Source organism: Apium graveolens, chromosome 10 (genome assembly GCF_009905375.1).
Source record: "Apium graveolens cultivar Ventura chromosome 10, ASM990537v1, whole genome shotgun sequence".
In the NCBI taxonomy this organism is placed as follows: domain Eukaryota; kingdom Viridiplantae; phylum Streptophyta; class Magnoliopsida; order Apiales; family Apiaceae; genus Apium; species Apium graveolens.
The window spans coordinates 128,929,329-129,001,417 of NC_133656.1; the positions used below are offsets into that span (position 1 = coordinate 128,929,329).

A 72,089-nucleotide genomic window follows, 5' to 3' on the forward strand; every position below is an offset into this window, starting at 1 on the left:
CAGTAACATCACACTAATTAAGCCAGGCCTTTTAATTTACGTTAATCCCATTACTTTCCAAATTTCTTATTGCTTTGATTTCGGAGCTGGAAATCATGTTAGAGCTTGACTCAATCTAATTGGAATCGATTTCCATTTAACTAATCATTAGTTGGCAAAGTGAATCACTCAACTCCTTTAAATGATCACTTAAACCAAGTGCTGACTAGCTAACTGGAATCAAAGATCAATTACATAAAGTCAGTTTGGTCATAACAATTTTCTCAAGAACCGAGATTGCAATTATCTGGAATGCTAACGAGAATGACAATATACTTCTTTGTTCTTAACTATAGGGTAATTTCTGAAAATTTGGGCAGCACTTCCCCTACACCATTGACTACCAGTCGAACTCAAGCCGACACCATCAATCAACCAAATCATCCCCAATCATGTCCACCTACTTTCATCAGCCCAAAATCATCAATTCCCACAATTCACCTTTAATCAGCATCTGATTAGCATAGCATATTTCTTCTTAATTAGAATTGGGTCTGAAACCCACAATGATTAATATTACCATACATTCCTCAACTCTTTTTAGAATATTATGAATTGTCCTTAATGAATTAAAGGTTTGATTATATTTAAGATTTCTTCCATCTTGAGTCTTCACGAACAGTATCTTCCAGCGACGAAGGGATGTTTCACACAGTAATTGCATGTCTGAGTCATTGTTCAGAATTTCCTTGATCTTTGATCGTCGTCCCGATACTTGTTTGCTCCGTTTGAAGCACACAACTTTACTTCTTTATTTCGTAACTGATCTAATTATTACAGTTAACTAACGATTCATTTCCCATCACAATCTTCCAATTCAAAGTGCATCGCATTAACGTAATCTATCATACTGATGAGATCCTTGTAACACGTCCAATTTCAAGATTTGATGTCCTTTCCACGACCGCGTTATCGGTGTATTCATTCTTCTTTGCTCGTAATTGTCCCCCCCCCCATTTATCGATTTGCAGTCGTATTCTCTTTCGACACGTACTTCTACCTATCGCACGAGATTATTCTATTTCTTTTGTAATCGTCAGAGAACAGACTCAATACAAGAGGAGAGTTTGTGAATATGATTTGGATTGAAAATTGAATAAGAAATAACAATGCCACAGACAATTGGGAGAACTGGTAAATCAGAAAATTGAAAGAAGAAAAATGAGTGAAGAATGAGACAACCATATTCGTACTCAAGATGGCCAGTCTTTCATACTATATGGCATACAGCACATGATTAGATGGCGTCCCACCCGACTCTTCGTCATTTCGACAAAGCGTCATATCATAACACTGTTGTCTCAATTAGGAATCAAGAATTTGAGAAAAGCAATAATTCAGAAGGGATACAAAAATGTTCTTTCGTTTTCGCCTCATATGATTTATCAACAAAAGAAGCTCATACATATTCAAATTCGAGAAGAACATATGTTATCATACTAGAAGAAAGAATGTCAATGCCGATCACCTTCCACGCTTCACTTACGTATGCCTTCAGGATCGTGCGGATACAGGGTCACGATTCAAGTCACATCACTGCTTCGAAATGCTTCCTGGAAATGCCTTCACACCAAATGCTTCAATAATTTACTCTTAATCGCGTCATTCCGAAGTTAAAATCACGGCTTCAGATTTCATCTATGTCGTGTAAAATACCCATTGATCACGTAATGCCTCTATTTCATTGATAGAAATACGATTCTTCTCTAATCATCTAGAAGATTCTGCCATTTCCTTCAATCATCCTCCGTCCATTCGAATCACGAATCTCGTCAAATTTTATTAATCTTATAAAGTGGGGAAATAATATTTTAATAGGTTGATTCAATTATTGATTTTATTAAACAACGCTTACTTTCATTTTTCACAGCAACCTTAAACCTTCTTCCTGCTGATGGGTCTACTTGGCCCTTTGAATAACAATACTAAGTCTAATTTCATTCTTCTTTTTAGATCATTTTCTCTTTATAATAACAAGAACATAAGTAGTAGTTTGACAACCAATTTGTAAAACTCATTTCATGCAAAAAAAAAAAAAAATTCTGAAAGTTGATTAAGAAAATCTTTTCTGAAATCTCATTTTAAAGTTTTGGAAATCAAATATTTGGTCGTCATTACTATATATATTACTTGCTATTTTTATGGTTTAACAATGAAATGTCTAATTAAATAATGTCCATATAAGGGTCTCTTCACTTTGATACCTCTTCTATATTTCCTCGAATTCAGCTCGCACAGATTAATCGTCGAAACTTCATTCACCGTCGTAAATCATCTTATTCACAATTCTATCGCAACGCTGACATGTAGTACTGTCTTTAACATTCTTGTCATCGTTCTTGCCGTTATTCTCACACCCACGTGTGTGATTCGGTGTTCTGTCGGTAGATAGGGTCGCACCTTCTTGCTAGTCTTACCTATATCTAGGAAGGTAGATATCATTCCTCGCGCAGCTTCCAATAAGTGATAGGATCCTTCTTACCACGGCGGTGCCTTCGAAACATGCAACGTTGGTTCTTCATCAGCTTCCATCAACTGGTTGCCCTCGACGTAGAACTCGTCCTAATACCTAATTCTAAGTTAAATCGTAACTTCTCTTACACAATTCTCACAAGAATCGATCGCATAGTCTTCAAAACCATATGAAAAGTAGGGTAACATACCCTATCTCCGTCTATCTGTCGATCTGTCGATCCCTCATTACTATAGGACCTAAGAATTCAATATACCTATATTTATAGCGTTGCAACCTTCGCCTCGCACTTTCTCAGCAATCCTATCTTAGCAACTCCATCTCGGATCTACTAACCTTAATTCGCATTCAACTCAATTTATCCTGAATGTGCCTAGGGTCTTTCCTATCCTGTACGACCAATCATTTCTATCTTACTCTCACCTATTCTTATTTCAGTGACCAATAACCTGCAGCTCTGATACCAACTGTAACACCCCAAATCCGGGGTCAAGATTTGGTGTCACTAAACAATCCTTACATAGAATAAAGAAATAAATAAATAACCCCTTTAATCCGGATCGTTTACAGGTTATGGTATGAAACAAGAATCTAATCTTCTACAACTTACAACAACTAAAATACAATTGTAAATACCTCTGAACTAATGCTCGAATCATAATCTTCTAACTTCTTCAACCTCTTGCAGCGGAGATTTCTCGAACTTCTGCTGTCTATCTAAGCTATTCATTTTTATCCTTATCTATTTCTGGCAGAAATAAAAATTGACAAAGCAAGAGTGAGCCAAAAATGCCCAGCAAGTATATAATTTGAGTTTCAAACATTAATATCAAAGAAAACTTCCGGACCCAATCTCTGAAATATTTTGAAGAGCCAAACACGAAATCATTTAAAGGATATATTTCATTATCTTAAAATCAATTTAATTTACATTGCTATAAATCATATAGGAAATAATGACATTTTTTAAGAGCTTCAGAGATCGCGTGTTTTCAAAATAGCTTCTGGTAACACTTCCTACCTGAGCAACGAATGCAACAACTATTCATAAAACGACGTTCAAGAAATTCCTAACTATTCAGTATCCATCATTATCGACTAAGTTTTCATAGACTTAGCCTGCTAAACCAGCCTGATAAGGACGGGTTGAATAATTAAGAAGATCTCAATTCATTCAAGATTCTAATTATCACTGAGCAACTAATGCTGCAGCAACAATCTGAACCTCGAATTTATTTAGAAACATTGTAATTTTCTGAAACTGAGTGCTAAGAAAGAATAACTTTAATCCATAATCACATTTTTCTTTTAAGAAGGAATGCCATTAATGGCGAACAACAATAAATTGGACTGGACACTAGAAACCAACATATGCACTATAACCTGCTGATCAGTCAGGAGATAGTGCGGATCTATACCCAACTGCATAGACCCAACCAACATATGGGGCACCCAGGCAACTATGGCCTAAAGGGTCCGGTCCATCTCCGGCCCATAGGATCCAGCTCATCACTGGTCCTCATAATAATCGTCCAGCCCGTAGAGTATTTTGATATCAAATCATTCTGATTTCAAAACATCCCAAATTAGGGTTCGCAAATAACCCGAACGAATGGGTATTTGCTCAAAAGAGCAATTTAATTATGGGAACAAGAATTAAAAGAACTGGCATAATAAGAGTAATTGCAGCGAAATATAAAACAGTTAACTATTCTGAACTTAGAATAGGAGCGAATAAATATTTGCAGTATTTAAGGAGAAAGGTTAGGAATACTTGCAGTATTTAAAAGAAACTCACGAATACTTGCATAAACAGAATTATTTAATTCAGCGATATGTTTATCGATTCTAAACTGAGAATAGGGAAAACAATACTTGCATGATAAAATTTAAAATAATTATCACTTGAACAATAAGTGATGATAGAGATACTTGCCTTAATAAGCTTTAACCGTTATTACTGGTTGACTTCGGTTCGACTTTGGTCGTTTGGCTTTATCATCAACCTACTATCCTATTATCGATACAATCCCAACATTCAGACCCTTCGGTTGGAACTTTGTTGATCTCGACGTCTAATCACTAGATCGTTCTTAGTCCGATGTCACGTCTCAGGTCTTCCGTCTAAAACCTACAGGGTTGAAATACCCTAATTCAGATAATCGCTTAAGCTTACATCAAATCACTATTCTATTCTACCCGTACGATCTCATAACCGAATTCATATTTATATGTATTATCGAAATACACATAGCAATTATGGTTCACATCTTCGAAAATCGGTTCGGTATTTAATTTCGGAAAATACGTATGTTTGTCGTTTTAAAAAAAATAGGGTAATCGATTATTTACAAAATATCTTGTCACAGCACGCAAGTCAGTTTCATAGAGTTCAATTATATCTTTTTTTTTCGACGTCTCCGACAATTACAGGTTACGTTTCCGTATTTTCGGAATTAATTTTCCGAAAATCGGGCAGCGTTTCCTCTATTTATCGGCCTGCCCGTCGAATCATTTCGACGTCAAATCACAACACAACAATCAATCCAATCCATCATTTGCAATCCCATTCACCGACACAACTCGATTATTAATTATTTTTATTCGTATATTTTTTTAATCGTATTTTTCATTTCGCAATTCATTTTATCATCTATTTTTATTTGATTATAATTTAGGACTCAGATAAAAATCATCATCGCCCACCGTCGGCTCGCCGAGGCTCATCGCCGACGGCGATAAAATATACGGGTTCCCGTTATAACGGGCATCCTACGTAAATTCCATCGATTATTTCTTAATTATTCCCGTATAAATTTATTTTATTTCATGAAATTTACTCAGATAATTTATTCGGACATAATTTAATCAGTACCCTGCAGAAAATAATTAATCCGAATTAAAACCACGGAATCAAACATCACAGAACCAAAACAACACCCAATTGTACCACCAGTTATTCACGAAGGGACGCCCCACGCGCCGCCACCCTCGCCGGAAAAAGGAGAGGGGCGGCGATGGGAGGAATAAAAGAAAGAATAATCCAGGCACAACATCAATTGCATACACATATATACACGCAAGTGTATATATATACATAACCAAGAACCAACAGGAGTATTTACCGAGAAACAAGTCGGAACAGGCCGGTGACTCACCGGAAAAATCGAAGACAACAGGAGAACAGGGAACCGGGAGAGAAGAGAGGGAGAGAATTGAAGGGAGAGCGAGAGAGATTAAGGTCGAGAGAGAGTGAGGAGAGGTTGAGATTTAAGAGAGAGAGGTTAAGCGAGAGAGATTGAGAGATTGATTACAGAGAGAGACATAGGCTAAGAAGAAAATAAAACGGGTTGAACCACTTCACAAACCCCTGTCCCCTTTTTATTATCTATTTATTTATCGAATAACCCTGTATCAAAATTTTTATCAGACCCGCACTGTAACTTATTTAACGAACAATGTTGGGTTAAATAAAAGCTATAAAACCGCCGAAATAATTTTAAAATTCTTAAAATATTTAAAAGTTAATAAAATAAAATTTTTATGATTTTTGAAATATCTTAGTATTAAATATTACTTTTACAATTAAATGGAGTCAGAAAATCATTTAAAGATAATTAATAAATAAAATATTGATTTCTAAATTTTATAAATTCCTAAAAATAATAAATAAAATTATAAATCAACAAAAATAATTTTAGGGCAAATTTTAGCATTTATGAGAATAAATATTCAATAAAATCATTTTAAAATGAATTAAACTCATACAGCTCGATAATTAATTTACAAAATTAATCTTTACATTCAACAAATCACAATCCATTTTTAATACAACAACACACATAGCTGACAGAATCATCACCTATTTTATTCATTTAATATTTCGATAATTATATTTACAGACCGGATCCGAAAATAGGTTACTTAGCCGCTAAGTAACTAAAAAGACGATACAATTTTAATACCAAAATTGGATAATTATCAAAACAAAGCTCCCTATAAAATACTTTATACAAAATTAAGGTGATAATGTCTCGCCTTTTGACAATATGGATTCTATCGATATATAAAATGATTTGCATATCGAAAATTTCACACCGGGACTCGTACAGGTCAAACCGTACCCCGGATCGAGAAAGTCAAAACACGAAAAGTGTTCAGAATTATCAGATTAGGTTAGGAAGGAGTTTTCGGAAGAGTTTCGGGTTGTAAAAACGCAAAAATGATTGAAGTGGGATGATTTCTAATTCCAAAAATAAATTTTATAATTATGTAAAAATAATCATTGTTAATTCTATAAATCCTTATAAAATCATATGATTATCCAAAAATTACCAGAAAAATATCAAAATTATCTAGATTTAATTATGGATACTTAAAAATTAAAATATTCACATTTTCATCAGAAATAAACATCCAAATATTAATATCAATTATCAAATAATTCACCAAAATTCACATAAACTCACATAATAATTATTTATTGATAAAAATATATACATAACATTTCCCGGGCGTTACAATTAAAATTTCTCAGACAACTTTTTTTATCCTGGTGTTTGATGGTTTAGAGGACAACCTTTCTGAAAAACCATTGTCTGAATTACACAATATAATGTCAAAACTGTTATCTTATATCCCTATACGTAAACATAGTAACAGCGGTTCATAATCGTTGTGTTAAAGATTAACAACAACACTACATTTAAAAAACCGTTTTCTGACTCGATGAGAGAATACAACTTGTACACCAGTTTAAAAAAGATGAATATCCGTTGTTTGTTATAGAGCTCACACAACTTTTTTTTCTACAAAATCAATTAACCGTTGTATGATTTTTTAGGACAATTATATTTTTTACCGTTGTCTATCAACTGTTATCTGATTGCAATTTTTTGTAGTGTCAAATGTAACGACCGAGAAAATTAAGCTCGTATTATATTATAATAAAGATATTTATGTGTATTATTATGTGATTAAATATGTTAAGTCGTTAAACCCTAATTGCTACGTGCTACGTGTCGTCTGTTTTTATCAGAATGTGATTCAGATATTTATTGAGTATTTTATCCTAAGTTATATGTTTTATATCAAAACCCGTACAACTCAAACAATGTTATAAAAGCCCGTATTTCAAATAAAATTATTGGCCCTATTTTGCCAAAACAACCTGTATCATATCGCTATTCTGAACCCCTAGACGTTTTACAAATATACCTTTTTCGTGAAAGATGACTTTTCCGGACCTCTTCGGGTATCAAAAGCCCCACAAAAATCATATTTTTATTTTTATATGATCATGAAATTATTATACATCATTTTTCTTTGCATTTTTGTAATATTCACAATTTTTTTGGAATTTATAGCATTTATTTTGTATTTATAGGATATTTAAAAATTCATTATTAATACCCAAAAATTATAAAAATTGGGGCCAAATATTTTTATTAGGTGTGTAATTGGGGCCAAATAATTTTATTTAGGGGTATTATTTTCAGTACTATAAATAGCTGAATTAATATTAATTTTTAGTTAATTAATTATTAAAAATCAGTTTAATTAAATTAGAAAGTGTCGGTGACAAGTGTGTTCTTGGAGGAGGGAGAAGATCAATCCATGAATTTGGGAGATTCACTAATCCATTGAAAAAGCTCGAGTAACCGATACAATCCTTGTGAAGAGACGAATCTATTGATATTAATATCAACAACTGAGGTTCGTTTAATCTCAAAATAAATTTTTAAATATCTAGGTATGTTTGTACATGACTTCATCATATTCTTACGCTTTATATACACCCACAAACACAATCAAACAAACTTTCATAGATACACTTAAATGGCAAGACAAGAATATTAGAACCTTGATAAGAGAGGGTGATGAAAGGGAAAAGTTGGATAAATGCTGCAATATTATTGTTTTAATTGTGCAGCAACCTGAGAAACTTAGAAAGTCAGTTACCAATATTAATACGTAAGGAAGACGGAAGATACGAATACGAATCAGAAAACTGAGAAGTCAATCTCGAGTGTTTCTGAAAGTTCGGATCCACTTGAATCTTATCTTGCAAAATATCTGCAACATATAAATGAAAACGTTGTCAGTAAGAAATGTAACAGCAGTAGTGGCTTTTGGGACTCGGTAGTGGGTAAAGAGAATAATGATGATCTATCTCTACTCAATGGCTACAGCTGGGAAGATTACTATAGAGAGGGTAACCACATAAATAAGTATGATCCGTGTCCAAATTTTCCTGCTAGTTGTGAGATTCATGAAGCACTATGCCCAAAAAAAAAAAGAAGACTGAAATAGTTGTTCAGATACCTGATGACAGAACTTGCATTAGTAATCTTACAATAGTGAACTCATGTGTCGAACATCTATTAGAAGCAGTGGTGGCTGAAGCTTGGATAAATGCTACTGAAGTTAAGCATGAGGATACTATCACTAATGTCATTAAATTCATCACACAAAATCTCTGGAGAACCCTCACCAATAGAATGAGAAAAGTCATGCAAGTAATTCAACAACCATCTACAAGAGATAATATTCATCATAAAAATCAATAAAGAAATAGAAAAAAGAGACCTTTGAACATCATTCTGCCTAGCTAAACAAGAAATACATTGAGCTTTTTTCAAAATACCTGAGACATTCCACATAGAATTATCCCAGCCCACCGAAATACATCCATTATGGGGATATTCATAGTTGAAACTCCATTTAATGTGGATTGCTAATGAAGTAGCTCTGGATAAAGCAGTAGACTCTTGAACTCTAGTCTTTAGAAAAGAAAAAAGAGAGACTTTATTATTGTAATAAAATCCATTTTAAAAGATACTTTATTATCGAGTCATCTCACTATTAAACAAACAAAAATCAATCATAAAAAAATGTCAAGTGGACGATTGAGTTAGGGAGATCCCCAAACTACTCTTTTCTTAAATTTCTTTCGCTTATTATTAGGCATCTGTGGAAGTTTATCTACCGAGACCATGTCCTGGAAGGAATTAGGCAGATGTGGGGATTATTTGGGAGTCTAATGTCTTTGTTCATTTTACCGACTTGCGCTCAACCCTGTGTTGGGCAAACATCAGTTTGAGCAACATTTGATAGTTGGTTGATTTTAAACATGGAAGGCGGAGACGCAACAGCTTGCTTTAATTTGCTTGAGCTAACATCAACATTAACACGTTCTTTGAAGTTAACCACCAAGTTTAACACTACTTCACTGGATCGGCAAAGTGCATGTGCTAATGTGTATGGTGCAAACCATTTACGTGCATTGTAATGAAAAAATGGGCATATTTTTTAGCACAAGTGCATTATTTGATAAAATATGTATGAGAGATATAGGAACATGGAAATATCAAAGAGTGCGGTTTGAAAACTTCATGTTTTCCCAGATTTGTCTCAAAATATGGTCTTTTTCGTAGCCGCGATGACTAATGGCAACTACAATATGATGCAATACAAGGGATGGATGTAAGAACTTAAAGTCAGAAAGCATATAACACAATAACTCTACCAGGCTATCAAAAATACTTAACTGCAGATATCATGCTTTATGTAAATATAGGAAAATATAAACACATGCTTAGTAATATAAATGGAAATAAAATGTTTCAAACAGGGATATCCCTATCAAATTAAAAAGTTCCCACTAGAACGTAGTGGATATGGATTCATCTGAGATAAATATAAAAGAAATCCAAGATAAAGGTTATTGTAATGAAACAAAAAAGATCTAAACACGTATAAATAGTACAATTGTATCTTTTTACTCCTAAGATTTGTTAGAATATAAGTTTCAACGTTGTTCCCGTTCTTCGACTTTTTGCTCCATCAACTCAAAAAAAATAGTTGGCACTTCCTTGAGGAACAAGGGCAGATCCCTGGAAAGATACACAGAGTTTAAATGATCCTTGCTTTCTTTAATTTTTTTCTCCTAAAAATCAAATAAAATTTTAATTACCAGAATATTAGAGAGTCTATCTTGCTTAAAACAATAACTACAAGATAATTGAATTTAAAAAACTTTGATTCCACTACAATCAATGGAAAAAATATTATTTTACAATTTAGGCACTGCGAGATTCTTGGGTAGAATTGCATTTTAAACAACTTGGATTTCACTACAATCAATGGAAAGAACATTATTTAACAATTTAGGCACCGTTAGATTATTGGGTAAAAATGGCTGCAGAAAATGCTATGTATTTTGTTTACTTTTTTATCATTACTAAAAATTGGAGAATATCATTATTAAGTCTACTATGTCAATGAAAAGTTGGAGACTTGAGCATGAGACCCCATATAGAATAGTGTATGTCTTCAACTCTTTTCCAAGCAGGGAGCAATTTACATTTTTTTCAAATATATATCTAGCTTAGTTGCCCAATAAGCGATTAATGTAGAATCAAATATATATGAAAATAAAGCATGTACCGATATGCAAAATAATAGCTTATGAGCAATGCGCAAAATAGTGTGAAGATGAGTGGGGAAACCAAAATACAATGCTCAGTCTCACTATACCTTTTGATTATATTTTTTAAAAAATGTTAAATATTTAAGTCTTGTGTTCTCTTACCTTGGAAAATATTTGATATATGGTTCTTTAAAAATAAAATGTGATATATATCTCTAATCATCTTGTATTTCTTTATATGAATATTTTAAATGAAATTGATTTATCTTAATTAAGGTTATTCCCTTATCATTAGATTATGTGTTCCTTTCTTACATTGATTGAGACCACACATTTCTTATAAATTTCCCATAACATGTCATGTGTTTAATCCTTTGTTATGGAACTACAGGGACACATGCAATCGATAATTCATGAAATTTACATGAAAAGATCATATGTAAGAATATACTTGGGGGAAAGAATTAAATAGTGGTGAAAATAATATCCGGAAAACATAATAAGATAACATAGTTGTTGCAAGTAGAAACATAATTCTTATGGATAATTTTAAAAAAAATATAAATATGTGTTGCTAATTTGATCACCAAACATTTTTGTACATGAGTAAAGCACATGAATAAGATAAAAAAGAAAAGAGACAAAGTTCAAATTGACTCACATTTTGTGGTGAGCCTTTTGAGATATTTGCAGGGATTGTAGCATCAGTGTGGCTTCTTTCACATGAGACTGAAAATGAATTGTATAAACCTTGATTGCATATATAAGATCTCGAATTAAGACTCACATGTACATAAAACAATTATTTATTGATGATTTAAAATTCATGAATGATATTACTATAAAACGTGTGCAGGTGATTGTGGATTCCCAATGCAACCCACCATTCCTTCAGCAAACTATAACTCTGATTCATCACTACACTACAATATTTTTGCAATCATACCACTGTTTTTTTTCATTGTCTGACAGATAGAATTTCCGTTGTCTATCCAACACTCGTGTGATCGAAGGTTGGACAACGGTTGTTAATACAGTTGTAATAAGGGAGATTCAACAACATTTTTCAATACTGGTTACAATCAATAAGGCACAACAGTTACTCTTTATTAACCATTGTTGAAACTTTATTAAAACAACTGTTTCTTTATTCAACTGTTGTCTACCTAACTTAACAACAATGGTTTTGTAAAAAAACCATTGTTGTTAACTTATTTAATATTATCATAAACAACAGTTTATAAACTTCTTTTCTGAATATTTTTTTAAAAGACAATAGTGAAAAAAATTTAAACTGTTGCAACGAATATCAAAAGACAACAGTTTTTTTTAAAAAAAATATGTGCAGTGAGACATACAACGGTTTTTATCATTTTTAAGTGACTTTCACACAATTGTTTATAAAATTAATCTCATTATTTAAAATAAACCAATTTTAAAATAAAATTATATAATGATAATTCAATTGTTATTTCACAATTGAAATTAAATTTACAATACAAAGGTTCTCTACAAGAATTACAAGTACAACAAAGTTTCATTAAAATTCACCAACAAGTTGGTAGTTACGAGTAAAATTCACTTTCACGCCAATTAGGTCCAGTTCTTTAAAATGCAGTTAAACTGGCTCCATAATAAGCATCATCAATAAATAGAATGTTACTAACTTCAGAAGAAGCTTTCCACTTCTCGTTATATAAAACTGATTTATATGGGGCTCTGTCACCTTGGCTAGTCCTTAGCTATTGCCCACCTTTGATTCTACCAGCTCTCTTAGCAGGGGAAACTTTAAGTCTTGACCATTACTTCCAATCTCTAACCATTTGAATATTTCAATTCACATGCTTTATAACCATTGTATAGCTGCAATGCTGAACTCTGCAAATAATAAATAAAAAACATAAAGTTGTGTAACAAATTATGTAAATATATAATAAGGATGAATTGATAATCTACGAGTCTAAGAACGTGTTCAATACAAAATGAAGATTACAGAATGGATCAGTGCTTATTAAATAGAGACGCAATTCAAATAAATGCAATCCAAGTTCAGAATCTTACCTACAAGGTGATTATCTAAGGAACCATTTGGCATGTATTCGTAGACTAAGATTCTTTGTTGGCCATCAGCACAATATCCCAAAAGATTGACAAGGTTTGGATGGTGAACAATACTAAGTGTCAAAACCTCTACTAGGAACTCTCGATTTCCTTGATATTCATTTATGTCAAGTTGCTTCACTGCGACAATCTAAAGGAAACAACCAAAAGCAGAGTTAAGATTGAAAAAAATTGGTGCACAGATGGAGGAAGAAGAAACAAAATAATTACTTTACTAGTGCGTGTTATCTGTCCTTTGTACACCCTCCCAAACCCTCATTCTCCTAATAGCAGATCAGGATGGAAGTTCTGTATTGTAGCAGCTGGTGTTCTTAATGGAATCAGTACACACAATTCTACAGCATATTACAGGAATTATTTAGGTTCCCCAGTCCCTTTTTTAGCAGTGGTTGTGAGCACACACACAACACATGGCTTGACATAAGTATGTGTAAGATGATTACCAACTAAATTGTGCTATTATTCAGAGGAATATAGATTAATATTATATGTGTTCTGCTATGCCTATAACCAAACTTGAATGTCAAAACTAATGGTTAGTGGCAAGCACACAATGCAATAAATTTGATGATTTTGCGGCTGATAAATCACCCATCATTTTCAACATTCACAACACAATCCTGAGCACATTTAAGAACCTACAACAGAAAAAAATAACCAGCATATAATTACAATCAGTGCATGCTCCTTTTATACTATTCACGACTCAAATATCATTTAACATAAAAAAAGAACCCAACTCGCAGCATGTATCGCAGTTTTTGTTTTAATTCAACACAACTGTAGCAGCACATTTCTGCCATTAAAATAGACCACCCAAGTTTTACCCGGAGAGAGAGAGATCAAATTTAAGACCGACGCAATGACAATCATATGTTTTCAATTCAAAGAAGCTAAACATAATGTATCAGAATTTGGAACAAGGAAACACATAATCAAAATATGCAAACATACTAAGTTATAAGTTGACAATAGTTTATAATGTTCTTGCAAACTAGCTTACATTAAAGCTTGCATCTCTTAGATTATTAGAATTACAACAATTTAACAGGAGCAGTTACAGGCTTTTACCTGACAAGGCCCAAATTGAGTATACACCAAGAAGTCTGTGGCCAAGATTTCTTCTTGGCCTTCATCAACAAAACTGTAGCCCAAGCAATCCATCCTTCCCATGACATTCTCTTGTCCCATGGACTTCCCCACTCTAGCAGAAGTGTCAAGCCTTTCTCAGCTTCTTTCTCAGCCTCTTCATATCTGCACCTCCAGTCCTCCACAGCTAACATTTGTAACAAATTAAACTAAATGCAACTAAAAAACTACAATTGCCTAACAAACACAAAAGACATTAGAATTAAAGCTAAAAAACATCAATCATGATACCATATTTCATTTCATTTGAGCTTAACAGAGCAAATTGAAAAAATACAAATTGTAAATTGTGAAAATATAAATACCTTGGGACGTCTATCAATGAAGAATTTAATGAGCATCTTGAACCCTAATTTAACATCCTTCCACTCCTCCAAATCACAAAACCCTAACAAAATCCCCAAAATCCTAACCACAACTCTCAAACTCGGGGCTGGTTCCAATGACGACAATGGCGGCGACGGAGGCGATGGAGCTGGTTCCAATGACGGAGATTGCGGCGGTTTCGAGGGTTTCGAGTTAGGGTGAAATGGAGGAGACTGAGAGGGGATTTCGGGTCAGGTTGGTGAGAGTAGGGAATGGGCTGGGCTTAATCGATGTGATTTTGAAAATAAAAAGGTAAAAAACCGGAGATAGAAGAGTGGCAGAGGAACAATGAGGGAGATGAAGGCGATCAGAGATAAGATGGGAAAGGGAAAGGGAAATTGGGGGATCACACAAAAAATGAATTAAAGGAAAAAAGAGAGAGATAAGGGGGGAAATGAAATTTCATTGGAGGGAATGGAAAAATTGGGTGATAATGGGAAAATAATTTAATAAATATTTTAATTTATAATTTTTTTTAATATTTTAATTATATTTATCGTATTATATATTTATCGTATTATACTTAATTATATTTGTCGTAGTTTAATTATATTTGTCGTATTTTAATTATATTTATCATAGTTTTACTGGATTTTTCTAATCCTGACATGCAAGATTAATTTCAAATTTGTTAATAATTTTTTCTTTGACTAAAATTGATATATCTTAACATCTGTAGGGTTGGATCTTCGAAAAAACCATTTTAAAAAATAATCTTGTGAATCGGGAACGAGTCTCATTGTCGGGAGTGTAAGTTTTACTAGAATTTTCTAATCCTGACATGCAAGATGAATTTTACATGGATAAAATAAATATATTTTAACATCCGTATGGTTGGATCGTCCAAAAAATTATTTTAAAAAACTATGTTGTCAATCAGCAATGAATCTTGTTTCACGGAGTTGTACCTTTACCTCATTTTTCTTATAAAGTCAAGCAAGATAAATTTTGAAATTTTTAATTATTTTTTTACATGGCTAAAATCAATATATTTTAATATCCGTACGGTTGGATCGTCCAAAAAATCATTTCAAAAAATCATTTCGTTAATCAGCAACGAATCTTGCTTTTACCAGATTTTTCTAATCCTGACGTGCAAGATGAATTTCAAATTTTTTAATAATTTTTTCATATGACTAAAATCGATATATCCTAACATCCGTACGGTCGGATCGTCAAAAAAATCATTTTAAAAATCAATCTTGTAAATCGGGAACGAGTCTCGTTGTCGGGAGGGGTACTTTTATCGGATTTTTCTAATCCTGACGTGCAAGATGAATTTCAAATTTTTTAATAATTTTTTCATATGACTAAAGTCGATATATCTTAACATCCGTATGGTCGGATCGTCGAAAAAATCATTTTAAAAATCAATCTTGTAAATCGGGAACGAGTCTCGTTGTCGTGAGGGGTACTTTTACCGGATTTTTCCAATCCTGACGTTCAAGATGAATTTTAAATTTTTTAATAATTTTTTCATATGACTAAAATCGATATATCTTAACATCCGTACGGTCGGATCGTCGAAAAAATCATTTTAAAAATCAAACCTGTAAATCGGGAACGAGTCTCGTTGTTGGGAGGGGTACTTTTATCGGATTTTTCTAATCCTGACGTGCAAGATGAACTTCAAATTTTTTAATAATTTTTTCATATAACTAAAATCGATATATCTTAACATCCGTACGGTCGGATCATCGAAAAAATCATTTTAAAAGTCAATCTTGTAAATCGGGAACGAGTCTCGTTGTCGGGAGGGGTACTTTTACCGGATTTTTCTAATCCTGACGTGCAAGATGAATTTCAAATTTTTTAATAATTTTTTCATATGACTAAAATCGATATATCTTAATTCATCTTGCACGTCAAGATGAATTAAGATATATCGATTTTAGTCATATGAAAAAATTGTTAAAAAAATTAAAATTCATCTTGCATGATATAAATAAAAATATTAAAATATTTTGACACTAATCATTATAAAAATAAATATAAAAATAAAAAAATTATACTCACTTTCATTTAATTCTTAGTTAAATAAAAAAATAATTACTTAAAAAATAATTATTTAAAATTTATTTTTTTAATAATTATGTACCAATATTATCTTTCCCTGGGTCACTCAATCATTTCCCCCTTCACAAATTTTTTTCCCCCCTTTACTTGTAAATCTGATAAAATGTCTCACCCTTTTACTTTCAATCTCAGTCCTCATCTTCAATTATAACATAGTGATAGGCTTCTATAGTGAATTGTTGGGCGGTCATTTTCCCCCCAAAACAAAAAACTCCTCAATAATACTTCTCTCTCTGCCGCTGTCTTTTCTCTATCGATGCTCTCTTTCCCTCTCTCCCACTCTCTCTATGAAAGCATGAATTTTTGGTGTTTCAGGACTCCGAAATTCTTTCTCTCCACTGGACATGTCTATGGCTCCGATTTGGGGCTCCGATTAAATAAAAAGAAACAAGTGCTTTAGAAAGTAAAGACCCCAGCTCTGTTACTTTTGGTGCTCCTAGGTAAGCTTCTTTTTTCAAATCCTTATCTTTATTTTACATGCAATTTGAATTATTGGGTGTGGATCTGAAATGGGCTTTTATTGTTTCTTGCTAATTTAGAGCAAATAATTTTTTTTTGTTGGTATGTGGAAATTAGATAAAGATTGATTCTTTGATGACCCATTTTAGTTAGTGTTAATGGGTTTTGTTTGTTTTTCTGTTTAATGCTTTTTTGATAAATCTTGGGTTGCTTACAGGCTCATTTTGTAGGAAAGTTTGTGTCTTTCTTCTTGGTAAGGTAGATTCTGATTGTGGTTAGTTGGTATTGTTTATTTGTTTGTTACGATGAGATTAATTGTTGGAGTTTAGTGATAGTTTGGAGCAGGCTGTAAGCTAGTAGTTGTTATAAGTAAGACTAAAGGTCGAATACCGGAGTCTGTTGTTTTCTACTTAAATATGAATCATATAAAAAAGTGACTAAATTTCATATTTATTTTTAAGATCCTGGAAGCTGAGCTACAACAGGTAGCAGCAGTGATGGGACTAGAGGATGAAATATATATCACAGAGGACATTGTCCTGGAAGATGCCTTCTAGCAACTAGTCTTGAACTGAAACAGAATCCTTGGATACGCATTGTAGCTAAATTTCAAAAGCTGCCTGTATTTGTTATTAAGGTATCCTGGCAAGAGGCATTACAGTTTTCTAGTTGGTTAAACAATGATTTTGTTTATCTCACTCTCAATTTGGTTTAAGATTTTCTTGACATGCAAACTATTACTTTATTTATCTCACTTTCAACCTGATCTATGTTTGTCTAAATATGCAGTCAAGTAACATGTCACAACTGGTCAAGGCTATCTGCATGATTCTGGATAAGTGATACTATTGAATATCAGATTCCCAACAAGATTAGATCTAGTGACCAAGTGACACTTGCTTTTTCAAATAAATATAGTTCAGTAAAGTGATTGTACAAAACACCTTGACTTACATCGACACTCGACAATTTCTATGCTATGCTATGAGAGTAGTCAGCCCATATTCCTATTTAACAAAACATAAAGGTTGTATATGAAATGCGAGATAAATACACCTGACACTACAATTTAGTCTTACATTCTGCTGGAGTATCTCCGGATCCCGGGAGCAGGTACCATGCCATCTTTGAGTCGGGAACTAGTTTTCCTGATACAACAATTCTTGGACGAGGAGAAATTCAAAGATACCGTTCATAAGTAAGTTATTTAGCATATCTTATCTTAGCTTTTCGGCTCTATCCTGTTGTTAATTTATTATATTTTTCAATGTAGGATCTTATATAAATTTATTCGATGGATGTGCAACTTATTTTTTTCAGTTTTGTAAATTGTAATCTGTATTAGTCCTTCTTCAAGACAAAAATCGAAGTCTTCAGGTTTCAAGAACTGCTTAGATTAGACTTGTTTAGTTCATTGATCATATTAAGAAAAACATAAGATGAAAAGATTTGAACTATCTGGCACTAGCATAGTTGGAATCTTGATGTAGTTGGAAGGACTAATCATTCTATTTGATGTAGTTGCCGGCCTCACTTTAACTGGCTACTTGGAATTTGGAATAACTAAGGGAGGCGGAAAGTATGGTAATGAGGGTCTGTCATTTGGAAATGGTGAAGTTGTTGAATCGAATAAAGCAGTTGTTGCTGCTGATGATGCGCGATGTTCAAAAACTGGAGTGTCGATTCTTGGACAGGGTGGACATGTTGTTGATGCTGCAGTAGCAACTGCTTTGTGCCTAGGTGTTGTTAATGCAATGGCTAGTGGGATTGGTGGTGGAGGTTTTATGGTTGTTCGGTCTTCAGCAACTTCACGAACAGAGGGCAATCAATATGAGGGAGACTGCTCCTATAGCTTCTTATCATTTGGAAATGGTGAAGTTGTTGAATCGGATAAAGCAGTTGTTGCTGCTGATGATGCGCGGTGTTCAAAAACTGGAGTGTCGATTCTTGGACAGGGTGGACATGCTGTTAATGCTGCAGTAGCAACTTCTTTATGCCTAGGTGTTGTTAATGCAATGGCTAGTAGGATTGGTGGTGGAGGTTTTATGGTTGTTCGGTCTTCAGCAACTTCACGAACATAGGCAATCAATATGAGGGAGACTGCTCCTATAGCTTCTTCCCAGGTTATTGGAATGTTAAGTTTCTGTTATAGCATTTATTTGGCAAACCAGAGTTTTTGTTACCAGTGATGATGATAATTACCTCAAACCAATTACCGGAGGCTCTTCACTAGACTTGTAGTATTATGGCATTGTGATTAATTTGTGTATTTTTCAATTCATAAATGGACTTGTAAATTTGTAAAAATATTTAGTTTATTGATGAATGTATACGTGTCCAGGTTTACTCTCTTTATAGTAATGCAAGAGCTACAAAATGCGGTCTCCATGAAATGGAGATTGCATTTTGCAGCTTTGTATTACTATAAAGAGAGTACACTTTGATTTGTATGTATTTATCGCCAAACTTTTAGTTTAATACTTGAACTCGTCCATTTGAGGTAGTATTTTTGGTTTTTGATTTGGGTCATGATTTTTTGATTGTTAGTTTGTTGGTCGAATGATTCATGGTTTGGAAATTTCTTGGTTAAATGTTTTTGGATCTGTTTTGTGGGGACTTGCATATTTGCAAGTCAATTTTTTTTTACCATTACTCAACAGACAACGGTTACTGTCACAATGTGTAAAACAATCATCTAAATAAGGTGTTCACACAACAAGACACAAGACCGGTTGTTTGAACCTCATTTACCCAACACTACTAATAACCGTTGTCTGTGAGCTTTCCTTTTAATAATGGTATGTAAAAACCATTGTTTGATGTTCAATAAGATAAGTGCTATAATAAACACTTGTCTAAATTACACAACATAAGGCCAAAAACTGTAGTCTCACACTACCATAAGTTAGCTTATTAATAACGGTTTTTGACTGTTATGTGAAAGATTTATGACAACAGTGCATAATCCGAACTGTTGTCTATCTCGGTAAGAGGATGCCACAGAGACAAGTCTTTCAAAAAACAACTATAACCGTTGTTCTACATGTACTCCAACAACAGTTTTTCGAGGAAAGGAAATTCACAGTTGTCTACGAATTTGGGGCAACAGTTTTTTTGTCAACCGTTGTTTCATAGGTGTTGTGTGATTGCAAATTTCTTGTAGTGCTATGCCAAGAACAACAATAATTTACATTATGGAAAAAGGAGTATAAAATGATGGTTCAAGAAAATTGACACATATTATACTTAAAATGGAGGAGGCACCATTTAATTAAATATGTTTCTAAAACTATTCTTTCACTTCAAAGATATAATCATATATATAAGAAGAAAGACACTTACATTGAGACTTCTTAACATTTGCGTGTTTGGCAAAAATTTCAGTAGTCTTCTCAAATCCCTCTTTCTTCAAATAATCATAAATGTATAGATTCAGCCTAGAAATTTCCAAATCAAATAAATTCAAATGGTGAATTAGAGATATAATATAAATGTAGAAATTAAATCCCAGCACAAAACTGATGTATTGGTCTCAGACTATAACAACAAGCATATGAGGAAAGAAAAACAAAGGTTTATTAAGTTATTCGTGACTTACTGGGCATGAATAGAAACTTACATAAAAACAAAATTACTACTCTACTGAACTACCAGAAAAATAGCAACAGACTCCTACAAGATCTCCACTTCTTCTGTTATTCAAACAACTCCTAAACATCCTCAACGATCACTACGACTTGTTCACTATCAAACCAACGTGGCTTCCAAAGAGACAACTAGGAAGAATGTTTTGATTATTTCCAACATTCTCTCCCATAATCTAAACTTTCTCTGGCAACTTCTGAATTCCCAATAGAGCTCGCATCTTTTCAAACTTTACTGCAGGCAACGATTTCGTTAAAACATCAGCACGTTGTTCCTCTGACTTGACATGTTTAATCAAAATCTCTCCCCTTTCAATGCACTCTCTAATGAAGTGATATCGTATGTCAATGTGTTTACTACGACCATGGAAGACCGGATTTCTTGCTAAATCAATTACAGACTTGTTGTCTACATAAATCACTACAGGTCCATGTTGTATATCACTTATCTCTGTGAGCAAATTGCGAAGCCAAACCCCTTGGCACGCTGCTGCAGTTGCAGCCATAAGCTCGGCCTCACAAGAGGATAACGCCACACAACGCTGCTTCTGAGATACCCAAGTAATTAAGCTTTCGTTTAAGTAAAAAGCCATTCCCCCGGTACTCCTTCTGTCTTCGATATTACCGGCTAGATCACTGTCCGAATACCCTGACAACAAATAATTCCCAGTTCCTTTTGAATAAACTAGACCATAATTTAGTGTACCTTTCATGTACCAAAGTATACGTCTTGCTACACTCAAGTGAAGAGTTGTAGGACGCTCCATAAATCTGCTAATAATGCCAACAGGATATGCGATATCTGGGCGAGTATGCACCAGATATCTTAACCCACCAATGAGACTTTTAAACACAGTGGGATTAACTTCCTTCCCTTTTAAATCCCTGTCAATTTGCTGTCTGGGTTCCATAGGATATTTCACTGAATTGCAGTCTGCCAATCCCGCCTTTTCAAGTAAACGCTTTGCATACAGTCGTTTGTTTCAGTTGAATGAACCCCTTCTATTGGTCAACTTCGATACCTAAGTAATGCATGAGTTTACCAAGGTCACTCATTTCGAATTCTGCAGCCATCTGATCTTTAAACCTCTGAATACTCGAAATACTCGTCCCTGTTACCAACAAATCATCAACGTAGACTCCAACAATTAGAACTTCATCTCCCTCTCGCCTGACATACACGGCATGTTCATAGGGGCATTTTGCGAAACCAAGAGTTGTGAGGCACTTATTTAGTTTTGAATACCAAGCTCGAGGAGCTTGTCGTAACCCATATAGTGCTTTGATTAACTGATATACCTTGTGCTCTTCAGTTCTCCTTAACGAAACCCTCGGGCTGGTTTACATACACAATTTCTTGTAATTCTCCATTCCAAAAAGCTGATTTCACGTCCGAGTGATGCACCTCCCATTCATTTTTCGCTGCCAATGCTAATAACAATCTTACTGTCTCAAGTCTTGTTACTGGCATGAATACTTCGTCGTAATCAATGCCCTGTTTTTGTACATAGCCTTTCGCAACAAGGCGAGCTTTGTGTTTGATTACTGTTACAGTTTGCATCCCTCTTGAGCTTATACACCCATTTCAAACCAATCGGTTTATGACCTGATGGTAATTCGACTAGCTTCCAAGTTCGATTCTTCTCAATTGCTTCTATTTCTTGCTCCATAGCCTTCTTCCATGTCCCCTCTGTCACAGCTTGACTAAAGTTGGATGGTTCATCAATTCCAGCCAACAGCAGCTCATTCTCCAACTCCACCTCAGGTGCTTCATCATAAATATCACTCAATAATCGAAACTTCACAGGCTCGGTGCTGCTGCTTGAAATACTCGATGGTTCTGACTCAAAATTGCTCTCCCCAGTTCCTGGTGTCTGTGGTATAGTCACTGAATTTTCACTCTCACTTCTGCTACTTACAGGTGTTACAGGTTCTTGTTCGTGTCCCTCAGATTCTGCAGTCGTAAGCACCCCACTTGTCATACTGGAGACTACAAACGACCCTTGCACCATCTGAGACCCACACTGTTGTACTTGCCAAGACCAACCCTTTGATTCATCGCATACCACATCTCGACTTACCATGATTTTTCCACTCTCTAGATCGTACAGCCTGCACCCTTTTGTCCCTGGTTCACGACCCAAATACACCACCATTCTGCTTCTATCATCCAGTTTGGTGATTTGATTTGCAGGTACCTTCATATATGCAGCACAACCGAACACGCGCAGGTGACCAAGGTCTGGTTTGTTGCCAGTCCATGCCTCATAGGGCGTTTTCTCTGACAAAGATCTCGTGGGCAACCTGTTTAGAACGTAGACAGAATGTCGTACAGCTTCTCCCCATAAAGACGAAGGTAACTTCTTCTCCTTAAGAAAACTTCTTGCCATGGCTACAACCGTACGGTTTCTACGCTCCACTACCCCATTTTGTTGAGGGGTGTACGGAGTCGTGTACTGCCTTGCTACTCCCGTGTCTTCACAATATGCAGCAAATCGATTCGAGCAAAACTCGCCACCTCTGTCCGTTCTTAACATCTTGACCTTGTGTTCAGTACTTGTCTCGACTAGTACTCTGAATTTCTTAAAAGCCTCCAAAGCCTCATCTTTAGTGACCAACATGTACGCCCATATTACTCGAGTATAGTCAAGTAACATAAAATACCTGTTTCCACCTTTCGTTTCCGGCGATATTGGGCCACACAAATCTCCATGGATTAATTCCAGGGGATGACTGGCTCAAAAACTCGTTTGACTTGGGAAACTTCTCCTAGTCTGCTTAGCCATCAAACAACCAGAACACACGCCTTTTGGCTGGCCTAACTCCGGTATTCCATGTACCATGTATTTCGATGACATCAGTGTCATGGCCTGAAAATTCACATGGCCAAGACGACTATGCCAACGCCACGATTCTTCCTCCAATTTTGACATAAAACATTTACTCATACTTGTCTCAAGAATTATTTTGTATAGTTGGTTGGCAGATTTCTTCACTTTCATAACCAATCGTTTTTGTTGATCATAAATCCATAAATATAATCCATTTAAAATAACTTTATTTCCTTTTTCAGCTAACTGTCCGAGGCTTATAATATTGCTGCATAAGTTCGGAATAAAGTATACCTGATTGAACACCATGTCTACGCCATTCTTGCATCTGAATACCACTGTGCCTCTACCCTTGATGTCTACCACTGAGCCATCTCCAAACTTAACTGTCCAGTAATGTTTTCATCGAGCTCCCTAAACTTTGACCGCTGCCATGTCATATGATTACTTGCTCCGTTGTCCAAATACCACAGATTTGAATCACTCCTTGTATCCTCGTTATTAACCAACTTTGGCGTTACTTCCTCCTCATTAATCAGAAATGATTTCATATCTGTTTCGTTAAGCAGCAATGCAGGTTCATCATCTTGAATCTGCGTTAGGTTTGCCTCTTGCTTGGGCTCCTTCTCTCGCTTTGGTTTTCGACATTCGATAGCAAAATGTCCAAGTCCTCCGCAATTAAAATACCTCACTCTACTCCTGTCACGAACTCCACGAACTCCTTGAAAATTGCCTCGAATTTTCTGATTTGGTGAGCCCTCTGTACCACCTTTATTCGACCTCCTTTGCCATTCTTCTTTCGTCAAGAGCAATTGTCCCATATTTGTCTCGCGTTTCATCCACTCATCTTCTGTTAGTAACAATTGCCCAATGCCCTTCTCCACTTGGCCCTGCAATTTTTCTTCATGTGCTTTCAGAGATCCAACAGCTTCTTCAAATGACATCTCATCGATTTTTCCGAATTGTTCCATTGCTGAGGTTATCTGAAGAAACCAGTTTGGGACCGCCCTCAATAATTTCTTTACTATGTGGCTCTCTTGCACCGTTTCACCCAACGCCCGGATATTGGTTACCAAGCCACTCAGAGTCATGCTGAATTCATCAATTCCCTCAGTTTCTTTCATCCTCAGGGTCTCAAACTCAGTTTTCAGAGTTTGGATCCTGGCTGTCTTGACTCTCTCTGCTCCTTGACACATCATCTTTATTGCTTCCCAAGTGCTTTTGGCTGTTGTCTTTTCGGCCACTGCCAATAAGATGTCCTTAGGGATAGCTTGGTACACAGCTGCAAGTGCTACCCTGTCCACCTTTTCATCAACAGCACCCTTTGGATCTGTGGGCTCGATTGCATCCCATATTCCATGTGCCCTCATGAACGCTCTCATCTTCATTGCCCATACTGTGTAGTTGCTTTTCGTCAGCATGGGGTAGCTTAGTGCCACCGTTCCGTCTTTGCTTTTCATTGCCTCCATCGAAACTGTTCTTGGCATATACTTGGGCATACGCCGATTACTCGCTCTGATACCAAGTGTAGAAATTAAATCCCAGCACAAAACTGATGTATTGGTCTCAGACTATAACAGCAAGCATATGAGGAAAGAAAAACAAAGGTTTATTAAGTTATTCGTGACTTACTGGGCATGAATAGAAACTTACATAAAAACAAAATTACTACTCTACTGAACTACCAGAAAAATAGCAACAGACTCCTACAAGATCTCCACTTCTTCTGTTATTCAAACAACTCCTAAACATCCTCAACGATCACTACGACTTGTTCACTATCAAACCAACGTGGCTTCCAAAGAGACAACTAGGAAGAATGTTTTGATTATTTCCAACAATAAAAGCAAATAATGTAATGCCTGGTTAACATGTGTGTACATATAAGTATAACTTACATAGTTCTTTCAAAGACAAAAAAAACTTACATCTGATCAACATCTCTTTCTTTTCCAAGAAACATGTTCTTCTCATCTTTCAAATCTCTTCCCAATTCAATTTTATGCAAGATTGGATATACACCTTTCATGATCAAAAATAAAATAAATTAAGAGTTTTGGATATAAAAGAATAGAGTACATATATAAGAGTAACTCACACAAAAGAAATATTATATATGATTCAAATTTCAAAACTGTAACGATTTTGGGACACCTTTACAGTGAGAAAACACAAACCTTAATTTGTAAAATAAGCTCTAGCAGAAAATCCAACACTTGTAACACTTCTTGAAAACAATTGTTTTGGAAAAATCTACCACCTTGTGTAATATCAAGATTATATATTAAATTTTAAAATAAAAGATTCTTGATTTCTCTGTTAAAAAAATAGAGTATATAGGAAAAGAATTTTGAATTAATTGTAATAAAGGCATAGTATGTAAAACAAATATTATGGCATATAGAAAAGAAGATTAGAGTATATGGGAAAAAATCATCAATTTATTGTAAAAATATATGTTGAAAAAAATCTTTAATTCATTATTTGAAGAGCAAAGCAATAGATGCTTATCACTAATTAAGTTTGATACCACTAACATTTTTTCTTACTACAAATCAATAAAAAAGGTAAAAAAGCATGACGAAAAAAATAAATGGTTCACCTACCACAATATCAGAACTAGAAAATATCTTGTAGATTTAAATAAAGGAAATCATCATACAAATCATTTATCTTAAATAAATATAACATTACTAATTAAAAATATAAATAATTTCTCGATACAAGTAAATATAGCTTAACTAATTTTATAAATTTACTTTAATATTTTAAATAAAAAATGACCAAAGTACAATTTTCAGAAAAAAAGTATGGGATACATACTTTATTTTTTTCTTTAAATTTTTATTTAAAAAATAAATGTGGAAGAAGGGTAAAGGGTCATGGTTGATAGTATAGAGATCTAAAATCTTAAACAAACACTAAGCACAAGGCTATTATGAATTATAAGGTATTATTAGGCTATACCATCATAACAAGCCAACTCAACTGACAATATCACTTTACATGGCCAAATAGACTCAACTATTTGGACTACTGATAGGTTTGTTTTGCACATGTCTTGTTTTCCTTTTAGAAAGTTGAGAATCTTTTAAGAGCTTAAAGGTTTCTATGCAACAGTTTTGTATATAATACATATAGAATATTTCAATTTGAAAGAAGTTCAATGAAGATAGTTCGAGCAGCAAATTGAGGGAAGAAGAATTTTTGAGGTCAATAAGTTGGAAGAATTTCTTTAAGTCCTATATTGTGAAGTCTAGAAGACCTATGTAGTTAAGTTTGATTCACACCAATACCGGTCAAACATCGAGAAGTCAGAGTTATTCAAGATCATGAAGTTCAAAGTGACCTATATCATGAGGTCAAGCAAAGCAAAGTTCTGGATATATGTACACGGTCATATCACAACAAGACAAATGAAGATACTAATTTACCATAAAAGGAGAAATGGATCACAATAGCAGATTGTACATGGAGATGGTCGATGCACATGTATCAAGCATATAGTTAAACTTGGAGAGAAAGAAAAGAATAAATATCCATAAAAAAAGAGGACTTATGAAAGAATAAAGTGGTCTTGAAAAGCTCCCAAGTGTCTCCTTGCAACGTGTTGCCTTGGAGAATATGACAATTTACTGCAAATGGGTGTGCACACCTTGTAATACATTATTTTATATATAGAGTGCACATCTCATTATTAGTTGTGTATAAAAGATAGGAGGTTCATATTGTAATATAATTTCTCTCTCTATAAGCCAAACTCGAGAACTTGTTCTTGAGATGAATCCAAGAAGAACATCATTATTTTTCTTGAAAGATGCAATTTATTTATATCTTATATAAAGTTATTTGAATAAATTATCTTTGTGTTCTTGCATAGTATTAATGCAACTAGTTTTATATTACAGTTAGTAAACGTATATGTTTAAAATGACATAAATTAATACCTTTAATGAACTAACTTAACCAAAACAAATGACCACTGGTCAGTGATATTGTATCAAGAATCTTAAGACATATAGAAGAAATACATGTAAATAATCACTAACATATTTGACAAATAAGTTGAAATTTAGGGGAACTAACTCAATGACAGAAATCTATACAAACTAAAAGCTGAGCAAAGAAAATGTAATAATTTTATTGGAAGAATGGTAAATAATAAAGAAAAACTAATGCTTCTTTTAGATGAACTAAATGAACTCACATAAGATTGTAACTTAACTGGAGTCATGGTGAATGTTTATATTAACTACGAGTGATTTGACACTTTTCAATATTCGGTTGGCATAAGTCAATATCTTCAAACTGATCTTGTAATTCAGTTTTATTACTTCTTCATTCAAGCTGCATCCATTTAAAAAAAGAACAAAAATTGACAGGTAAAATTGAATGGGGAAAATTAAACATGTAAAATGCTTGTAAAATACTTATAGATATACATAAAAGAGAATGACTTACTCATAGTTAGGGTCAAGTTTACCACATCAACTATGAGTAGTAGCAAGAACCAAATGATGATCAATCAGTCACCTCATCAACGGAAACATGCAAGTCAAACATATAAACAATATATTTCAAATTATATTATATGTTCATATGGGAAAGGTAAGAAGCAAGCATTTCCCAATAATCAAAGAGATATTAAATTAATTGGAAAAATAAAATCGAGAGAAGAAGTTTGGACACCGTATATCTCATCTTGGAAAGTCCATGTTTTAAATTTTTTCTAAATAAACAAATGCTTGCAATCGTATTTGCAAGCTTGCGAAGCTGATTTTAGTTTAACAGATCTGCTCGAACAATAAGATTTTAAATTTATGTCCACCAAAATTCATATATTTTTCATGAAACTCTACACTAAGCTTTTTAAATATCTCATTTCCGATGGCTATCTTTCAATAAATTCCAAGTCCTTGTGTTTTGATACGTTATCGGGTAATGATATTTTGGCCTTAAAGAAGAGTGGAGTGTGAAATTCTATTAGGGTTTTCAAGAAACTTTTTAAAACATAGGTGATTTCAGACAAGTTAAGGGGTATGGTGGTTTATGATTTCTTCAAGAAATTGTTATAAATAAAGAGAGTAATTTTGTGAGGAAGCTACTAGAAAAATTAGAATAGACATCGCCTCTTAGACATCGGTTACTTTTGTGACCGATGTAAAAGGTGTTTTCTTCATCAGTTTTGGGAAACCGATATCTTTAACTGTTCTAAACATCAGTTCTTTAGCCCAACCGATGTTATATGTCTATTTTAAAAAAATTAATCAACGCGCCTTCCTCGCTTCCCCCCTTAACCAAATAATTCATTCCCTCCATGTGTTTCCTTCTTATTTTTTGACTTAGTAAAATTCTCCCCCTTTTTTGACCAACATCTTCCCCCTCTTTATTATTAAAAAACAAAAACAAAAAACAAAAAACAAAAAATATATTCTCTCATATCTCATCTCTCATTTCACCAAGAACATTTTTCTTATTGTGCTCTCATTTCACAAAGAATATTTCCCACTCTATGCTCTGTAGATTTGGGGGTTGCTCTCATCAAGATTGCTCTCATTTCATCAAGGTTGCATTGCATAGTCTCCAAGTCAAATTCAGAGTTGCATTGCATTGAGTCGAAGTCGACGTCGGAGTCGTAGTTGGAGTTCAACTCAGAGTTTAAGGTTTCAGTTCAAGTCGGAGAGTGAAGTTAAGTTAGAGGTTAAAGCTTGAATTAGATAAGTTTTAAACCCTAATTTCAGAATTGGGGGTTTTAATTTGAAACCCTAATTTTTTAATTTTTAATTTATTTAAGCATGTGCATCTGCTTGTGCCAAATAAAAAATCTATCTCGGCTCAACCAAAAGCGAATAATATTATCTTCATATAGAGTTAATTTCCTTTTAGTAAGGCCAACAAGTGGTATCGGAATTTTAGGTTATAATAGTCCATACGAATTTCAAATGAGCTCCATAAGAAGCGGTGTATAGACTATTTCAGGATGCACCTTAAATGGGAGGCAAGTAGGCCTTCCAGTATGGGCTATTCCAGTACGAGTTAAGGGGGAGCTTTATCACACAATCAGGTGGCAGTTTTAACAAGTGCCGTTCTCGATGTATAAAGGGGAGACTGTTAGCAGTTGTCCTACATCATTTGTGGGAGAGGCAGATTGGTTGTTAATAAGCAGCAAGTTAAATCCGTTAGTATGACCTTCTGGGATGTGCCTAAAAATAAATTTGTGCGGTTTGACCCAAAGAAAAAATATCATACTAATGTAAAGTTAACACTCGCATGCGGCCCAACCTACTTCCTCAACTTTCTATTTCTAAATATTTGGGTATGTTTCTACATGAATTCATCATATTCTTACACTTTATATACACCCACAACAGAATCAAACAAACTTTCATAGATACACTTAAATGGTAGGACGAGAAAATTAGAATCTTGATAAGAGAGGGTGATGAAAATGAAAAGTTAGGATAAATGCTGCAATATTATTATTTTAATGATGCAACAACCTGAGAAACCTGAGAAGTCAGTTACTAATATGAATACGTAAGGAAGATGGAAGTTAGAAATACGAATCAGAAACCTCAGAAGTCAATCTCGAGGGTTTTTGAAAGTTTGGATCCACTTGAATCTTATCTTGCAAAATATCTATAACATATAAATGAAAATGTTGTCAGCAAGAAACGTAACAGTAGTAGTGGATTTTGGGACTCCGTAGTGGGCATAGAGAATAATGATGATCTATCTTTAATCAATGGCTACAGCTGGGAAGATTACTATAGAGAGGGTAATCACATAAATAAGTGTGATCCGTGTTTAAATATTCCCGCTGGCTATGAGATTCATGAAGCACTATGCCCAAAACATAAGAAACGTAAGACTGAAATATTTGTTCAGATACCTGATAATAGAACTTGCACTAGTAATCTTACGATAGAGAACTCATGTGCCGAACATCTATTAGAAGCATTGGTGGTTGAAGCTTGCATAAATTGTACTGAAGTTAAGCATGAGGATACTATATTGGGATCAGTAAACTCCCTGCTAACATTTAAAAAAGTTTTAGAGCCTCACACCAATGACGCACATGGCATCTCTTCAGCGGATTATTCATTAAAGAAGAACGAAAATTACTCAATTCGTACATCTGGAGCCATTGATGCATGACAAGTTACCAAAAGCATTATCATCTGCAAGTTATAGTAAGTGTAATAAACAAAAGGATAGGCCTCAATGTTCATCATTTAATGTAATTTGCATAATATTGTAGTGCAATATTGATTTACTCATGGAACAAACAATGAAGCATCCTTTTAATACAGTGTATACTGAGCAAGCTGAGAAGCTTGACAAATGTGCTGAGTCAAAGGTGAGCTGTGTACATTCTATTACGTCATGTTTCAAATGAACATATTTCAGTTAAAGGGATATCATACTTTGTATTTAGTAACTTTCGTATGTTTTATATATATTGGAGGATCACTCAAGTTCTTTCATATAGGGACTTCAGTGCAAGGAGGATCATTGATTAGTTGACTTGTCACAACTTTATCACTTGAAAGTGATCTCATCAATTTATATATATATATATATATATATATATTTGTGTGTAAAATTGGTATGCAATATGTATTTTTCTATAAGTCTTTGCAATAATTTAGTAGACATTCATTTCCAAAATCATGTCCTTTTGTATAAAACCCCTTTCTGGCTTTAACAGTTTCTACAGGAGAATAAATTCTTTAGATATTAAATTTAGCAAAAAATGGGAGTTTATGATATTAATTATTCTTTCTCGGTAATTTACTCCTGTAGAACTCTACAGTTGGTTAACCAGGAAATCGTTACATGTGGATCTTTCGATAATGAGAAAGTAACAAGCTAGGGAATGGAAGTGGGAAATCACATAAGAATTTTACCAGTGACGGTCGAAAATATTAATACAAGTGGGCAAATGTTGATAAAGGTAAGATTTGCGTACTTATTAAACTATTGTTGATGATTGTTTCAATATCCTGTCTTCTTCCTTTTTTATATCTTTGCACGTTTGAGGGGAGTGATCAATCCCATTATTTGGAATATATTGAAATAAGTCTTCGTACAATTGTATGCAGATGCTATGTGAGGATTGCAACCCCTTTCTTGAAATTGTGAAAATAATAAGGAGGTTAGGTTTAGCAATATTAAAGGACGGTAAAGAAGTCGACATTGGGAAAATCTTGATATACTATATGGTGGATGTACTATTCTTTGTTAATTGTGACATGGCAACTTCTTGATTCTATTTGCATTTCAAGTTGCAAAGTATTGAGTAACCAACTCATCTAAACCTTAAGGTGTTAGAGGAAGGCCCCAATAGGATCGTAACTAGGAATCGAACCTTAGTACTCCCGCCAGCCTAAACTCTGATACCATGTTGAGTAACCAGATCATCTAAAACCTTTAGGTGTTAGAGGAGGACCCCAATAGGATCGTATATTTAACACAAAGAACAATAAAGTTAATAAAAGACTATTTCTACAATCCTTTATTCTCAAATCCTTCGACCTTACTGGTTTTATGTTACAAGTGTAATTTACAGTAATATGTTTAAATTGTTTTTAAATTGATACTCTTTGCTGGGGCAGGACAATATGAACATGGACAATGCATTGTGCTCACTCTTGTAGATATTGCAACAAAACTCATATTTTCAAAGGCTATGACGTTTAACAAAAAGGACTGTTTGAAAGACAACACACTATAAACCTAGAATAATGGTCCTTAAAGTATAATAGTCTTTTTTGGACTCTACATGAGTGGTTTTCGATTTTTTGTTCATCAGATCTTTTTGTCAGAGTGGAAAATTGTATGATGTTGCGAGGGAGCTGGTGTTTGTTTTGTTTTTCTTCTGGGTGAAGTTTCGTGAGAGTTGTGATATTGTGATGTGTTGAATTCATGTAATTTTTAGATGAGGTACATGTACAATGAACTATCAAATAAAACTTTCGAAAGGTTAATGTCTGCTCTTTTGTTAATATTACAAAATTAAAAAAATAGCAAACATTCAAAATTTGGATAAATTTATACATGCATGAGCTATATTACCATTTTTACTTGTCTTAAAAAATTAACACCCAACCACCACACAAACACTACTCTTTTTCTTGCAACTGCCTGTCTGCCATTTTTTTCATATCTTATAGTGAGAAAGCCTTGACTCACCATCCATTGCCATGGACTGTTGGTAGAGTGCATATTCAAAGGGCACTACTTCCTTGTACATAGGTTGGTTGCTGCCAGACATAAGCTCCATTATCAGACCATACGGATTAAGTAAGTTCTTAGCACCCGGATATAGAATACATGCTGCTGATACCCTTATTTGATCACCTTGTGGCGTGTGCTAACACTATAAGATCTGCACTTTTGAATTTGACATTTGAAATAATCTGTAATTTAAAAAAATGAAGATAAAAAATGCTATGTTGGTTCTGGAAAACTTGGCAGTATACAGAGTACAGACAATATCAGAATTGTAACTTTTATATATATAAAATAAAAAAAAATCTTCAAGTATACAGCTACCTGCGTAAGATCTCCAATTTAGGGGTATTAGAGCACTGAGAATTGGAGGAACATCAACCCAGTGATCTTGATGAAGAAATTGACGGCCGCCAATTGTGTCATTTAGTAGTATCGTTAGAAATATAGGGTTTGAATATGGTGGAGCTCCAAAGGCAAAGCAAAATAATATAACCAGGACAAGAACTCACTTTTTATTAAATATAAGCAAGAATAATACTGTTAAACAGAAATGAAAGCAGCTATATTGATAACTGATGAGTTTTACAATCTGAGAGAGTTAACTAAAACAAATGCAACTGAAGCAAATTTATCTAAAACTACTGAGCCTAAACTAATAGATAAAAACCAGGGCTAAACACCTTAGTTTTCTCCACGACTTATTCTCCTAACTACACATCCTAACAACTCTGGAGTCCTACTCTTACTGCAATACTAATACTAGTGACCAGCTGATTTATTTAAACAATAAAACAAATAAAACGTTTAGATTAATTCAAACATACACCCCCTTAATCTAAACTGACTTGAGCTGCTTAACACCCAACAGATTCCTCATTTTCTCAAACTTTGCTACGGACAGTGCTTTAGTGAGAATGTCTACACGCTGCTCATTTGTGCTGACATATTTAATTTTGATCAGACCTTGTTCCACGCATTCTCGTATAAAATGATAGCGAATGTCTATGTGCTTGCTCCTACCATGGAAGACCGGATTCTTGGCGAGATCAACAGCAGAACGATTATCGATATATAACATGACAGGCTCGGGCTCAACATCTGAAATGTAACTAAGAACTCGTTGCAGCCATATCCCTTGACAAGCAGCTGTTGTGGCTGCCATAAATTCTGCTTCACACAACGATAATGCAACACATCTTTGTTTCTGAGAAATCCAAGTTATGAGACTGTCATCCAAGTAAAACGCCGCTACACCGGTGCTCTTACGATCGTCCACACATCCTGCCAAGTCGCTATCTGAATAACCTGCCAGCAAATAGTTACCTTTTCCAGCCTTGTACAGTAATCCAAAATCCAAGGTTCCTCGTACATAACGCAATATTCTCTTAGCTGCAGAGAGATGTAACATAGTTGGGCGTTCCATGAACCGACTGACCACTCCTATTGCATAGGCGATATCAGGCCTGGTGTGCACTAGGTAGCGCAAACCTCCAATTATGGATTTAAATTCTGTCGGGTTCACAGGTTCACCATTTTCATCTTTGTGCAGCAGCAATTTCGGTTCCATAGGATATCTGACGGGATTATAGTCACTCATACCCGCCTTCTCCAGAATTTTCTTAGCGTAAGCCGTTTGTTTTAGTTCAATAAACCCCTGGCCTTGCTCGACTTCCAGACCAAGATAATAAGTGAGTCATCCCAAATCAGACATCTCAAATTCCCTGCCCATTTGCTCCTTGAAGTTGATTATTTGTGAAGTACTGGTGCCAGTGATCAAAAGATCATCAACGTAGACACTAACGACCAATGACTCGGTTCCATCTCTCCTGGTGTAAACAGCGTGCTCAAACGGACATTTAACAAACCCCAACTTGTGAAGACATTTATTGAGCTGAGCATACCAGGCCCTCGGTGCCTGACGTAAACCGTAAAGGGCCTTTAACAACCTGTACACCTTTGACTCTTGTCCTCTTTTAACATACCCTTTAGGCTGCACGACATACACCTCTTCCTGCAATTCTCCGTTGAGGAAAGCTGATTTTACATCAAGATGGTGTACTTCCCAAGAATTCTTTGCCGCAAGAGCTAGTAAAAGTCTTACTATTTCAAGCCGTGTAACTGGGGCGAAAACCTCCTCATAATCTATCCCGTGTTTCTGAACATAACCCTTTACCACTAACCGAGCTTTGTGTTTTACAACCTCGCCATTAGTATCCTTCTTAGCCTTGAAAACCCACTTTAAGTCGATGGCTTTATGCCCCTTAGGCAGGTCTGTAAGAACCCAGGTCTGGTTTTTCTCGATAGCATCGAGTTCAGCTTTTATTGCGTCTTTCCAGATTCGACTCTTAGCAGCTTGCTCATATAACACAGGTTCATCGATGCTCAACAAGTGCAATTCCTCTATTAACTCTAAGTCTTCATCTTGAGCATAAATATCATTCAGATTTCTGAACTTCAGAGGTACACTACTTTCGCTTGAGGTAGCTGAGATACTTCCTTCGTTTGTTTCAGATCTAGATTCAGTACTCTGAACGACAGACGCATTAATTTGAGGAGTTGCAGTCTGACTCTGACTCGAGGTACGGCTGCTTGATTGTGGTGTGGTCACAATGGTGTCTTCACTGTCTGCGGTTTCAGCCTCAGGTTCAATATCTTCTATTCCCACCACTATTAACTTTCCAACTTCGGCACTTGTCGATTCACTGTGATTCCAGGACCAGCTTTTCTCTTCTTCAAAACAAACATCCCGACTGACATGTATAACTCCTGTGGTTGGGTCCTACAGCCGATGGGCCTTTCTGCCCGGTTCTCTACCAAAGTACACAACTCGTTTGCTTCTGTCGTCCAACTTTTTAACATAGACATTTGGAATTTTCATGTAAGCTACGCACCCAAACACACGAAGTTGATCAACATGAGGTTTTTCACCATACCAGGCCTCGTGAGGCGTGATTTCTGAGAGGGCTCGAGTGGGCAATTTGTTGAGTACATAAACTGCGTGTCTAATTGCTTCTCCCCACATTTCAGATGGAACATTCCGCTCTTTTAGCATACTCCTGCCCATAGCTACCACTGTTCTATTACGCCTTTCGACCACCCCGTTCTGTTGCGGAGAATATGGTGCTGTGTGTTGTCTCAAAATGCCCATCTCTTCACAAAATTTATTGAACTCTGTTGAGCAGAACTCTCCTCCATTGTTAGTCCGTAATACTCGGATTCCTGGTGTAAGACCTTTCTCAACTAGAGCTTTAAAACCCTTGAAAGCTGTCAGTGCTTCATATTTTGCTTTGAGCATGTAAACCCACATCATTCTAGTAAAATCATCAACTAGTAACATAAAGTATTTATTCCCCGCTGGTGTTATGGGAGTGATAGGGCCACATAAATCTCCATGTATTAATTCTAAAACACGCTTCGCAGAAAAAACAGAGTGAGAAGGGAATGGCTTACGTGATTGTTTTGACATGAGGCAGCCACTACATGTTCCTGCTGGTTGCATCACCTTGGGTAGGCCACAAACCATTTGTTTCCGGGACATAAGTTGCATAGCTGTAAAGTTGACGTGACCAAGGCGTAGATGCCAAAGTCGTGTCTCATCTTCCACCTTTGATAGTAAATAGTCACCTCGAACTCCCTTGACACATAGCTTGTACAATCTGTTCGTACCTCTTTGTACCTTGATTAAGAGTTTTCCATCTGCGATGTATACCCACAACATGTTTCCATCAAGAACAACTCGATTACCTTCCTCGGATAACTGACCCAGGCTAATTATGTTATTTCTGAGGGTTGGTATATAGTATACGTCTTTTAGTTCATGTTCTTCACCATTTTTACACACAAGCTTCACAGTTCCTCTGCCTTTTATATGTACCATAGACCCGTCACCAAACTTCACTTGACCCATAACAGTTTCATCTAAATCTTTGAACTTTCCACGATGCCCAGTCATGTGACTGCTGGAACCATTGTCTAGATACCACGTGTTGTCCTCCTCCGTATTAAGTTTAGTGCATCTACTGTTGTCGATCTTGTCGAATTCAGCCACAAGCAATGCGGGCTCATCATCAGTGATTTGAGTCAGATTTGCCTCAGCTCGTTGTTCTCTGTCTCTCCTTGGCTTACGGCATTCAGAAGCGAAATGTCCGTGATTATGACAGTTAAAACATTTGACTCTGCTCCTGTCACGAAACATTCGACCGTCCTTACGGTAATCTCCATTTCCCCCATTTCCTCCTTTGTTAGCTCGCTTCCACCATTCATCCCGTGTAAACAACAGTTTGGTCTCAGTGCCTTCACGTCGTGACCACTCCTCTTCAGTAAGCATGAGCTGGCCGTTATTCACTTCATTCTGTCCGCGTATTCTCTCCTCGTGTGCCTTGAGGGATCCCACAACTTCTTCTACGGACATTTTCTCCAAATCTCCAAATTGCTCAATCGCTGATGCAATTTGAAGAAACTTCACAGGTACTGCTCTCAAGAGCTTTTTGACGACATACGTCTCATCAACCTTCTCTCCTAACATCCGGATGTTGGTCACCAGGCTATTCATCTTCATACAGAAATCATCTAGCTGTTCTGTATCTTTCATGACAAGAGACTCAAATTCAGCCTTAAGAGTTTGAGCTTTCGCCTTTTTAACTTTGTCTGCTCCAAGGTGAACCATTTTTATTGCCTCCCAAGCTGTCTTTGAGGTCGTTTTGTCAGCTATTGACATTAACAGATCTTCACCTATCCCCTGATATATAATAGCCAAAGCTCGCTTATTCATCTTGTCTTCAATTGCAGCATCTGCGTCTTTGGGTTCAACCGCATCCCATACACCATGGGCCTGCATGAACACACGCATTTTCATAGCCCATGCTGTGTAATTTGTCTTAGTTAGAATTGGGTAGCTTAAACCGAAAGAACCTTCTTTTCCCTTGTTGGTCTCCATTTGCTTGAAGTGTGGCTTGCGATCGAGTGAGGCTCTGATACCAGGTGTTAAATATAAGCAAGAACAATACTGTTAAACAGAAATGAAAGCAACTATATTGATAACTGATGAGTTTTACAATCTGAGAGAGTTAACTAAAACAAATGCAACTGAAGCAAATTTATCTAAAACTACTGAGCCTAAACTGATAGATACAAACCAGGGCTAAACACCTTAGTTTTCTCCACGACTTATTCTCCAAACTACACATCCTAACAACTCTGGGGTCCTACTCTTACTGCAATACTAATACTAGTGACCAGCTGATTTATTTAAACAATAAAACAAATAAAACGTTTAGATTAATTCCAACACTTTTCATGCAATTAATGCGCGATAAGTAGTCACTGCTTAACCCTAAAGCTTTAAAAGCAATTATGATATGGCCTCTCTCAGTTTGATTATTAACTACACATCATGTCCCATTTTTTTCCTGCAAAAAAAAAGAAAAATAAAAAAATATGTACCTCTTATAACAGAAATGAAAGACAAAAGAGATGACATATAGCTTATCAAATTGATAATATTAGATGTACTTATTAGCAATTTGCATCACATGCCACTAACAATGTACTTATTAGCAATTTGCATCACATGCCACTAACAACTACAACCAGATCCCTAAAAATAAAATACTAATAAATTACGACAAGTCATCAAATGATATTACAATGTAACTGAAAACTAAATAAATATAAAAGTTTATGTACCTTCAGATTTGAGGTACTTCTTCAGAATCTAGTTTTTCATCTAAACAAGCACAAGCCAGAGCATACATCCAAGGACCAGGCCTAGATTGATAGACTGATCCATTGATAGTGTAAGACCTAACTTTCAATCTATTGTCATCCGAAAACAATCCCATCTCATCCACCATTGGTTGCTCATAAGCCTTCGTGTGGCTTCCAGAGTTGCGTTAATCACATTAACAACCATTCCATGATTCACCATTTGAAAGAATCCCCATTTTTCCCATGCTTGTCGGATTTGCTCCACTTTAGCTTTATTTGAATACCTTCAACTTCTTGGAGGTCTATCAGTGGAACTTGAAATTCAACATTGCTTTGTACTCTTAAGATTTGTGAGGTAATGAAATAAATGAAGATTCAAACGTGCATGGTAATGAAACAAATTAAGATCCTAACGAGTATAAATAGTACAATTATAAATTTGTACTCTTAAGATTATATAGGAAATTAGTTTCAATGATATTTTCGTTCTTCGACTTCTTGCTCCATCAACTCAAAAAAGGTAGCTGGTACTTAAATCCTTGAGGAACAAGGGTAGATCCCTGGCAAGATACACAGAGTTGTGATTGTATATCTTTACATACAATAACAGTTTAATTTGAAATATGTTAGCTATAGAAAAAATGTATATAGCACTTACTAGTGGATGTACTCAAACTACCATCAAGGATCCTTGGTTTCTTCAAATTTTTTCTTCTAAAAATTAAATAAAATTTTATTTACCAGAATATTAGAGAGTTTATCTTTTTTAAAATAATAAATAAAATATAATTGCATTTAAAGAAACTTGGATTCCACTACAATTATTGGAAAGAACATTATTTAACAATATCTAGGCACTCCAAGATTCTTGGGTAGAAATGGCCGCAGAAAATGCTAATAATTTCATTTACTTTATTATCATTACTAAAAATCTTTGAATATCATAAATAACTCCATTAAGTCAATGAAAAGTTGGAGACTTGCGCATGATGCCCCATATAGAATCGTGTATAGAGCTCCAACTATTTTTCAAGCAGGGAGCATAACTTACATTTTTTTCAAATATCTATATAGCTTAGTTGCGCAATCAGCGATTAATGTAAAATCAAATATATATGGAAGTAAAGCATGTGCCTCTATTCAAAATAATAGCCTATGCGTAATGCGCAACTTAGTTTGGGGATGAGTGCGGAAACCAAAATACCATGCTCAGTCTCACTATACGTTTTTATTATATAATTTTTTTTTAAAATGTCAATTATTTTAAGTTTTGAGTTCTCTTATCCTGGAAAATATTTTATATCAGTCATCAAAAAGAAAATGTGATATATTTCTCTAATCATCATTTGTTTCTTTCTCTAAATATTTTAAATGAAACTGATTTATCTTATTGAGATTATTCCCTTGTCATTAGATTGTGCTCCTTTCTTACATTGATTGAGACCACACAATTCTTATGAATTTTCCATAACATGTCAAGTGTTTAATCCTTTGTTATCGAACTACAAGGACACAAGATATCCATTATTCACGGATTTTACATGAAAAGATCATATACATATATATATATATGAATATACTTGGGGAAGTAATTAAATTATGGTGTAAAGAATAAAGCGAAGATAACTATATATGAAAAGACCATATATGGGAAGAGAATTAAAATACATTGTTGGTGCAAGTGGAAACATAATTCACATGCATAAATAATATAACATAAATTTTCTCCTATTTTGACCACCAAATATTTTTGAACATTAATAAAGCACATGAATAAGATAAAAAGAAAATAGAAAAAGTGAAAATTAACTCACATTTTGTGGTGGCAATTTCACGGATATTTGAAGTGATTCTAGTATTAGTGTGCCTTCTTTCAAATGAGACTCAAAATGAATTGAATTAACCTTAAATGCATATATAAGACCTCGAATTGAGACTCTCATGTACATAAAATTAATATTTATTAATAATTAAATATTTATAAATGATATTACTATAAGATATATGCAGGTGATTGTGTATTCCACCTTGGATGTTTTATCATCGTGGAGCGGAAATCAAGCCAGAATGCAACCCACGATTCCTTTACCAACTATAAACGCAATTCATCACTAAGCCGAAAATCACAATAATTTACATTAATGACATAAGAGTATAAAATGATAGTGTAAGAAAATTGGCACATATTACACATAAAAATTAAAATGGAAGAGGGAGTAATCAATTAATTATTTTTTTGAATCATTCTTTCAGTGCAAAGATATAATCAAATATATAAGAAGAAAGACAGTTATATTCTGACTTCTCAACATTTGCGTATTTCGCAAAATTTTCAACGGCCTTCTGAAATCCTTCTTTCTTTCAATAATCATAAATGTAGAGATCCAGTGTAGAAATTTTCGGATCAAATAAATTCAAATGGCGAATTAAAAGATATAAAATAGAATCAAACAATATAATGTTGAATTTAATATGTGTTGACATATTAAGAAAGAATTTTCAATTAATTGTAATAAAGGCAAAGAATGTAAAAAAGATAAATAAGGTATAAAGAAAATAAAATTAGAGTATACGGGAAAAAGTCTTGAATTAATTGTAAATATATATACTGAAAAGAATCTTTAATTCATTATTTAAAGAACAAAGTAATAGATGCTTATTTCTAGTTAAGTTTGATACAACTTTTGTACTACATAATAAAAATAAATGTAAAAAATAACAAGGACAAAAATAAATGTTTTAACTACAACAATATCATTGTAAGAAAATATCTCGTGGATTTAAATAAAGGATATCATCGTACAAATCATTTATCATTATAAATAAATATAACATTACTAATTAATTTTTTTTAATAATTTCTCAACACAAGTAAATATAAAATAACTAATTTTATAAATTTGCTTAAAGATTTTAAATAAAAAATGATCAAAGTATAATTTTTGAGAAAAGGGTATCCACAAATCTTTAGATTTTTTCTTTAATTTTTAATTATAAAATGAATGTGGAAGAAGGGTAAAGGGTCATGGTTGATAGTATAGAGATCTAAAAATCTTAAACAGTATATAGATCACTAAGGTTAAGGTTAGTATGGATTATTGTTATTGTTAGGTTTTAACATCATAACAAGCCAATTTCACTTTATATAGCTAAATGGACTAGTGATAGGTTTAATTTATCATACTTGTTTGCCTTCTACACAATTCAGATTTCTATATTAACTTAGGGATCTCTATGCAACAGTTCTCTAAATAGTAGATATAGAATAAATCAATTTGGAACGACTTATGTGAAGATTGTTGAAGCTTGAATTTGAGGATATAAAACTTTTTGAAGTCAATAAGTTGTAGAAATTCCTCCAAGTCCAATATGGTGAAGTCTAGAAGAGTTATGTAGTGAAGTTCATTAAAGCCTAGTAGTAAAGTCTGATCCACAGTAATATTATGAAGTTCAAATTTGGTCTATATGGAGAAGTCCAAATTTTCTCTAGATCGAGAAGTCTAACACTATGCTATACCATGAAATCAAGAAAGATGTTATATCAAAAAGCCAACTTATTCAAGATAATGAAGTCCAAGGTGTACTATATAGTGAAGTCAATCAAAGTACAATTCATGATATTTTTACTCTGTCCTTTCACGACTTGACAAAAGAAGGTACAAATTTACAAGAAAATAAGAAACATTCCACTATAGCACATTGTACATGGAGGGATCCGTGAACATGTGCCAAGCCTAGACTTAAACTTGGAGAGAAAGAAAAAACAAATACACAACAAAAGAGGAGGAGCTTACAAAAGAACAAAGTGGTCCTAAAAGCTACAAAGGTGCAATGTGCACACCTAGTAGTACATTATTTTATATATATAATGCATATACAATTATTAGTTCTGTGTAACCAATACGAGATTCGTATTGTAATATATTTTCTTTCTCTATAAGCCAAACTCGAGAGCTTGTTCTTGGGAAGTAGCCAAGAAGAATAACATTTTTTTTTCTTGAACATTGTAACATAATTTCTTTATATCTTATATAAAGTAAATTAAGTAAAATATCTATATGTTCTTACATAGTTATATGTACGCAGTTAGTTTTATATTTTATTTGTTAACTAAAAAAATGACCATTATCACTGGTGTTGTGTCAAGAGTCTTAAAACACATAGAAGAAATACATGTAAATAATCACAAGTGTATTTGACAAATAAGTTAAAATTTGGTCGAACTAACTCAACAATAGAAATCTTTAGGAACTAAAAAGTAGAGCAAAGAATATGTAATAGATTAATTGGTAAAATGGTAAATAATAAAGAAAAATTAATACTTCTTGTAAATGAACTAACTAACTAAATTGGAGTCATACCTAATTTACCTGCAAAAAAATTGTGAATCTTTTTAGCTTCAACTTGAATAGTAACAAGAAGCAAGCGATGATCAATCAGTCACCTCGTTAAAGAAACCATGCTCCAACATATAACCAACATATTTCAATTTACCTTATATGTTTATAGGGGAAAGGTAAGAAGCAAGCATTTCCCTATAATTAAATTGATATTAAATTAATCAAAAAAACAAAATCCAGAGAATAAGTTTGGATACCGTACATGTCATCTTGGAAGGTACATGTTTCCGATTTGTTCTAAATACACAAATGCTTGTATTCCTATTTGAAAGCTTGCCAAGCTAGTTATAGTTTAACAGATCTGCTCAAACAATAAGATTTTAACTTCAGGTCCACCAAAATTAATAAATTTAGAAAACGTCATTCCTGAGTTGTGATAAATTATATCCATTGCATAATTAAGAGTAACGAAATAGCATACCAGCAGCAAGAAAGAATTTAATGCAAGCTGAAGTTTTGAACTAACATGTTGATATCAACGCTTGGTGGGAGGAATCCAGATCAGCACCAAAAATATGTTGAGCCAAAAATGATGATCATAAATAAAGTACTCTAACAAGTATCTTAATTATATTTTTTAAGTAAATTTTTAAATGATTAAACACCTTACTAAATCAGATGATATGATGTTGTTCTTTTGTTTGGGAATGCAGAGAGTTGGGTATATCAATAAGAGAAAGAGCCTAATGAGTAGACACAATTAAGACTAGTTTTTATTTTGTGCCTTCCTCTACATATGTGTTATAAGATATATAGGTCACATGTACAAAATGCCTATTCTATACCAGTACCTGTAAAATATGTATTTTTCTACATGACATGATGACGTTGATGTATAGCTAAATTGAATTTTTTTTTTCTTTTACGTTTACTCTTTCAACTAATCTCATTTAGAATAAACACGTACTTATTAACCTACGTCCTACAATAGAAATAAAAAGTAAACTCCAAGATGTATCTATACAATATATGAAACTACTTAAATGTTGGTCGGCTTATATTAATATTTTTGCAAAAAAGCATGGGCATAAGCTATAATATTTTATTTATTTTTATCAACCTAAGTTCAACATCAAAATGATCAAAAAGAAAGAAGGATCCAAATCTCTGAGTTGGGCTCTTGATGAGCGCTAGTATATAGCTTGATTTCTTCTTCAATTCTTAATCTTTAGTCCCTTATTTTTGTCTGGGTGAATGGACATTATTTTTGTAGGAGGAGAAAATTGACGGTTAATTAGCACCTCCATTAGTATGAGGCATTTTGGTAAGTATCCAAAAATAAATTTATGGGGGCTCGGCCCAAATCGACAATATCATTTTAATGTGAAGAGGCTCGCACGTAGCCCAACAAGTAATATCATAGCGAGTTTACTTATTGGGCCACGTGGGAACCTTAACTCCACATTAGTATGATATTATCCGCTTTGTCAGCACGAATTTATTTAGGGGAACATCCCACACTACAATATATTTGCAATCATATAAACTCTTTTTTTTGCCGTTGTGTGACAAGTATGTTTTCCGTTGTGTTTCCAATACTCGTGTGATTTAACATCAGAAAATGGTTGTTTTTACCCTTGTAAAAATAGAGATTAAACATGTTAGAGTACTTGTGTTAACATGGAACACACAACAGTTATTCTAAACCAACCATTGTTGAAACTTTTTTAAATAACCATTTTTTATTCAACTACTGTCTATCTATCTAACTTAACAATAATGGTTTTGTAAGAAACCATTATTGTTAACTTATTCGATATTTTCATAAACAACAGTTTATAATCTTTTTTTAACTAATTAAAACCATTGTCATGAATATTTTTTGTTTAAAAGACAATGGTGTAAAAAATTTAAACCATTGCAAAGAATATCAAAAGACAACAGTTTTAAAAAAAAAATGTGCAGTGAGACATACAACGGTTTTCATCATTTTTTAATCTCACTATTTAAAATAAATCAATTTTAAAATAAAATGATATTATAATAATTCAATTGTTATTTCATAATTGAAATTAAATTTATAATACAAAGGTTCTCTACAAGAATTACAACTATAACTTAAAATCTATTTCTAAATATGCTCATTATGGTACACAATAACTAATTTGCATACATATGCTCATAAAGGGTAGGGACAGTCAAGTTCCATTCCACCCCACCGAGAATGCCCAATAACTGCAGTTCCTTCCTTGCCACTATCTTCGTTGCTAGATAGCGATCGATTATATTGATTGTGAGGTAAAGAGTCTCTTGCATGAGATCAATTTTTTTATGAATTTCAATCAACCAGCCTATAAGTATGGTTCTCATTTTCTTATTAATTTCAGGATGTGACTGTCTGTAGTCAAAAAGAGTTTGACACGTCAGACTTGTGCAATATACTACTACAAGTATTAAGTTCAATACAATTTGTTCAAGATTAAAATGTACCTCAACAAGCTTGTAGAACTTGTACATGTCCTCCATATACTCAACAGCTGCCAACTCATTGTTGGCATCAGTAGCATCAATATCAACAATTTGCACCTTGGGTTTCTTAGTTAATCCGTAAGGAGCAAGAAAGCTATTCCAGCTGTTTTAGCAGCTGAAATGGCACCATTACAACCAGCCTGAATGCACGTTATTGGAGTAGATTCAAGAGCTACTGGTAATGTATCATCGCACCGTGATTCAGTCACTAAACCTATTTTGGTTTTAATGTTTAGGCTAACTCGCTGTAGTTTATCTGCCCAACTATATACTCATCAGTAAAGAAGTGCTCTTAAGGACTTATTTTCCTTGAAATTGCAAAGAAGTGTTAATCATATAAATATACATTCTTTTGTGCTTCACTACTCGTTAGCACTAATAACAAGTATCCATTACACAATTAACTAACCATATAGAAGCTGAAAAAACCAGCATTAAAAGCAGAGTTTAACGATAATGATGCAAAAACACAAGATTAAACTCGAAAATCAGATAAAGTCTATGACACAACTTAACTCTGCAAGTAGTAAACTAGTGTATCATCACTTGCAACTTTGCATTTGTGGGGAGCATTCAACATTTGTGGGGAGCATTCAACAATATCTTATGCTTACTATTATGCTAAATGACTAAAAACAATTATCACTACCACACCAAAATAGCATACCCTTTGCCTTTTATCTTGTAATATAGTACTAGATAAAAGTTCAGGAATAAATGGGAAGAAGTCATAAATACTAAACTGTCAACAAGTTATAAAATTATGATGTGAATACTTATGAAGTACCTTCATATCTCAACAAAAGGCCTCAACTAGTCTCACATCCTTATACAAAAGCAAATATAAGCATATAAAGAGTAAATAAAAAAAATACATTACTTAAAGGCAAAAAAACAGGCACCACTCTAATAATTAGAAATCAATTAAAGGACTCAGACCAGTCTTAAACAACAAAGTTCAAAGGCTATATGTCTAGGTGGGATAACTCAAACAGAAGTTTAAGATAATAGTGATGAACCTACATGTTATGGCACTCAGTACTGTCCTCATTACAAGAAGAGTCAATTTCGTCCTTTCACTACACCCAAATTGCTTAACCTGCATGACTTTATGCCCAAATATAAATTAAAACCCAATCCTAAACTGAAGCCCTAAACTAATAAAAGAATAATACCTAAAAATTGAATTACAAATGGAAGAATAGAAAATAGAAAACAACCCCAAATCGAAGAAAAGTACATATACATCTAGTTGTGTGTGATGCCTAGAGATATATACACTTACCTCTATGTGGGTGTCTATGAAGTGTATTGGTTGTGGATGTAATATTGAGAGAGAGGGAGATAGATGGGAAAGATAGAGAGAAAGAGAGAGTTCGATGTGTTTATGATGTTAAGATTGAATAGCGGAGGGTATGATATTTATGGATTGAGATAGAAGGGGGAAACCAAAACCTGAGAAGGCAGAAATGAAATATTGGCCGCTGGAGGAAACCAAATATTAGTGTTGATTTAGTAAAAAAATATCAAATTTACAAGTAGGTGTATTTAAATAATAATAACTTCAAAATAATTTGCAATATAACGTAATTTGATATAAAAATTGAAAATTTTATATTTTTTTTATAGTATTAAAAGTAATAACATTAACATTCTACAACATCATCGGAAAAACATCTTCATGAAATTAATTTCGTAAACGAGAGATAATCATTAAAATTGAAATTTTAAATTATTTTTTAAAATATTAAAAGTAATAACATTAACATTCTGCAAGATCGTCGAAAAAAATCTTCATAAAATTAATTCTTTAATCGAGAAATAATCTTAATTTTTGGATTTACACTTTTATTCAATTTTTTTATAATCATGCACGATATAATTTTTAGTAATTTTTTAATAACTTATCGCATTCTAGGAAGTAGTGCTTCTACAAGATTTATCTATTCCTGACATCCAGGATAAATGTGAAATTTTTTAATAATTTTTTTATATTACTAAAATTGATATATTTTAATATCTATATGGCTGGATCGTCGAAAAACTCATTTTAAAAATTTATCTTATAAATCATGAACAAATCTCGTTGTTGAGAGTAGTACTTTTACTAGATTTTTCTAATTGTGACATGCAAGATTAATTTGAAATTGTTTAATAATTTTTTCATATGACTAAAATTGATATATCTTAACATCCGTACAGTTGGATCATCGAAAAAATCATTTTAAATATTAATCTTATAAATCGGGAACGAGTCTTGTTGTTGGGAGTGGTACTTTTACTAGATTTTCCGAATCCTGGCATGCAAGATGAATTTGAAATTTTTAACAATTTTTTCATATGACTAAAATTGATATATCTTAACATCCGTACGGTTCGATCGTCGAAAAAATAATATTAAAAATTAATCTTGTAAATCGGGAACAGTTCTCGTTGTTGGGGTGGAACTTTTACTAGATTTTCCGATTCCTGCCATAAAAATGAATATGAAATTTTTTAATTATTTTTTTATATAACCAAAATTGATATATTTTCACATGTATATAGCTCGATCATTGAAAAACTCATTTTAAAAATTTATCTTATAAATCGTGAACAAATCTCGTTGTTGAGTGTGGTACTTTTACTAGATTTTTCTAATACTCACATGCAAGATTAATTGGAAATTTTTTAATAATTTTTTTATATGTCTAAAATTGATATATCTTAACATATATACAGTTGGATCATCGAAAAAATCATTTTAAAAATTAATCTTGTGAATCGGGAATGAGTCTCGTTGTTGGGAGGGGTACTTTTACTAGATTTTTCTAATCCTAAAATGCATGATGGATTTTAAAATTGTTAATATTTTTTTCATATGACTAAAATTGATATATCTTAACATCCGTACGATTGGATCATCGAAAAAATTATTTTAAAAATTAATCTTGTAAATCTGGAACGAGTCTCCTTGTCGGGAGTGGTACTTCTACTAGATTTTTCTAATCCTGACATGCAAGATGGATTTCAAATTTGTTAATAATTTTTTCATATGACTAAAATTGATATATCTTAACATCCGTACCCTTGGATCGTCGAAAAAATCATCTTAAAAATTAATCTTGTAAATCCGGAACGAGTCTCGTTGTCGGGAGTGGTACTTTTACAAGATTTTTCTAATCCTAACATGCAAGATGGATTTCAAATTTGTTAATAATTTTTTCATATGACTAAAATTGATATATCTTAATATTCGTATGGTTGGATCATCGAAAAAATCATTTTAAAAATTTATCTTGTAAATCTGGAACGAGTCTCGTTGTTGGGAGTGGTACTTTTACTAGATTTTTCTAATCCTGACATGCAAGATGGATTTTAAATTTGGTAATAATTTTTTCATATGACTAAAATTGATATATCTTAATTTCCGTGCAATTGGATTGTCGAAAAAATTATTTAAAAAATTTAACTTATTAACCGAGAATCTCATTTTATACAGTAATACTTCTATAATGGTTTTCTTGAAACACCATTTTATAAAGATCAACTAAGACAATGCTTTTTTATTATAAAACCGATGTGTAAGCATATCAGCTTTTTTCAATCTAACGGCTAATATTTAATCTCATTTCAATCAAGGGCTGTCATTTTCACACTTCAGCAATCCGAGTAAAATGTTTACAACCTATCATGGGGTGCCACCTCATCAGGTGGTGCCCACTTAAATTATAAAGAAACTATTTCATACAAGAGTTTTATTCTGTTATATGAAGGTTTCTAAGACAACCATTCTAAAAACTGTTGTGTGAATTACACAACGTAATATCTAAAAGCTTGTATGAGACCAACTAATTAAGACAACACTTTTATTTTAACATAAAACCATTGTATAAGAATATCAGTTATTTTTTGATCTAACGGTCGATATCAAATCTCATTTCAATGAAGAGCTATCATTTCGTCACCTCAACAATCCTTGTGAGTGATTTACCACCTATAGCGTGCTACCACTTCAATACGTGGTACCCATTAAAATTTCTCAGACAACTGTTTTTATCATGTTGTTTGATGGTTTAGAGGACAACCTTTCTGAAAAACCGGTGTCTGAATTACACAATGTAATGTCAAAACTATTGTCTTATATCCCTATACGTTAACATAGTAACAGCGGTTTATAATCGTTGTGTTAAAGATCAACAACAACACTACATTTAAAAAACCTTTTTCTGACTCGATGAGAGAATACAACTTGTACAACAGCTTAAAAAAGATAAATATATGTTGTTTGTTCTGGAGCTCACACAACTATTTTTTCTGCAAAATCAATTAACCGTTGTATGATTTTTTAGGACGATGGTTTTTTATAACCGTTGTCTGTCAACCGTTATCTGATTACAAATTTCTTGTAGTGCCAAAAGCCTCAGTACTAATGGAGTTACTAGCTTCTTATTAACCAACAATTTGCCCCTCCCACAATGATGTGGTACAACTCCTAACAATATCTCCTTTCACACATCAAACTCGACACCTGCCAAATCTTCGACCTTCTATGATATTCTGGCACAACCTTGACACATACTAAAATCCATCTGGCTCTCTGCCTTTTTTAAACCCATACTAGAAACTGGGGTAGCCTATATTCCGCTTCCTAGGGACCTCATTTGAGAAACTTATGGACCAATATAACCTGAAACTCTAATACCACTTGTTGGACTTGTTAAGCGGGCCTTAACTCCACATTAGTAATGAGGTCTTTTGGGATGTGCCAAATAAAAAATCTATGAGAGCTCAACCAAAAGCGGATAATATTATCTTAATGTAGAGTTAATTTCTTTTTAGTAAGGCCAACAAGTGGTATCAGAATTTCAGGTTATAATGGTCCATACGAATTTCAAATGAGCTCCATAAGAAGCGGTGTATAGACTATTTCAGGATGAACCTAAAGGGGAGGCAAGTAGGCCTTCCAGTATGGGCTATTCCAGTACGAGTTAAGGGGGAGCTATATCACACAATAAGGTGGCAGTTTTTGCAGGTGTCGTTCTTGATGTATAGATTGTTAGGAGTTGTCCTACATCATTTGTAGGAGAGGCAGATTGGTTGTTAATAAGCAGCGAGTTAACTCCGTTAGTATGATTTTTTGGGTTGTGCCTAAAAATAAATTTGTGCGGTTTTGGCCCAAAGCAAAAAATATCATACTAATGTAAAGTTAAGACTCGGACGCGGCCCAACCTAATTCCTCAACTTTCCATTTCTGAATATCTAGGTATGTTTCTACATGACTTTATCATATTCTTACACTTTATATAAGCCCATAAACACAATCAAACAAACTTTCATAGATACACTTAAATGGCAAGATGAGAATATTAGAACCTTGATAAGAGAGGGTGATGAAAGGGAAAACTTGGATAAATGCTGCAATAATATTGTTTTAATAATGCATCAACCTGAGAAAACTGAGAAGTCAGTTACCAATATTAATACGTAAGGAGGACGGAAGTTACAAATATGAATCAGAAACCTGAGAAGTCAATCTCAAGGGTTTTTAAAAGTTTGGATCCACTTGAATCTTATCTTGTAAAATATTTGCAACAAATAAATGAAAACGTTGTTAGCAAGAAATGTAACAGCAGTAGTGGCTTTTGGGACTCGGTAGTGGGCATAGAGAATAATGATGATCTATCTTTACTCAATTGCTATAGCTGGGAAGATTACTATAGAGAGGGTAATCACATAAATAAGTGTGATCCGGGTTTAAATTTTCCTGCTGGCTGTGAGATTCATGAAGCGGTATGCCCAAAATATAAAAAACAGAAGATTGAAATAGTTTTTCAGATACTTGATGATAAAACTTTCACTAGTTATCTTACGACAGTGAACTCATGTGTCGAACATATATTAGAAGCAGTGGTGGCTGAAGCTTGCATAAATGCTACTGAAGTTAAGCACAAGGATACTATATCGTGATCAGTAAATTCCTTGCTGACATTTGACAAAGTTTTAGAGCCTCACACCAATGACACACATGGCATCTATTCAGCAGATTATTCATTAAAACAACATTCTTCCATTATTGAAGAGAACGCATATTACTCCATTCGTACATCTGGAGACTGTTAGGAGTTGTCCTACATCATTTGTGGGAGAGGCAGATCGGTTGTTAATAAGCAGCGAGTTAACCCCGTTAGTATAAACTTTTGGGATGTGCCTAAAAATAAATTCGTGCGGTTTTGGCCCAAAGCAAAAAATATCATACTAATGTAAAGTTAAGACTCGCACGCGCCCCAACCTACTTCCCCAACTTTCTATTTCTAAATATCTAGGTATATTTCTACATGACTTCATCACATTCTTACACTTTATATACACCCATAAACACAATCAAACAAACTTTCATAGATACACTTAAATGGCAAGACGAGAATATTAGAACCCTGATAAGAGAGGGTGATGAAAGTGAAAAGTTGGATAAATGCTGCAGTATTATTGTTTTAATGAAGCAGCAATCTGAGAAACTTGAAAAGTCAGATACCAATATTAATACGTAAGGAAGACGGAAGTTACGAATACGAATCAGAAACCTGAGAAGTCAACCTCGAGGGTTTTTGAAAGTTTGGATCCACTTGAATCTTATCTTGCAAAATATCTGCAACATATAAATGAAAACGTTGTCAGCAAGAAATGTAACAACAGTGGTGGCTTTTGGGACTCGGTAGTGGGCACAAAGAATAATGATGATCTATCTTTACTCAAAGGCTACAGCTGAGAAGATTACTATAGAGAGGGTAATCACATAAATAAGTATGATCCATGTTTAAATTTTCTCGCTGGCTATGAGATTCATGAAGCACTATGCCCCAAACATAAGACATGGAAGACTGAAATATTTGTTCAGATACTTGATGACAGAACTTGCACTAGTAATCTTACGACGGTGAACTCATGTGTCGAACATCTATTAGAAGAAGTGGTGGCTGAAGCTTGCATAATAATGATCTATCTTTACTCAATGGCTACAGCTGGGAAGATTACTATAGAGAGGGTAATCACATAAATAAGTGTGATCCGTGTTCAAATTTTCCTGCTGTTTGTGAGATTCATGAAGCACTATGCCCAAAAAATAAAAAACAGAAGACTGAAATAGTTGTTCAGATACCTGATGACAGAACTTGCATCAGTAATATTACGACAGTGAACTCATGTCATTAAAATCATCACACAAAATCTCTGGAGAACCCTCACCAATAGAATGAGAAAAGTCATGCAAGTAATTCAATAGCCATCTATAAGAGATAATATTCATCATAAAAATCAATAAAGAAATAGAAAAGGAAGACCTTTGAAGATCATTCTGCTTAGCTAAACAAGAAATACATTGAGCTTTTTTTCAAAATACCTAAGACATTCCATATATAATCATCCCATCCCACCAACATACATCCATTATAGTTGAAACTCCATTTAATGTGGATTGCTAACGAAGTATCTCAGGATATAGCAGTTGACTCTTGAACTCTAGTCTTTAAAAAAGCAAAAAGAGAGACTTCGTTATTGTAATAAAATCCTTTTTAAAAGATACTTTATTATCGAGTCATCTCACATTAAACAAACAAAAATTAATCATAAAAAATATCAAGTGGACGATTGAGTTAGGGAGATCCCCAAACTACTCTTTTTTTAAATTTCTTTTGCTTATTATTAGGTATCTGTGGAAGTTTATCTACAGAGACCATGTCCTGGAAGGAATTTGGCAGATGTGGGGATTATTTGGGGGGCTTAATGGCTTTCTTCATTTTACCGACCTGCATTCAACCCTGTGTTGGGCCAACATCAGTTTGAGCAACATTTGATAGTTTTTTGATTCTAAACATGGAAGGCGAAGACGCAACAGCTTGCTTCAATTTGTTTGAGCTAGCATCAATATTAACTCATTCTTTGAAGTTAACCAACAAGTTTAACACTACTTCACTGGATTGGCAAAGTGCATGTGCTAATATGTTTAGTGCAAACCATTTACGTGCATTGTAATGAAAAAATGGGCATATTTTTTAGCCCAAGTGCATTATTTGATAAAATATATGTGAGAGATATAAGAACATACAAATATCAAAGAGTGCGGTTTGAAAACTTCAAGTTTTCCCAGATTTGTCTCAAAATATGGTCTTTTTCGTAGCCACGATGACTAACGACAACTACAATATGATGCAATACAATAGATGGACGTAAGAACGTAAAGTTAGAAAGCATACAACACAATAACTCTACCACGCTATCAAAAATACTTAACTGCAGATATCATGCTTTATGTAAATATACGAAAATATAAACCCATGCTTAGTAATATCAATGGAAATAAAATGTTTCAAACACAGATATCCCTATCAAATTAAAAAGTTCCCACTAGAACGTAGTGGATATGGATTCATCTGAGATAAATATAAAAGAAATCCAAGATAAAGGTAATGAAATAAATGAAGATCCAAACGAGTATAGTAATGAAACAAATTAAGATCCTAACAGGTATAAATAGTACAATTGTAACTTTTTACTCCTAAGATTTGTTAGAAAATAAGTTTCAACGTTGTTCCCGTTCTTCGACTTTTTGCTCCATCAACTCAAAAAATGTAGCATCTGCATCTGCTTGTTACATAGTCTGTAGTATGGAAATGAGTTCTTATGCTTGTGTCTTTATTTAATTTATTTTGTTTAAATGATATTATTTTGTTATTTTCAGTTTACTTATAATTTTTATATATATAAACATATATAAAATGACAGGAATTTATAGTATAATTTGAACACTATAATGCATGCCCTGTCTTGTACTACCAAATCAATACTTAGTATAACATTCAATTTTGATAATGCAGATTTTTTTATAGTATAATGCAGATTACTGAAAAGGAATAATAATCAATTTTGATTTTGGGAATGTAATCTTTGAGCAAGTACTTTATTAAAACTAATATAAAGTTGTGTGGTGTCATAAATTTGCAGTACTCTTGTATATATGTACTCTTATATATATGTACTCTTGCATAATCATTCTTGAATTATTCAACATATAGTTAATCAAGCAGAACTTGTACGTTTGGCTATATGATTGTAGCTTAGATTTATACGATTTATATTCTAAAAATGAATAAAACGACAGACTGTTGCAATCCGTTATGATCGGATGAAACATACAGAGGGAATAAGTTGTTTATAGTTTTAATAAAACAACAAAGTAGCTAAAATAATACCTTTTAGTATAAAGAATTAATAGAGGGAGTGTATAAGAAAAGTTGGAGCAATTGAAAGGTTACTTGTGCTCACATCAGCCATTTCTTACATAAGTACATACAAAACTTTTGAATTAAAAGTTCTGATTCTTGTTTGAGAAATGATAGTTAGCATGTGAATAGAGTTTTCTTGGCCTATGGAAGCTAATACTTTACGAGCATCAGTGTTAGGTGGTGGTTTATTTTGCTCATTACAAATTATATTAATTTTCTATGTTTATTGTCTAGTGTCGTGCTCTGCTTTGTTCTGTGTTTCGTTTTATTTCATCATATTAACCAATTAGTGTCGTGCTCTGCTTTGCCGGTAATTATACATAATAATAAATATATATTACAAATTGTATGTTGCTTGTTTCTTAAATATTTGATATGAAAATTAGGTAGGAAATAGGTTAGCCTACGAATATGGAGAAAGATTAGATTTCAAAAGAGAGGGATTTGTTGGAATATAAAGTCGGGGTTGAAAAGTTTTTGATTTACGCCGAAGAAAATTGTAAAAATCCTAAAAAAATACTTTGCCCTACTGTAAATGTGTTAATTTCAAGAAATTTCCGGTCAAAGTAATAAGGGGTCATCTCTACGAGAATGGTTTCAGTCTTGGGTATATTGATTGGATTTGGCACAGATCCAAGACTGGTAGGTCGTCAATTGGTAGCACACTTCCCCCTCATGACGAGGAGCAGAATACGGATGCATTTAAATCAGTCTTTAAAGATGCATCAGAACCGGCTGCTGCATCGGAAGCGACGCCTGCTGGTGCTTCACAAGCTGATGTGGTTTGTGAAGCATCATATCGTAATCCGGGGGGTAAATCAGGGGGTGATAACAAAGACTCGCATGATTTTAAGAGGTTTGTGGCTGATGCTCAACAACCTTTAATTGAGGGCAGCGACTATATAAAATTAGATTCGGTGTTAAAATTACATAACTGGAAAGAGAGATTTGGTGTGAGTGATAGCGTATTTAGAGATCTCCTCTCTATAGTTGGCTCATTCATACCTCATGATAATGCATTACCTATTAACGCGTATAAAGCAAATAAAACTCTTTCGAATTTAGGCCTCAAGTATACAAAATTCCACGCATGTCCCAATGAATGTGTTCTGTACAGGGGTGTAAATGAGATTGCTTCGGAGTGTCCAAAGTGCAAGCTATCTCGCTGGAAGGTGGGTAAAGATGGTAGAGAAATGTATAAAAAATCCCGGCAAAAGCTATATGGTAATTTCTAGTCATCCCAAGATTCAAACAGATGTTTAAATCTTCTTCGACAGCTGAGTTATTGACATGGCATTCCAACCAAAGAATTCATGATGGCCAGATGCGCCACCCTGCTGCCTATCCTTCTTGGCGGAATATCGATTACAGGTGGCCTGCCTTCGGAAGTGAGCCAAGAAATCTTCGACTATCTTTATCGGCTAATGGTATTAATCCACGTAACAATGGGCTGACCAGTCAGTATTCTTGTTGGCCGGTAGTATTGGTAACATATAATCTTTCTCCGTGGTTATGATAAAAAAGGAATTTTTATGATGTTAACTATATTGGTCTCCAGTCTATATGAACCAGGTAACAACCTTGATGTGTTCTTACAACCGTTAGTTGATGATTTGAAAAAGCTTTGGGAAGAAGGTGAACCGAATGTATACGATGCTTTCATAAAATCTTTTTTCACTTTAAGGGCGACTTTGTTATGGATGATTAATGATTTTCCGGCATATGGTAGTTTGTCTGGCTATCTCAACAAGGGTTATTTTGGTTATCTACTGTGTCGTAATGATACCGTTGCTAACTATTTACCTTATAGTAGGAAAATATGTTACTGAGGTCATCGTCGATATTTTCCTAGGCATCATTCATACAGGAAGAAGAAGGCAACTTTTAATGGTCAACAAGAGTTTGGACAGCCAAGGCAACCCCTTTCCGGACAAGAAGTGTTGGCACAACAAGAAAATATTAAATTTTCTTATGAAAAGGAAGTAAAGAAGTCGAAGAAGGTGGACTGCGCTTGGAAGAAGAAGTCGGTATTTTTTGAGTTGGAATACTGGAAATTCCATCACATTCGTCACTGCCTTGACATTATGCATGTTGAGAAAAATGTGTGTGATAGTCTAATTGGGACGTTACTGAATTTAAAGTTCAAGTCCAAAGATAGTGAGGCATCTAGGCTAGATATGATGGAAATAGGGGTTAGGACTGATTTAACTCCAGAAGTAGGAGAAAAAAGAACTTATCTACCTCCTTCTAGTTTTACTCTAACAAAAGCTAAAAAAAAAGTGTTGAAATCACTCTCATCAATGAAGTTGCCATATGGGCATTCGTCAAACATCAGAAATTGTGTATACATGGCAGATTTAAAGATATTTGGGAAGAAGTCTCATGACTTCCATGTACTCCTTCAACAATTACTCCCGGTCGCAATTTGTTCTGTACTTCCGAAGAATATTAGAGTTAGCATAATAAGACTCTGCTTCTTTTTCGAAACTTTGTGTAACAAGATTGTTGACGTATTAAAACTTGATAAATTGCAAGCCGATGTGCTATGAAACTTATGTGAGCTCGAAAAAATATTTTCACCTTCTTTTTTTGATATAATGATACATCTAATAGTGCACCTGGTCAGGGAATTATGTTTATGTGGACCAGTTTTCTTTATATGGATGTATCCATTTGAGCGTTTAAATAAAGTGTTGAAAATTTACGTGCGAAACCGTTATTGTCCAGAAGGTTGTATACCCGAAGCACACTTGAAAGAAGAATCTGTAGAATTTTGTGCAGAGTTTTATATAAATAGTTTCACAACTGCCGGTCTTCTGAAGGACCAAGGGAAACTTTCTGGTCCATTATCAGCTGCAACAGTTAAATCTATTGAAGAGAAAGAACCAGATGATGTGCATTTACACGTCCTCTTAAACAACAGTGAAGTGTTTCCTTATATTAAGTAAGTCACTTTTATTTTTCTTTTCTTGATTAATTTTGTATAAGCATTATTTTAGTTTGTAACCAAAAAAATTATGCATTTTCAAAGGATGCATAAGGAGTTGCTTAAAAAAATTTATGAAGGAAAAAAAGACTGTTCAGTGGATGATTGGGGAGCATAATAGGCTATTTGCTGATTGGTTTGAGAACAAAGTTATGACTGAATTGAACGAGAAAGTCGAAGGTGTTTCAGAAATGATAAGGTGGCTAACAGGAAAACCATCGTTTACTATTTTGACTTTTGATGGCTATCTAGTTGACGGGATCCGATACTTCATAAAGGAGCAAGATGATGTTAGGGTTGTTCAAAATAGTGGAGTCTCTTTAGTTGCTTAGACTGTCCAAGTTTCTAGTGCTAAGGATTTAAATCCCGTAGAGAGTGATATGATATTTTACGGGAGGATTGAAGAAATATGGGAATTGGATTATCACTCATTTAAAGCCCCGTTAGTATGATATTATCTACTTTGTCCACACAGATTTACTAGCTTCTTAACAGAGGAACTATAGATAAAACACTGTTCTACCTCAACCATGGAAAGGACTTACTTCTGGTTCAGATATATGTTGATGATATCATCTTTGGTTCTACAAATGACAGACTTTGCAAGAAGTTTGCCAAACTGATGCAGTCAAGATATCAAATGAGTATGATGGGGGAACTTAGCTATTTTCTGGGCCTTCAAGTCAAGCAGAATGAAGAAGGCACTTTTATTTGTCAATCTAAGTATACTAGAAATTTGTTGAAGAAGTTTGGAATGCAAGATTGTTCAAGTGCATCCACTCCCATGGCCACTGCAACAAAACTGGATAAGGATACTGGTAAATCAGTAGATATTACTGATTACAGAGGTATGATTGGCTCTCTACTCTATCTAACTACTAGTAGACCTGATATCATGTATGCTACCTGTCTTTGTGCAATATTTCAAGCAGATCCAAACAATGCCTATCAAGGTTATCCAAACAATGCTTATGAAGTGCTATTGCTATGACAGGTAATCCAGTTCAACACTCAATGACAAAGCACATCAGCATTAGGTACCACTTCATAAGGGAAAATGTGGATGAAGGTATAGTGGAATTGTTTGGATCTGCTTGAAATCTTACACAAAGACAGGTAGCATACATGATATCAGGTCTACTAGCAGTTAGATAGAGTAGAGAGCCAATCATACCTCTGTAATCAGTAATATCTACTGATTTACCAGTATCCTTATCCAGTTTTGTTGAAGTGGCCATGGGAGTGGATGCACTTGAACAATCTTGCATTCCAAACTTCTTCAACAAATTTCTGGTGTACTTAGATTGACAAATAAAAGTGCCTTCTTCATTCTGCTTGACTTGAAGGCCCAGAAAATAGCTAAGTTCCCCTATCATACTCATTTGATATCTTGACTGCATCAGTTTGGCAAACTTCTTGCAAAGTCTGTCATTTGTAGAACCAAAGATGATATCATCAACATATATCTGAACCAGAAGTAAGTCCTTTCCATGGTTGAGGTAGAACAGTGTTTTGTCTATAGTTCCAACAATTTGCCACTTCCACAATGATATGGTACAACTCCTAACAATATTTCCTTTCACACATCAAACTCGACACCTTCCAAATCTTCGACCTTGTATGATATTTTCGCTCAACCTTGACCCATACTAAAATCCATCCGGCTCTCTACCTTTTTTAAACCCATACTGGAATGCCTGCTTGCCTCCTCCTTCGGCCCATTGTAGTATCCGGGAAAATTATTTGAATATTATATGTTAAATAAATAAATATTATGTGTTATATAAATTTAAAGTGATTACTGCCATGATATTAGATCTTACAGTTGTTATGTGTGTTTATGTGTGGGCCAGAAAATATTTCGATTGATTAATATATGTTTAAACTGTAATTATATGAATCGATATGCAATTTGGACTTGCATTTATTTGCATCCCTATAGAGATATTCATTTTATTTTATTTTATGTGCATTTTAATGCATTTTATGCGTATTCGGGTTTTTCTATTAATTTCAGTATCGTTTTGTTTTTCAAAAATCAGCGAACCGAGGACCCCACCGGGACGTCAAACCCCACAAAATCCGTGTTTTGTTTTTATAAAATTATTCATATTTCAAATACCATTTATTTTTGTATTTTCGAATTATTCGCAATTTTTTGGGAATTTTGACATTAATTTTATATTTTATTGTTTTTTAAATTATTCCCCGTAATTATTATTTTGGGGTTTAATTATTGTAATTTAGGGATAAAAACATCCTTAATTTATTTTAGTGTATTAATTTCTGTAATAATATAAATAGCTGATCAGAAATTATTTTATTCATTTTATTTTATTAAAATTCATAAAAACAGAATTTATTCAAGAACAAGGTTTTGGGGGTGGAATTTCTTCTTGAACATAAACCAAGTGATTCCAGGAGCTATACTAATCATTTATTGACGTTCTATATAATGATTTGAAGCCCTTGAGGAGGCCGATCTTTTGGTACCAGAATCTTCGATTAAGGTTGATTATTCAACTATTTCGATTTTTTTCATTTTATTAGTTAAATTCGATTTTGATAATGGAAGAATGGTTTGATTATTCTGATATTATAAATAGCTTTAAATGATGATTTCCAGTCGATTTGATTATAAACTTGTGTTGTTTGATTCCCGGAATGTCAAAGTCGAAGTTCATGTTTTCTTGTATTTTTGAATTCGAATTCTTGGATTTTTAAGGGATTTTTGATTGATTGTGAGCCCATAAATAGATTGTAAAGTTTATGGGCTTCATTTTGATAGTTAAAACGTGAATTATGGTTGAGAATTGCCCAAGTTATGCCGGAAAAGATGAACTCGGGGTTGTGTTATGCCGGAATCTGTTTGTAGTCCCGTTTTGTTTGAGTTTTGGTGACCAGGAGAGTTCAGGTAGATTAGGAAATAAGTTCGGGGATGAACGGTAGTGAAAGCAGGCATGGGGCTTCGTTTTGGTCCAGCCAAATCAGAAAACTGAGAAGTCAATCTCGAGTGTTTTTGAAAGTTCGGATCCACTTGAATCTTATCTTGCAAAATATCTGCAACATATAAATGAAAACATTGTCAGTAAGAAACGTAACACCACTAGTGGCTTTTGGGACTCGGTAGTGGGTACAAAGAATAATGATTATCTATCTCTACTCAATGGCTATAGCTGGGAAGATTACTATAGAGAGGGTAATCACATAAATAAGTGTGATCTGTGTTCAAATTTTCCTGCTAGTTGTGAGATTCATGAAGCACTATGCCCAAAATATAAAAACAGAAGACTGAAATAGTTGTTCAGATACCTGATGACAGAACTTGCATTAGTAATCTTATGACAGTGAACTCATGTGTCGAACAACTATTAGAAGTAGTGGTGGCTGAAGCTTGGATAAATGCTACTGAAGTTAAGCATGAGGATACTATCACTAATGTAATTAAAATCATCACACAAAATCTCTGGAGAACCCTCACCAATAGAATGAGAAAAGTCATGTAAGTAATTCAACAGCCATCTACAAGAGATAATATTCATCATAAAAATCAATAAAGAAATAGAAAAGAGAGACCTTTAAACATCATTCTGCCTCGCTAAACAAGAAATACATTGAACTTTTTTCAAAATACCTGTGACATTCCACATAGAATTATTCCAGCCCACCGAAATACGTCCATTATGGGGGTATTCATAGTTTAAACTCCATTTAATGTCGATGGCTAACGAAGTAGCTCAGGATAAAGCAGTAGACTCTTGAACTCTAGTCTTTAGAAAAGCAAAAAGAGAGACTTTATTATTGCAATAAAATCCTTTTTAAAAGATACTTTATTATCGAGTCATCTCACATTAAACAAACAAAAATGAATCATAAAAAAATGTCAAGTGGACGATTGAGTTAGGGAGATCCCCAAACTACTCTTTTCTTAAATTTCTTTCGCTTATTATTAGGCATCTGTGGAAGTTTATCTACAGAGACCATGTCCTGGAAGGAATTTGGCAGATGTGGGGATTATTTGGGGGGCTAATGGCTTTGTTCATTTTACTGACTTGCGCTCAGCCCTGTGTTGGGCAAACATCAGCTTGAGCAATATTTGATAGTTGGTTGATTTTAAACATGGAAGGCGGAGACGCAACAGCTTGCTTCAATTTGCTTGAACTAGCATCAACATTAACACGTTCTTTGAAGTTAACCAACAAGTTTAACACTACTTCACTGGATCGGCAAAGTGCATGTGCTAATGTGTATGGTGCAACCCATTTACGTGCATTGTAATGAAAAAATGGGCATATTTTTTTAGCACAAGTGCATTATTTGATAAAATATATATGAGAGATATAGGAACATGGAAATATTAAAGAGTGCGTTTTCAAAACTTCATGTTTTCCCAGATTTGTCTCAAAATATGGTCTTTTTCGTAGCCGCGATGACTAACGACAACTACAATATGATGCAATACAAGAGATGAATGTAAGAACTTAAAGTCAGAAAGCATATAACACAATAACTCTACGAGGCTATCAAAAATACATAACTGCAGCTATCATGCTTTATGTAAATATAGGAAAATATAAACCCATGCTTAGTAATATAAATGGAAATAAAATGTTTCAAACAGGGATATCCCTATCAAATTAAAAAGATCCCACTAGAACGTAGTGGATATGGATTCATGTCAGATAAATATAAAAGAAATCCAAGATAAAGGTTATGAAACAAACCAAGATCCAAACCGGTATAGTAATGAAACAAATTAAGATCGTAACACGTATAAAAAGTACAGTTGTAACTTTTTACTCCTAAGATTTATTAGAATATAAGTTTCAATGTTGTTCCCCTTCTTCGACTTTTTGCTCCATTAACTCAAAAAATGTAGTTGGCACTTCCTTGAGGAACAAGGGCAGATCCTTGGAAAGATACACAGAGTTGTGAATGTATATCATTACATATAATAACAGTTTAATTTGAAACATTTTAGCAACACAAAAAATGTGTGTGTCACTTACCAGTGCATGTATTCCAACTACCATCAATGATCCTTCCTTTCTTCAACTTTTTTCTCCTAAAAATCAAATAAAATTTTAATTATCAGAATATTAGAGAGTTTATCTTGCTTAAAATAATAACTACAAGATAATTGAATTTAAACAACTTTGATTCCACTACAATCAATGGAAAAAATATTATTTTACAATTTAGGCACTGCAAGATTATTGGGTAGAACTGCATTTTAAACAACTTGGATTCCACTACAATCAATGGAAAGAACATTATTTAACAATTTAGGCACGGTTAGATTATTGGGTAGAAATGGCTGCAGAAAATGGTATATATTTCGTTTACTTTTTTATCATTACTAAAAATTGGAGAATATCATTATTAACTCTACTATGTCAATGAAACGTTGGAGACTTGAGCATGAGACCCCATATAGAATAGTGTATGTCTTCAACTCTTTTTCAAGCAGGGAGCAATTTACATTGTTTTCAAATATATATATCTAGCTTAGTTGCCCAATAAGCTATTAATGTAGAATCAAATATATATGAAAATAAAGCATGTACCGATATGCAAAATAATAGCTTATGAGCAATCGGCAACATAGTGTGAAGATGAGTGGGGAAACCAAAATATAATGCTCAGTCTCACTACACCTTTTGATTATATTTTTTTTTAAAATGTGAATTACTTTAAGTCTTGTGTTCTCTTACCTTGGAAAATATTTGATATATCATTCATTAAAAATAAAATGTGATATATATCTCTAATCATCTTGTATTTCTTTATATGAATATTTTAAATGAAATTGATTTATCTTAATCAACGATATTCCGTTGTCATTAGATTGTGTGTTCCTTTATTACATTGATTGAGACCATACATTTCTTATAAATTTCCCATAACATGTCATGTGTTTAATCGTTTGTTATCGAACTATAGCGACACATGCAATCGATAATTCGTGAAAATTACATGAAAAGAGCATATGTAAGAATATACTTACGGGAAAGAATTAAATAGTGGTGAAAATAATATCGGAAAAACATAATAAGATAACATCATTGTTGCAAGTAGAAACATAATTCATATGCATAATTTAAAAAAAAATATAACTATGTGTTGCTAATTTGATCACCAAACATTTTTGCACATGAGTAAAGCACATGAATAAGATAAAAAAGAAAACAGACAAAGTTAAAATTGACTCACATTTTGTGGTGAGCCTTTCTGAGATATTTGCAGTGATTGTAGCATCAGTGTGGCTTCTTTCACATGAGACTGAAAATGAATTCTATTAACCTTGATTGCATATATAAGATCTCGAATTGAGACTCACATGTACATAAAATAATTATTTATTGATGATTTAAAATTCATGAATGATATTACTATAAAACCTGTGCAGGTGATTGTGGATTCCCCTCAAGCCAAAATGCAACCCACGATTCCTTCAGCAAACTATAACTGTGATTCATCACTATGCCAAGAACAACAATAATTTACATTAGGGAAAAAGGAGTATAAAATGATGTTCAAGAAAATTGGCACATATTATACTTAAAATGGAGGAGGCGCCATTCAATTAAATATGTTTCTAAAACTATTCTTTCACTTCAAAGATATAATCATATATATAAGAAGAAAGACACTTACATTGAGACTTCTTAACATTTGCATGTTTGGCAAAAATTTCAGCAGTCTTCTCAAATCCCTCTTTCTTCAAATAATCATAAATGTATAGATTCAGCCTAGAAATTTCCAAATCAAATAAATTCAAATGGTGAATTACAGATATAATATAAAAACAAATAATGTAATGCGTGGTTAACATGTGTGTACATATAAGTATAACTTACATAGTTCTTTCAAAGACAAAAAAAAACTTACATCTGATCAACATCTCTTTCTTTACCAAGAAACATGTTCTTCTCATCTTTCAAATCTCTTCCCAATTCCATTTTATGCAAGATTGCGATATACACCTTTCAAGATCAAAAATAAAATAAATTAAGAGTTTTGGATATAAAAGAATAGAGTACATATATAAGAGTAACTCACACAAAAGAAATATTATATATGATTCAAATTTCAAAACTGTAAGATTTTGGGACACCTTTACAGTGAGAAAACACAAAACTTAATTTGTAAAATAAGCTCTACCAGAAAATCCAACACTTGTAACACTTCTTGAAAACAATTGTTTTGGAAAAATCTACCACCTTGTGTAATATCAAGATTATATATTAAATTTTAAAATAAAAGATTCTTGATTTCTCTGTTAAAAAAATAGAGTATATAGGTAAAGAATTTTGAATTAATCCTAATAACGGCATAGTATGTATAACAAATATTATGGCATATAGAAAAGAAGATTAGAGTATATGGGAAAAAATCATCAATTTATTGTAAATATATATGTTGAAAAGAATCTTTAATTCATTATTTGAAGAGCAAAGCAATAGATGCTTATCACTAATTAAGTTTGATACCACTAACATTTTTTCTTACTACAAAACAATAAAAAAGGTAAAAAAGCATGAGGGAAAAAATAAATGGGTCACCTACCACAATATCACAGCTAGAAAATATCTTGTAGATTTAAATAAAGGAAATCATCATACAAATCTTTTATCTTAAATAAATATAACATTACTAATTAAAAATATAAATAATTTCTCGATACAAGTAAATATAGCATAACTAATTTTATAAATTTACTTTAAGATTTTAAATAAAAAATGACGAAAGTACAGATTTTTTGAAAAAAAGTATGGGATAAATACTTTATTTTTTTCTTTAAATTTTTAATTAAAAAATAAATATGGAAGAAGGGTAAAGGGTCATGGTTGATAGTATAGAGATCTAAAATTTGAAACAATCACTAAGCCTAAGACTATTATGAATTATAAGGTATTATTAGGCTATACCATCATAACAAGCCAACTCACTGACAATATCACTTTAGATGGCCAAATAGACTCAACAATTTGGACTAGTGATAGGTTTGTTTTGCACATGTCTTGTTTTCCTTTTAGAAAGTTGAGAATCTTTTAAGAGCTTAAGGTTTCTATGCAACAGTTTTATATATAATAGATATAGAATAATTCAATTTGAAAGAAGTTCAATGAAGATAGTTCAAGCAACAAATTGAGGGAAGAAGAATTTTCGAAGTCAATAAGTTTGAGGAATTCCTCTAAGTCCTATATTGTGAAATCTAGAAGAGGTATGTAGTTAAGTTCATCAAATCCCACTAGTAAAGTTTGATTCACACCATACCGGTCAAAAAAGATAATGCATCCAGAAGTCAGAGTTATTCAAGATCATGAAGTTCAAAGTGACCTATATCATGAGGTCAAGCAAAGCAAAGTTCTCGATATATTTAGACGGTCATATTACGACAAGACAAATGAAAGTACAAATTTACCATAAAAAAAGAAATGGATCACAATAGCATATTGTACATGGAGATGGTGGATGCACATGTATCAAGCCTATAGTTAAACTTGGAGAGAAAGAAAAGAATAAATATCCATCAAAAAAAGAAGACTTATGAAAGAATAAAGTGGTCCTGAAAAGCAGCCAAGTGTCTCCTTGCAATGTGTTGCCTTGGAGAATATGACAGTTTACTGCAAAAGGGTATGCACACCTTGTAATACATTATTTTATATATGGAGTGCACATCCAATTATTAGTTGTGTATAACAGATAGAAGGTTCATATTAAAATATAATTTATCTCTCTATAAGCCAAACTCGAGAACTTGTTCTTGAGAAGAATCCAAGAAAAACATCATTATTTTTCTTGAAAGATGCAATTTATTTATATCTTATATAAAGTTATTTGAATAAATTATCTTTGTGTTCTTGCATAGTATTTATGCAATTAGTTTTATATTACAGTTAGTCAACGTATATGTTTAAAATGACATAAATTAATATCTTTAATGAACTAACTTAACCAAAAGAAATGACCACTGTCAGTGGTATTGTATCAAGAATCTTAAGACATATAGAAGACATACATGTAAATAATCACTAACATATTTGACAAATAAGTTGAAATTTAGGGGAACTAACTCAATGACAGAAATCTATACAAACTAAAAGCAGAGCAAAGAAAATGTAATAATTTTATTGGGACAATGGTAAATAATAAAGAAAAACTAATGCTTCTTTTGGATGAACTAAATGAACTCACATAAGATTGTAACTTAATTGGAGTCATGGTGAATGTTTATATTAACTACCAGTGATTTGACACTCTTCAATATTCGGTTGGCATAAGTCAATATCTTCAAACTGATCTTGTAATTCAGTTTTACTACCTCTTCATTCAAGCTACATCCATTTAAAAAAAGAACATAAAATGACTGGTAAGATTGAATGGGAAAAATTAAAGATGCAAAATGCTTGTAAAATACTTATAGATATACATAAAAGAGAATGACTTACTCGTAGTTAGGGTCAAGTTTACCACATCAACTTTGAGTAGTAGCAAGAACCAAATGATGATCAATCAGTCACCTCGTCAAGGAAAACATGCAAGTCAAACATATAAACAATATATTTCAAATTACATTATATGTTCATATGGGAAAGGTAAGAAGCAAGCATTTCACAATAATCAAAGAGATATTAAATTAATTAGAAAAATAAATCGAGAGAAGAAGTTTGGACACCGTATATCTCATCTTGTAAAGTCCATGTTTTAATTTTTTCTAAATAAACAAATGCTTGCAATCGTATTTGCAAGCTTACGAAGCTGATTTTAGTTTAAGAGGCCTGCTCGAACAATAAGATTTTAACTTTAGGTCCACCAAAATTCATATATTTTTCATGAAACTCTACACTAAGCTTTTCAAATATCTCATTTCCGATGGCTATCTTTCAATAAATTCCAATTCCTTGTGTTTTGATACGTTATCGGGTAATGATATTTTGGCCTTAAAGAACAGTGGAGTGTGAAATTCTATTAGGGTTTTCAAGAAATCTTTTTAAACCATAGGTGATTTCAGACAGGTTAAGGGGTATGGTAGTTTATGATTTGTTCATGAAATTGTTATGAATAAAGAGAGTAATTTTGTGACGACGCTACTAGAAAAATTAGAATAGACATCGCCTCTTAAAGATCAGTTACTTTTGTGACCGATGTAAAAGGTGTTTTCTTCATCGGTTTTGGGAAACCGATATCTTTTACAGTTATAAACATCAGTTCTTTAGCCCAACCGATGTTATATGTCTGTTTTAAAAAAATTAATCAACGCGCCTTCCTCGCTTCCCCCTTTAACCAAATAATTCATTCCCTCTATGTGTTTCCCCCTTATTTTTCGACTTAGTAAAATTCTCACCCCTTTTTTCACCTACATTTTCCCCCTCTTTTTTATTAAAAAAACAAAAACAAAAAACAAAAAACAAAAAAAATGTATTCTCTCATCTCTCATCTCTCATTTCACCAAGAACATTTTTCTCATTGTGCTCTCATTTCACTAAGAATATTTCCCACTCTGTGCTCTGTAGATTTGGGGGTTGCTCTCATCAAGGTTGCTCTCATTTCATCAAGGTTGCATTGCATAGAGTCCAAGTCGAATTCAGAGTTGCATTGCATTGAGTCGAAGTCGACGTCGGAGTCGTAGTTGGAGTTCAACTCGGAGATTAAGGTTTCAGTTCAAGTCGGAGATTGAAGCTAAGTTAGAGGTTAAAGCTTGAATTAGATAAGTTTTAAACCCTAATTTCAGAATTGGGGGTTTCAATTCGAAACCCTAATTTTTTAATTTTTAATTTGTTTAAGCATCTGCATCTGCTTGTGCCAAATAAAAAATCTATGTCGGCTCAACCAAAAGCGAATAATATTATCTTCATGTAGAGTTAATTTCTTTTTAGTAAGGCCAACAAGTGGTATTGGAATTTCAGGTTATAATGGTCCATACGAATTTCAAATGAGTTCCATAAGAAGCGGTGTATAGACTATTTCAGGATGCACCTAAAGGGGAGGCAAGTAGGTCTTCCAGTATGGGCTATTCCAGTATGAGTTAAGGGGGAGCTTTATCACACAATCAGGTGGCAGTTTTAGCAAGTGTCGTTCTCGATGTATAAAGGGGAGACTGTTAGCAGTTGTCCTATATCATTTGTGGGAGAGGCAGATTGCTTGTTAATAAGCAGCGAGTTAACTCCGTTAGTATGACCTTCTGGGATGTGCCTAAAAATAAATTTGTGCGGTTTGGCCCATAGAAAAAAATATCATAATAATGTAAAGTTAACACTCGCACGCGGCCCAACCTACTTCCTCAACTTTCAATTTCTAATTATTTGGGTATGTTTCTACATGACTTCATCATATTTTTACACCTTATATACACCCACAAACACAATCAAATAAACTTTCATAGATACACTTAAATGGCAAGTCGAGAAAATTAGAACCCTGATAAGAGAGGGTGATGAAAATGAAAAGTTGGATAAATGCTGCAATATTATTATTTTAATGATGCAGCAACCTGAGAAACCTGAGAAGTCAGTTACAAATATGAATACGTAACGAAGATGGAAGTTAGGAATACGAATCAGAAACCTCAGAAGTCAATCTCGAGGTATTTTGAAAGTTTGGATCCACTTGAATTTTATCTTGCAAAATATCTGCAACATATAAATGAAAATGTTGACAGCAAGAAACGTAACAGTAGTAGTGGATTTTGGGACTCCGTAGTGGGCATAGAGAATAATGATGATCTATCTTTAATCAATGGCTACAGCTGGGAAGATTACTATAGAGAGGGTAATCACATAAATAAGTGCGATCCATGTTTAAATTTTCTCGCTGGCTATGAGATTCATGAAGCACTATGCCCAAAACATAAGAAACGGAAGACTGAAATATTTGTTCAGATACCTGATAATAGAACTTGCACTAGTAATCTTACGATAGAGAACTCATGTGTCGAACATTTATTAGAAGCAGTGGTGGTTGAAGCTTGCATAAATGCTACTGAAGTTAAGCATGAGGATACTATATCGGGATCAGTAAACTCCCTGCTGATATTTGAAAAAGTTTTAGTGCCTCACACCAATGACGCATATGACATCCCTTCAGCGGATTATTCATTAAAACAACATTCTTCCGTTATTGAAGAAAAACGTAAATTACTCCATCCGTACATCTGGAGCCAATGATGCATGACAAGTTACCAAAAGCATTATCATCTACAAGTTATAGTAAGTGTAATAAACAAAAGGAGAGGCCTCAATGTTCATCATTTAATGTAATTTGCATAATATTATAGTGAAATATTGATTTACTCATGGAACAAACAATCAAGCATCCTTTTAATACAGTGTATACTGAGCAAGCTGAGAAGCTTGACAAATGTGCTGAGTCAAAGGTGAGTTGTGTACATTCTATTACGTCATGTTTCAAAGGAACATATTTCAGTTAAAAGGATATCATACTTGATATTTAGTAACTTTCATATGTTTTATATATATTGAAGGATCACTCAAGTTCTTTCATATAAGGACTTCAGTGCAAGGAGGATCATTGATTAGTTGACTTGTCACAACTTTTATCACTTGAAAGTTGTTAGAAATAATATTAATCTAAACATGTTTTATTTAGTTATTTGTTTTATTTTGAATAAACCAACGTGGTGTTATAAACGTTGGAATGCAGACTTAGTCTGGGGTAGTTGCATCTATTCAGGAAACTGGAATTAGTCATGTCTTCCTGGTTTTTAAGAGTTTAGTAGGCATCACGTTATTAAGTATCTGTTTTGCATAAGCAGTAATAAGCAAGTTGTACGCTTTCCATATCAAAGTAATAGAGCTAGTTCTGTTTTCTCTTTTCTATTTTAACATCTGGTATCAGAGCATTTTTAAACACCCAGACAATCACTTTCATTTCTACAGCAAATGGAAGCGAGTAAGAACAAGGAAGGCTCCTTCGGCTTGAGCTACCCAATGTTGACCAGAACAAACTATACGGTTTGGGCAATAAAGATGAAGGTTTTTATGCAGGCCCATGGGGTATGGGAAGCAATCGAACCTAAAGATCCTAAATGCACAGCCGAAGAGAAGATGGATAAACGCGCGTTGGCTATAATCTACCAAGGCATTCCTGATGATATGTTGTTGACACTCGCAGAGAAGAAAACCTCCAAAGAAGCCTGGGGAGCGATCAAGACTCTGTGTTTGGGTGTAGATAAGGAAAATGAGAGACTCAGAACAGTTGGATGACTTTTGTATGAGACTAAATGGCCTGGTGACGAACATCAGGGCATTGGGAGAAGTAATTGGAGAAGAATACGTTGTGAAGAAATTACTGAGAGCTGTACCAACCAAATTTCTGCAGATTGCTTCAGCTATAGAGCAATTCGGAAATTTGGAAACAATGTCAGTGGAAGAAGTAATGGGTTCTTTGAAGGCTCACGAAGAACGATTACACGGACAAACGGACAACAAGGAGGGACAACAATTACTGTTGACAGAGGAAGAATGGCAGAAGAAAGAGAACACGTGTGGCAAGTTACTGCTCACGAGAGAAGAATGGTTAAAAAGGAGAGGTGCTCCTCAAGGTTATGATTATCGGGTGAAAGATAATCGCATTGTTCGAGATAGAAATCAAGTGAAATGCTTTAACTGCAGTGGATACCGGCATTTTACAGCTGAATGTCGCAAGCCAGCAAGAGTTAGGCAACAGAAGGGAGAAGCCAACTTAACACAACTAAACGATAACGAACCAGCCTTGCTTATGGCCATGTGCAAAAATGCAGAGGACGTGATCTCTTTCACAGAGGTTAAGAAATCAAAGGACGATAAAGATGTAGAAGAACGTACCTGGTATCTCGACAATGGAGCGAGTAATCACATGACAGGACGTCAAGAAAAGTTTGAGAAACTGGATCGGACAGTAAAAGGAGAGGTGAAGTTTGGAGATGGCTCATTGGTTAAAATAGAGGGAAAAGGATCAATTCAAGTTGCATGTAAAAATGGAGAAACAAGAGTCTTACATGGAGTATATTACATCCCCTCTCTTCGGAGCAATATCATCAGTCTGGGACAGTTGTCCGAAGAAGGAAACAGAGTGGTTTTAGATGGAGAGCATCTGTGGATCTACGACTGTCAAGGAAAATTGCGCATGCAGGTTCAGAGGTCTCTGAATCGATTATACAAGATACACCTTCAAGAAACACAATAACAGTGTTTGTTGATCAGAAGTGAAGAAGAAGCATGGGTGTGGCACAGGCGTCTGGGACATGTGAACTTCCAAGCAATACACCTAATGTCGAAACACCACATGGTACATGGACTACCCTTAATTAATCAACCCAAAGATGTATGTAGTGGATGTCTCATGGCAAAACAAACACATAAGCCCTTCCCTTCTCAAACAATATTTACTGCTAAAAGTGCTTTAGAATTAATTCATATGGACCTTTGTGGACCTATA

General features: G+C 33.8%; 2 protein-coding genes across 2 annotated transcripts; both read right to left on the minus strand.

The window, feature by feature from the left end:
• Positions 1 to 23,948: 23,948 nt before the first annotated feature.
• On the minus strand, positions 23,949 to 25,088 carry LOC141690983 (uncharacterized). The gene has a single exon (XM_074495734.1). It carries the CDS (start codon positions 25,086 to 25,088, stop codon positions 23,949 to 23,951), a length of 1,140 nt encoding a protein of 379 aa, XP_074351835.1.
• An 8,573-nt stretch (positions 25,089 to 33,661) lies between these two features.
• Positions 33,662 to 34,423, minus strand: LOC141690984 (secreted RxLR effector protein 161-like). The gene has a single exon (XM_074495735.1). The coding sequence runs from the start codon at positions 34,421 to 34,423 to the stop codon at positions 33,662 to 33,664; it is 762 nt and encodes a 253-aa protein (XP_074351836.1).
• Positions 34,424 to 72,089: the final 37,666 nt, after the last annotated feature.

Coding starts and splice junctions, on each gene's coding strand:
- LOC141690984 (XM_074495735.1), bottom strand. CDS start 34,423: ATGAGTGACTATAATCCCGTCAGATATCCTATGGAACCGAAATTGCTG.
- LOC141690983 (XM_074495734.1), bottom strand. CDS start 25,088: ATGCCCAAGTATATGCCAAGAACAGTTTCGATGGAGGCAATGAAAAGC.